Source organism: Brachyhypopomus gauderio, chromosome 8 (assembly GCF_052324685.1).
Source record: "Brachyhypopomus gauderio isolate BG-103 chromosome 8, BGAUD_0.2, whole genome shotgun sequence".
NCBI lineage: Eukaryota > Metazoa > Chordata > Actinopteri > Gymnotiformes > Hypopomidae > Brachyhypopomus > Brachyhypopomus gauderio.
The window spans coordinates 8344211-8415083 of NC_135218.1; the positions used below are offsets into that span (position 1 = coordinate 8344211).

A 70873-nucleotide genomic window follows, 5' to 3' on the forward strand; every position below is an offset into this window, starting at 1 on the left:
ATACAGATGGTGGTGTTCACAGCCACGCAGTAGTCACATTCGGGCTTCTCTATGTACAGAGTGTATGCTGTTGGGAGGCACACGGGCACGCCCATCCTTACTAGAAGGCCTAGTATACCAACCACTAGCACAAGACCAGGCATCCCACCTCTAGCAGTCAATCTCAACAATGGGGATTGGGCAATCCTGCAGTAAAACAGTTGTTATTGTTTAAAGCATGGCACAGTGTAACCCAGGTATACGCTTCAGACAGGTTTATGATTACCCTTGAAAAACATCATGTGGCCTTTTGTTCTTTAGTTGCATGTAGTACAAGAAACTGAAAATTCCATTCGATTGCTCTTTAGAATAGCATTTTAAAGCTGCATGTCCTTTTGTCAAAGTTTTGGGTTCCGTGTTGGGCAAGACCAGAAGCTGTTTTCCTTACCTGGTTGACTTGGAACAGCCAGATGGTTACTGATGTGGACAGGGCTCTGTTCTTATATGTCCCAGCTATCCCTCCTCTCTCTAGCTTGGTATTAATATAATCAGTGCATCTAATCCCAGTGGCTCTGCTCTCTATGCACACACTTGGCTGGGCCCAAGGGCCTGCAGGAGCTTCCTGCGTTCATATTCAAGAAGGTGCTATCTCCAGATCAACTCTGGTCTTTGGGTTTGAGTGATTGTGATGTATTTTTCAAATGTTGATATTTGAGGCCAGATCAGAACCAACACCATGATCAGTTGTCCTGGTAATGCGTTTACATAAGACAGAACTTCAGAAATGCATGACGTACTTAAAAAAAAAAAATCATATTTTAGGATATTTAGTACATATACTGGATAGAGTGAGGTATTCGTAGAGTACATATACTAGAGTGAGGTATTGATGAGTACATGTGTACATGTGTCCACATTGATATGAAACCTTCTTCTTATTCTTTTGCTTATTTAAGAAATGTGAAGGTGGTCAACAGTTCTATCAGCATTGCCGTATCATATCTACTGGAGGTGTCAATCTTTCAGCCTTAATCTTCTGTTAGCTTACTGAAAAAGGACATTGCCCTTGCAGCATGCAGGTTGAAAGTTTTACACAATAGCACCCGTGATTTAGACTGATTTAGACTGGGGTTTGGCTGCAGTGTTGAAGAGCTTTGCTTTGCATCCTAGATAACATGTCACAGCAGTTAGGGAAGATGTTTTTAGAATGTAACTGATTAACCACTCATTCCTGTTAATGTATTTTTTTTATCTGTGGCTTTGTTATTTTATGAATGTTTGAGCAAGTGCAACTGTGCAAATTCCAAATCCAAGCTCTATTCAGAGACCTCTGAAGACATGAATTTGACACACCCAGCAGAGCAATCAGCCTGAGATAACTCAAATATCAACCTTCAAAACAATTATGATGAGAATGATAATGAAAAGTGGCACAGGCACTAAGAAGATCTTTCTAGCTCTTGCCATATATTTACATTCAATGTGTATAATGTCTTCTTTTGACACTAAGAAGAAATGAATAATTTCTTCTTAGTGAATTTTCTTAGCCTAGTCCTTTTAAGACCTTTGTAAATGTATTTATATCTAAATGACACCTTTATCGGATCCAGTTTAAAGGATGTTAATGATTCTTGTTCCTATTTTGTATCTCTGATGTCTCTGTCAGGTTTTAACTTCATGGAATACTTTACAATGTATCAGTGTTATTTAAAATAGTTAGCAATGGCAACACAATGTTAATGAAATGTGCTTACCTTCTAATTCTAGTAAAAGGGTTTTCACTTCTAGGAAACCTGAGTTGGTGAGTTACTAACTATAAATTTACAAGCAGCATGTTTAACACTTTTTAAAAGTTGAAAATAGAGAGACCATTATGGTATATCATAAATATAGCAACCACATATTTAGCTAGTTGAAGGCTGATTAAGGAGGAGTATTTGGAGACTTTAAAGCCAAATGAAGAAAAGTAGCGAATGAAATGAAATTTGTTTTTGTAACTGCCAGTGTTACAAAAATACCATAGTCTTAAAACTGTAATCAAAAATGACAATATCTACCTATAAAAGTGAAAAACGGTATACAGCATGTTTCAGCCTCTACAGACATAGAAACAGTTTAGGGGTTCACTGTGCACCTGAGTTAGAAGGAATGAGTTTTAATGCATGAATCTTGAAAGGTAGTATCAAGTGAAAGTGAACTTGATGTGTGTGATTGGTTGACGAGTTGAAAAACCTCCCTATGTGTGGCATATAAAATGGCATCTGTTTATTAAATTACTCAATGGCTTTATTAGATAACACCATGTAACAATAAAAAAATTTGTTCCCAGTTGTTAAGTGTGTTTTCCTGATTGTTTGTACCCTAAATGAATAGAAAAAAGTTATTGTTCCCTGTAAACTTTGCTTTTGTGGTCAGCACAATGATATTTTGAAATTGATCTATTTTTAAGGATATTCGCCATATTTCAAGATACTTAAGAAGCTTCTGGAATTGTGAGAACTATCAAGAAGTTTCTAGAATTGTCCAGAATTATCTAGAACTTTTTGGGACTGTACAGAATTGTATAGCTGTATAACTACAGTTATATAGGGCCACTATAGCCCTTCCTGAGAGACGGAGAGACATGATCTAATTGATTGGGATTGCATAGTAAGTGGGCAACAGCCATCACAGACAAAGGGGAATTGACCTAGACAGACAGGTGTGAATTTAATATCTATTCAGATTCTGATAACAGTATTCACACTTCACTCCACACCCATTACAGGAGGAGCTTAGGAAGGACCACTACTTTCAAATGTACATAATGTGTGTTACTCTGCTACCGGGTGATCAATCTTGCTCTGGTGAATCCTCAGTACACTCTTGTACTTTGATACTGCATGGAAGAACAATGTAAAGTGGGAGCCACTGGTGGACCCACGCATGGTGCTGATGCCACCACTACACATCATGTTGGGGCTCATAAAACAATTTATCAGGGCTCTAGATAAGGAGTCGAGAGCTTTCAATTACCTCCAAGATCTTTTCCCTAAGCTGTCTGAAGCAAAGATCAAAGCTGGTGTCTTCGTCGGACCACAAATCAAGAAGATCATAGAGTGCAGTGAATGTCCCAAAAAGCTGAATAGGAAGTAGAGAGCGGATTGGAACAGTGGTTTGCGGCTTGCTAGGCAGTCATAAAGATGAAAACTATATACAACTGGTTCAGACTCTGATAAAGAACTATGATGCAATGGGCTGCAGGATGTCACTCAAAATCCATTCAAGTTCAAAGAGAACGTGGGAGCTTATTCAGAGGAGCAAGGTGAGCGCGTCCACCAGGACATTATGAACTTTGAACGTTACCAAGGACAATATAACGAGAACATGATGGGCGACTATATTTGGGGATTGATTCGTGAAAGTGATTTGCAGTATAGTCGTAAATAAGGATAAGAGTGGCTGCGCTGTTAGAATGATGTTCTTTGACTTCTCAAGTGCGTTTAACACCGTTCAGCCTCTTTTGCTTAATGACGAACTGATGGCAATGCATGTGGATTCACACCTGACATCCTGGATTAAGGATTACCTCAAAAATAGAGCACAGTATGTTAAATTGGGGAACTGCACTTCAGAAACAACCATTAGTAGCACGGGAATACCACAGGGAACTGTGTTATCCCCCTTTCTCTTCACACTGTACACGTCAGACTTCAGCGACAACTCTGGGACCTGCCATATGCAGAAGTTCTCGGATGACACAGTCGTTCCTTGGATGTGTCAGGGATGGAGAGGAGGGGGAATACAGGAACCTAATAGAGGAATTTGTTGTGTGGTGTCAGAAGAACCACCTTCTACTCAATACATCAAAGACGAAGGAGATGATGGTGGATTTCCGTAGGTCTGTGCAGCCTCACAGGAACATTTTAATTGAGGGGAGTGAGGTAGAGGTCGTAAGTACCTATAAATACCTTGGGGTGCACTTGAACAACAAACTGGACTGGTCAACCAATACGGACATACTGTATAAGAAAGGACTAAACAGACTTTATTTTTTTAAGAAGGTTGAGATCATTTAACATTTGCAAAACACTTCTTCACATGTTTTACCAATCTGTGGTCGCCAGTGTCCTTTTTTATGCTGTGTCATGCTGGGGAGGCAGCATCACAAAGAAAGATGAAACACGGCTGAACAAACTCATCAAGCGTGCTGGTTCAGTGGTCGGTTCTGAGCTAGAACAACTGGTCACAATTGCTGATAGGAGGACACTTAACAAAATGCAATCAATAATGGACAATGAAAAACACCCACTACACACAGAACTCCAAAAACAAAGGAGTAAGTTCAGTGACAAACTTCTGTCTCTTAAGTGCTCCACTGAGAGACTCAGGAAGTCTTTTGTTCCTCGTGCGATCAGACTTTATAATGCAAGCAGGTAGATAAACTGGCCATGTGTGTTCAAACATGGAGCAACTTGGTGCACTACAGGCGGACTATGAATCATTTGTGTCTCATTAATGTTAATATTCTACACCTATTTCATGTGTGCAATCTATATGTGCAATATTTCTATTGTGTGTAATGTTATTGCTGCTGAATGCTACTGAGAACTTAATTTCCTTCGGGATTAATAAAATACCTATTATATTCTATTCTATTCTAAATGTCGGAAAACCACACACTTCTGAACAGTTTTTGGTAATCTGTGTAAATGTGCAATGCCTATATAAGAAATTGTGTACTCAGGTGAATAACTCATGGAGGCATTATATTAAGGAAAATCATGTTGTTCCAGCACTTCACTACAATTGCTGTAAACAATCAAGGTGCCTGGAGTTTGATATACTGATATAATGGTGTCCCCATATATCATTGGATCATCTGTGTTTTTAGAGTATCCATATGTCATTTGGAGTAGTTGTGTGTAATGACCCAAACTGCTAGAATGAATCAGTCATACTTTGAATACAACAACAACAATATCGTTTATAGGAAACTGTCATCAGAGTTATCCTGTTATCGGTCGGTTGAACTTTGTGTCATATTTACACACACATTCTTGTGAATGCCTTCAAAACACTCAGACCTTTACAAATGACCTTGATGTTCTTACTCTTATATCAGACAAGGTGGAAAGAGTGGAGTGAACATCACAGTATGAACCTCAGGCACCTCCTTAGAATGTCTTGTTATTTGAACTCTGCCAAGGCCAGTTTTGTCTCACCAACAATCCTGCCCGTCCCGCCTTGCAAACCTGGCTATAAAATCTCCCCGTTGGTTATTACTGCAGGCAACTGTAGATGCAGCCCTTGAGCGATCATTAACTTGAGCTTCTATGCAAGACAATAGATCTTTCTGACTTCTATAATTTACTGGCAGTGCTGCTACTCGACTCCTTTCCCTTTTAGAAGAGTGAACTGCAACAGATACATTTACCTGCCATGCTCCTTAAACGCTAACTTTTAGGGCGCTGAACCACTTAACAGCAAACCAGCAATGAGAGCACAACACATCTGGTAAATCTATAACCTGAGAGAAACCAAGCTTGTATTGATCAACAGAAAAGGTGAGTTTTTGAGAGCTTGTGAGGAGAGTCCATCTCTTGTCCATCGGCACAAGCTATGCCTGTGGGTGGAGGTGCCGTAGCCAGCTTCTCCGTCTGGGACTATGTGGTGTTCGCCGCCTTGGTGCTGGCTGCGGCCGCCGTGGGGCTCTTCCAGGCCTTCCGTGGGCGTAAGGAGAGCAGCAGTGCCGAGTTCCTGCTGGGCGGGAGGCGGATGACGGCCGTGCCGGTCGCCATGTCGCTCACCGCCAGCTTCATGTCAGGCATCACGGTGATAGGAACCCCAGCTGAGGCGTACGTCTACGGCACTCCTTTCTGGGTCTTCGCCTTCTCCTACACCATCATGTCCACCATCAGCGCGGAGATCTTCGTGCCCCTTTTCTACCGTCTGGGTATCACTAGCACATACGAGGTAAAAGCTGCCTTGCGTAGGGAACTGAGGCTGGGGCAGATGATTTTCTAACAGATACTTCCACCTGGGTCACACATTTGCAAGGAGATCAATATGTGGAAATAACATATAGTGTGTGATTGGTGATTCTTAGAATGTTATGTGACATTGGTATATTTTTTGGATAATTAAGATTAAATTAAGATATATGATGGGTTCCTTTACAGACCAGAGGCATCCATTTTAATTGATTCGTGTTGAATGATTTGAAATGGGAACACTGAGACCAGTCATCTCAGGCCTTTCCATATTGAAAAATCGATATGAAAGTAAACAGTTTGTTCTTAGTGTTTACAGATCAAAATGTGTTTATAGCTTGTACAAAAATTGTAATGTTTACACTGTTGTGTATTTAAAAGTAAAGTTATAAGAGTAAAATAAACCACATTTCATTTGACCCATGATTTTCAAAATAATTTTACTTTGCAGTACTTGGAGTTGCGTTTCAATAAACTTATTCGAATGATTGGAACATCTATGTACATAATGCAGACAGTGAGTTGGATTTCTCTATGATTCTTGGTGAATGTTTTCATGCATTATTAATAGTCATACTTCCAGCAAAACTAATTCTGATTAATATCTTGGTGGAAAAAAAATTATGTGGAAAAACATCTTCAGTTGCGCACAGTTTTTCATTATAGTATATACAGTAATTAACTCAAGTAGTGCTGTCATTAATAAAAAGCATGAAAGTTCCAGACTAATTACCTAATGGCTGTCATTGTTTTCACTAGGCTTTATACACAGGCATGGTCATCTATGCCCCTGCTCTTGCACTAAATCAAAGTAAGCCCTAAAGACTCATTAGATTGATTCAACCCAATAAAAAAATCAACTAAATTTGTAGTGTTGGCCTTGTAGTGTTTCTGAAAGGTCATTTGTCATCATTACAAAAAGCTGGAAAGTATGTTGAAGGAATAGTACTAATAATACTAGTGATGTATTGAAGACAACTGTAGAACTTATATGCAGCATATATGATAGCTGCGTAAAAACATAAACCGCCATCATTACTGATAACAATGAGCTGCTTGAAAGATTATCAGCACCTGAACTCATCAGCAGCTTATATTTATAAAGCTATACATGACAAATGAAAGTGTAACCTAAGTGTTGCAAATGAGATTATGATTTGGTGTGTTGATTGCAGTCACTGGTCTGGACCTCTGGGGCGTGCTAGTAGCCACTGGTGCTGTCTGCATTGTCTATTGCACTCTGGTTAGTAACAACTTTCCAAATATGTTGCTAGAGGTCAGCTCTGTTGTAATTTGGTTTATTTCTAAATACAGTTTTATTACTAAAACCAATCGATACAGCTACTGCATATATAATGTATATTATAGAGCGCAAAGTGATTAAATGTGAAGACTGTCTGGTGGCCTGGGTGGCATGTGTAACTCAGTGTGGTGTGCTCTTCCTAACAGGGAGGCCTGAAGGCCGTGATATGGACAGATGTCTTCCAGATGTTGATTATGCTCTCTGGGTTTGTGGCGGTAATCACTCGTGGTGCTTTGCTCCAAGGAGGCTTTGGAAAAATCTGGGATGACAACTATAAAGGCGGACGCCTAGACACATTTAGGTGTGTGTGTGTGTGTGATTCCTGCACTCGGCTTGTACAGTTGATGAAGGACCTCTGTTGTTTCTCTGGAAACTTTGTGTACTTAATTGCAATTTTTTAATATAATGCAGTGATCGCCTTGCAATGCATACATTATACAGACATGACATACGCAGGATATTAGCAGGATATATGTGGGCAATGTGTGGATATGAGTTACTTTGACAAGGGCCAAATTATGATGGCTAGATGACTGTATCAGAACTTCTCCAAAATTGTCTTGTGGGGTGATCCTGGTATGGAGTGGTTAGTACCTCCCAAGTACCTTGTCCACCACCGAAACCATCTTCAATAGGAATGCAATCATCATAACTGAACCATGGAGCAATGGAAGAAAGAGGCCTGGTCTGATTAATTATGTTTTAATTTAACAACATGTGGATAGCTGGTGTGATACTCTGTGTTATTCACTGGGAAACCTTGGATACTGGCATTCATATGGATGTTACTTTGACATGGGCCCAGTGGTAACAGAATTTATTCATGGTAACAGAATTTCCTATAGGCAGTGAAGGGGTACGCTCTTTCAGCAGGATAAAGCACCATGCAACAGTGCAAAAACTGTCGTAATGGTTTGAGGAACGTGACACAGAGTCCAAAGTATAGCCTTGGCTTCCAAATTCTCCAGACGTGCTGGAAATACAATTCCATGGAGACCCCACCTCACAACTTACCACACGTTAAGCAGGGTTGCAATCAGAGCCGGAGTGGCTAATCGGGAGATTCTGGATTATTCCCGATGGGCCGGCTCATGTCAATCTCTAGTTTGGGCCAATTGGGAGGGGAAAATAATTTTGGACCGGATTTGGGCATGAAACTCCCGGGCTGAAAAAGGGGCCCACTCCGGCCCTGGTTGCAATTACTTACTTTCTGAGGTGTATGCAAACATACTATCGGCGCCCCCCGCACTCCACCCCCCACCAACTCTGCAAATAATTTTCTGGCATCGATTTGGCGACCCCTCTAGTGCAGCGCCCCTATGCGTCGCATACGCTGCATACCCCCTTTTTGCGCCACTGACGTTAAGGATATGCTGCTAAAGTCTTGGTACCAGATAACACAGGATACCTTCAGAGGTCTTGTGGAGTCCATGCCTTGATGGGTCAGAGGTGTTTTGGTGGCACGATATACTGACATCTGAAACTAACTAAGCAATTCTATCTCCAGCTTTGACCCAGATCCTTTGAGAAGGCACAGTGTTTGGACTATTGTTGTAGGGGGCAGTCTGATGTGGACGTCAATGTATGCCATCAACCAATCACAGGTGCAGCGCTATATTTCCTGTCGAACTATGACTCATGCCAAAATGTGAGTATACAGTTAGAAAAATATCCGCCACAACAGCAAAATGGAAAAACGCAAGAAAATAATATAATGCTTCGATGTCACGTATCGCTCTTTTTCTGTGTCTTGATGTAGGTCTCTGTATGTGAACATGGTGGGATTATGGGTCACGGTTAGTTTGGCTATGCTGACGGGCCTCACCATGTACTCTATCTATAAAGACTGTGATCCTCTCACTAACAGAGATGTCGGTGCTTCAGACCAGGTGAAGTTCGCTACACAAAAATGCTGACAGTGTTATTTTAATTTGGTTAATTTGATCTGTTTGTTACTTTTAAATTGTCCCTTATTTGCATATTAAGTTGTCCCTTATTCTAGTTACTGCCATACTTGGTGATGGATATTCTAGCAGAATATCCAGGTGTTCCTGGATTGTTTGTTGCAGCTGCATACAGTGGGACACTGAGGTGAGTGACGAACAATCAATATTCAGTTAAAGAAACCCAAAGAAACGATCAGTCATTTAATGTCTCAAATAACATCAAATTGCTGTTCTCTGGTTTGGTCAGTAATTCACTTATTGTTATGTCTCAGTACGGTATCATCCAGCATTAACGCACTGGTGGCAGTTACTGTGGAGGACTTTGTAAAGCCTATATGGCCCAGTCTAACAGAGAAACAAGTGTCCTGGATTAACATGGGCTTGAGTGAGTTTCTGTGCAGCTACAGTATATTCATCCACAACTGCATGTCATCTTAAACACAACATCAGTAGAAGACAGAACAAATGTCACATTATTGAAATTAATGACATTTAATGACTTAGATATTCCAACTACAAGCAGCTTCAGCTATTGAGGCACACTTTATGGAAACAACAATGGGTTGGATCCGTGATTGCATGCTTTTATGTTGTAAAAGAGGTCATGGCTGTTCTTGTCTGAGACCCCCTATCTGGTTTATCATCAATTCATTTACCTGAGCCTGTTGGGGTTATCAGCCTATCCTAGTGTAACTATAGAAAGAAGCATTATGAGCCATAACGATACCTCTCATAACCTCTTATAGAAACCTGCTTCTATACAGGTGCAAAAACTGTCTTTCTCAAGATCATGGTTCCTAGATCATGACAATATCTGAAAATAAACAGGGAGACACTGTCAGATGTCTTTGATTTTAGCTTCTGTTAACACCTCAGGGCTATTGTGATCTCCACCCCCTCCTGATTTAACTGTATTTGAGTTCTACTCATGATATTCATTATATTCAGAATGTTGAGTAACAGGAACAAATGAAGTCACACATGTATAAGCCATGTTGCCATTTACGTCAGGGACAGTCTATTGTTTTTGTTACAAATTCTGTACAATGTTGTGTTTTTAATTTCTTGTATGGTTCATTTCTAGGTGTGTTCTTTGGGGTCTTGTGCATTGCTATGGCAGCAATTGCTTCCCTGATGGGAAGTATATTGCAGGTAGAACATTTTAACTACATGTTTGCTTGCACTACAAAATGAAACACGATATTTCTTTCCATGATCACCTAGTGTCCACAATCAATATTGCACATAACAGTTAATTACCCTGATGTAATTACATTATGTGCCAAGGTCTCTCGGTTAAGTGTTAAACCACCACCTCCAACAGGGTTTTAATTTTAATAACATGCTGCATGATATATCTGATCTATCCTGCCCACAGGCTGCTTTGTCCATATTTGGTATGATTAGTGGACCTCTCCTGGGCCTTTTCCTGATGGGCATGTTTTTCCGTTGTGCTAATCCCACTGTAAGGTTCATATCCTATATACTCTTGTTAAAACTGTTGTACAATTCAGGGAAGCTTCCTGTCACACAATAAGACAGTAACAATACAATATTCATATTCATAATGACACTGTCTAAGTAACAGACTAAGTAGCAGTTTAACAAAAAATGCTTTAAATAACCCTGTTTGGCTGTTGAATCTCACATCAAAGGAAAATACCTGAGCGGTGTATCAACTGGGTGTTTTCTCCAGGGAGGTCTGCTTGGCTTGATCACAGGACTGATCATAACACTGTGGGTAGGCATTGGTGCTCAGGTGTATCCTCCTCTACCCACTAAGACCAAGCCACTGCCCCTCAGTATAGCTGGATGTCATTCTGGTCAGATGAACATAACTACTGCATTGCCAGCTTGGTCCAGCTCAGTCCCACCAACATCAGGGCCAAGGCAAGATAAAAATTACTTTTTGGATGATGCTGTTAAAATAATTCAACACTAGTAAAAAGTGCAATGGAAGAATCCTGATTGCATTTTTTTATTTACTACCAATATATCTTTGATGTTATGATAAAACATTTTGACAGAAGTGTAATGTCCAATATGTAAATCTCTCTATGCAGTATTGCGAGGCCAGCTCTTGCAAACACCTGGTATTCTCTGTCCTACCTGTACTTCTGTCCTGTGGGCATGCTGACGACCATGATCATCGGGCTAATGATTAGTATCATTTCAGGTGAGGGAGACTCCTGTATGCATTGACCAGCCATTATTTATTAGAAACACCTGCCTTGTACCTCAGTATATAGCTGGTACAGGTTTATCAGGCACAAACGTTTTACTGGGATTTTTACATATACCACCAATAAATGAGAGTGATCATCAAAACTATCCACTTAAGAGTAGTCCTGTGCTTAGAGGCTAAGTACTGACAAAAGGCTAAAGGCTGACCACAAATTGAGTCTGTCAACAGATTAGCTATAAACTTTTATTGTACACTTATAAGTGGTTCAAAGTAGGTAATTTCTAACAAATTGTATTCTAACTGATTGTGGGTCAGGTTTTGAGAATTGCTGGTGGCTCAGGTTCTGTTGTTTCTCTTTAGGTGGCTGTAAACAGGAGATGACAAACCAAGCACTGTTTATTCAAAAGGAAGACTTTATCTGCTTTAGACGCAGTAAAAACAATGAGGTAAAGTTTCTCAGTTGTATTGTATGGAATGGGAATCTGGAACTTGCTTCATATTTCTGAAAAATTCCTTTAAATATATTTAGGTACAGTATTACATAATTATCTAAACTGACCTATAATATGTAGATTTAGGTCAACCTGTTGAGTTTTATTTGTAATTACGGTGGTTGTCATGAAGGAATCTAAATCAGTATTGTGGTCTGGATACCCTTTGATTTTACAGAGATTTTAGCTAATTTGTTAAAATTTATTTTGAACAGAATCCTGATTCAAATTTGATTGAGAAGGTAGGGTCAGACCATCCCTATGGACTGGACAACCCACACTTCAGTGACATAGAACTGAATCTAAAGGAGAAAGATGGAAACAAGATCACCAAGTTCTAGGATCCCACTGATGCTAGACATATATTTTTAATTCGTAATATGGTAAATAAAACATTGGATATTGGTTTACTTGTATCATTTTCCAACACATTACTCACCGAAAATCTTTGTAATTTGGTAACCTGTCTAGAAAAAAAAAAAGCAAAATGCATTATATAATGTAAAGAAACTTGGGAATGTACAGTTGGCAACTGATCATTCATGTATTTATTTTTGTATCAAACATTTTACTTAGAAATTAGAGCATTTTATAGCAAAATGTAACTATTTACAAATTAATTACTTGTATACAATTTTGTAATGATGAAATTAAAAGATATTTTAAACCAAACTATTACCTATCATTACATAATGATAATGTTGTGGACAAATGATAATGGACAAATGCTGAATTCCGGAACTCAGATGAGAAACAAGTTACACATGCAGATGCAGTGCAAACATGCTGGGGTTAAACATACTGCATAACTGTACTTGTTTCCTTGACTACTTGACCGAAAAGGAAGTAGCAATCACAGACACGCCCGTTTACCTGCTTACGTAAGCGCACTCCATTTTACGGGGAGTGGAAAATAAACAGAGCATTCTGAACAAGGAAAACAGCAGCTGGGAATCATTCGGTTCCTGGTTTCATTGTTTATGGTTTCTTCGATCTGTGAGGTGAGTAAATGAGAGAAATCCTTATTCGTTAGCACTACATAGTAAATCTTCATTTGAGACTAATGGAGAAAATGTTAAGATCTTTGTTAAAGCAGACCATGTGGCTGTCAAACGAGACTTTCTGGACATGATTCATACATACATCTTGTGTTGAATATAATCATTGGAGTATGAGCCAGACGTTTAGCCATCATCTTAATTCAAATAACCTACTATTTAGCAAGCACAGGAAAAATGAATAATTCCTACATCCGGTGTTAAGAGCATTACATTTAATAACATAGTCACTGTGATAACATTCCTGTTAGAAATGCTATGTAAAGCAAATGCAGACTTTACATTGATGAGACCATTCTACAAATGATGGATAGGTGAGACTAGTAACTCTGCTTGATAAAATTTGATGTAATTTGATGACTTTTGCTGAATCAATACATTTTCTGTGTTTACTTTTTAAAGGACACAAGGGACATCTGAATAGTGATGGCCAAGTTCAGTCATCTGTTTTTGCTTTGTGGCCTACAAATTCTGCCTTCCTTGGCTCTATCCAGTGTTACCAGTTCAACTGTCATTAAACTGGGAACAACCAGGAACAGCACAAAAGGGAATGTTACAGAAAGTAAAACATATAATGAATCATCTAATAATTTGGCTCAAAATACTACTGGCATTATCAACACTTCAGCTTACAGTGTGAACAACACAACAAGCCCAGCAATTCACCATAGTACTAATGTTACAAATCCTGACACCACACAGAAGTCAGGAGTGCCAAGCCCAGCAGCAACAACCATAAATACAACAGTTGATTACAACATGAGCACAACAATAACTTCATTAGTCATAGACAAAAGCACTGGAATACAGTCTACCTCAGAACCCACAGCAACATTGACTACTACTTCCATGACTCTCAGTTCTCCCACAACCACTGCGATTGTTAGCAGTCTGAGCACAACCAACACCACACCAGCATACTTAACCACAAAAATGACTCTTGACAACCATACAAACAATGAAACTACAGGTAAAAGGAAAATACCATATTACCACTATAATGTAATGAGACAGCCAACGATTTTATATTCAGTGTGCATTCTGTTCAACCTTTCAAGCAGGTCCTGGCCTGAATCATTCAGAAAAGTCCATGACCATCTTGTTCAGCATGGTACTAGGTGTGATAGTTCTGATCGTTCTGGCACAGTTTGTGTACAAAGTCATCAGGAGCAAACAGAGGAGTGTCCAGTATTCTCACCGTCCTCTGTATAATGACGACGCTGGTAAGAGCAACTATATGCCACTATACTTTCTCCATAACCTGGTATATTTGTGAGACTCCTATTTCCAATAATAACACTGTATGCTAACATTGTATATACACTCTCTTAGGTGACCAGAGTGGTGTGCCAGATGACACACTAGTGATTTCCGGAGGGCTCTATGATGGTCCTCAAATCTATAACCCCACAGTGACAACACTGAATGATGAGGACCAGCCCACATTCTCCTACACACCCACACAATTCTGTTTGGAACTCCTGCATGATGACCAGCAAGCGGACCATGAACAGCAGGCAACTGCCTCTGAACTCCAACATGGCTGAACAAAAGTCTTAGTAAACCTTACACTTCAAAATGCTAAATCCATAGACTATGAGACTTAACACTTGTCCAATAAGTATTATTGAGCAGAACACACTAGAAAACAGAATCTGAACAAGACATTTTTAGCCTATACTAAATGTTTTTATTTAATGGAAAGAGGTACAAATGAAACTCATAACATCTTAGTGAACGCTACTTAAGAATATAATGCAACATTTCAACAGATGTCGCATGCACGCACCCCCCCCCCCCCACACAAGACACACACACACACACGCACACACACACACACACACACACACACACGCACACACACACACACACACACACACACACTTCCAAATGAAGATTTCAACAATACATTTTCTTTAATGAATACTACATCTCTCAATTAAATGTAGTCCCTACACTGAAATTAACTGTGGAACAGTGAGTTTAGTAACTCATTCATGGTACTATCAGGCAAATATTTTATCAGCTGCTTTTTTCCTTTTCTTGCCCAAACTGGTAACAGTAGTCCAGCCGGCATCGCGCATCCTCTTCATTGCTGCCAGTTTTAGTGCTTCTCCTGGAGACTTGTACATAGCAGAGTTCTGCACCTACAAACACAACATCACATTAGGTATGACAAACATGAGAGCATCAAATCAGTCAGAGAAAATACCTGGACGTTAAATAAACATTTGTGACACTAAATATCTCCCTCTGTTGTATACCTTCTTGAACTGGCCCAGACATTCGGTTCCAGTCTCTTTTGCCTGCATAGGCTTCCTTGGTTTTATAGTAATTGCAGAGAAATTCTGCCAAAATAAATAATGGAAACATTCCTAAGATGCAAAGAAACATATCTACCACCTAAACAATATAATCCGCATGAAGGAGGTGAATTTACTAGTATGTCACTTTGCTCTGAGCTGTCAGATCTGGGGTCTAGCTCCAAGGTGTTTATCTGCCATGGTTCTTTCCCTATTGATGGTGGTGTGCGTATTCTGAAAGACTGAAGCAGAGCATATATTTGCTAACTTATTCATTCTAAATGTTTCTGCACTTCTGAGCCTGAACAGAGATGATCTACTCACCCTTATTCGAGGGGTCATTCCTATTTTTGTTTCCAAGGTCCAAGATGGTGTTTTCAGATGACTATCACCTAATATCTGTTTTATTACACATTTATTGAAAGGAAATCACATCAATTCTACTAGATTAATTATCGGAAACAAAAACAACAAAAAGCATTAAACAAAATCTTACAACAGGTGTTGAGACATCTCTTGATGGAGTTTCTATTTCTGGCTCCTTTGAAAGAGATATATTGGTAGAAGCAACATCCTGTATTTTAGAACATTTTGAAATTGTGGGTGGCATTTCCGATATCTAAAATGAAACATTTTATTACAGTTTTTATACAGCATTTATTACAAATGAAACATTTTATTACAAAACTATTACTAATTACTAATTATTTTATTGAAGATTGAAAATGTCACTTTTTGAGTCTTGTCTTTTTCTAGACATTTGGTTTGCTTCTTCAAGGCTATAATGTTTTGTTCCAGATTCTCCTTTGACAAAGAAAAAGAACAAGTGAATTAATTAAAAACCTTATCTCTCTACACATTATGTATATGAAGACAGCAGGAGCAACATATTATTACTACTGCAAAAGAGGAGGAAAACCTCTTTCTCTATGTATCTGTCCTTCTGGGATGTCTGAATCTTGGTCAGGTCTTCCACCTTCTGTTGCAAATTTTCCTGTATATCCACAGTGAAATTATAGTTTTGTCAAGAAACACTTCTCTGATGACAACGCATAATAAGTTACTACCTTTTCCATTTTGAGCTTTTCAAGTTGTTGTTTCAATTTTCCATTTTCAACATGGAGATGGGACAGCTCCAGGTCCTTTAAAAGGTTTTATTTAAAATACAGTTAGAGAACATGTTCATTGATTATAGCAAATATAAGAAAGCTACTCCCAACATTTTTATTAAAGGTTTTTTTTGTATTCTCATGTTTATTTTTTTTCCAGAAATGAAAATAGCTGGAGATGAGATATTTGTAGAGTCGCTTGAAAAAACAAGATAGATGTTGATCAGTTGATCAGACTTCTCTCATATACCAAGGATTTAGGATTTAATTGTAAAATAGCTGTAGCTACAGCTGAAATCCACTTTAAGTTTAAAGCTCAAGGTTGAGAAAATAACTCATTACCAGTGATGTTTTATTGGCCTTAACTTCAGCTTCCTGTATTCTTTTCTGCTTCAGTTCTGCATCCTTCTCTTCTACCATCTTGTCATATTCACGCTATTAAAGAGAAAATACATAATTGTTCATTAAAAGGAACTGCTGTTCATTAATAATAATTAATAACTGTTCATTTACTTTATGCCTCTCCATTAAGGCTATCATGTCCGTTATCTTCTGCTGGCATTTGATTTCGGTGTCCTCCTTGCTTTTCATGGCTTCCATTGTTGTTTGTGTCAGTTTCTCCACCTGCAGTCATCAAAAGTGTATTACATGAAACTGTAGAATTACAGAATTATTCCTCAAATCATTTTACTTTTATGGTATGGTAAGGTATAGTAAGGATTATTATTTGGTTGGCAAAGATCAATTAAGGACTGATTTCATGCTACAGAATAGCCAAAAGGCATCACCTCTAGTCTTAACTGAATCTCTGATGTTGATTTGTTTTCGATCTCTGAACCTATTCTCTTAAGCTCGTCTTTGTGGTATTCCTTCAGGTTTTGCAATGCCTCTTTCAGTTGTACTATCTTTCATTGAAAACATGAAGAATTATTAGATGAATGGTATTATAATAAAATAGGTTTCCTTGCTCATGTATATAATCTGAAACATCTAACCTCTGCTTCATACTGAGAACATTTCTCATGCTCTAATGCCATTTGTTTTTTCAGGGCTTTATTCTGAAATACATATGTACACTTAAGGTTAATAGAAAAAATTGTATTCGACATACCTTTTCTTTTTAACAGATTACTTAACATGCAGCACCTACTTCTTTTAGATGTTCATCTTGAGTCTTGCTTTTGGTTTCCAACTTGCTTTTTAGATTTGATAGCTGAACAGAACAAAGGCATACATTAAAAAGCCATGCTCAAACATGCAATCCACATACAAACTCCAGTTATATATCTTTACCTTTAAATCTAGTGCTTTGATAAGTCTTTCTTTTTTCATCAGTTCACTCTGGGAGTCTTTGTTCTGGGAGGTCAGGGAAAAGAAATGTGCATTTGTACAAAGGCATGTGAATAAAAAATGTAATTAATGTCAATTCACCCAACATATTGTCATTTCCATTTCTTCTACCCCGTTTATTCTGTTACATAAATATGCAAATGACTAACTCGTTTACCTGTTTCTGAATATTCTCATTCTCTTGAAATTGCACCTCAATTTTTGAACTAAGCACCTCTACCTGTGTTCTGTGAGAAGTTTTCATAGTGAAGCAAAATCATATAATCACAAATGTGTAACATTGCCATCAACATAACTGCCAAAAGTAAAAAAAAAACTCCTATCTTACTGTAGCTGTAGTTTTTCCATCTCAAGTCCCTGTATTTCCATTTTCATCTTTTTCTCATTTTCTTGACTTTCCTGTTGTAACAGATACTATTACACATCAGTCATAACAAAACCCATGAATAAGGTCCATCATACTTTCTCCCTTTACAGGCATGAATATCCAAGTTTGTCATTGTAAATCATATACCTTGAGACTCAACTCAAGAACCTTGGTCTCTGAAACACCACCTTCAACTTGTTGTTCAATAGTGTTCTTTTGAAGCTGAAGATAATTAAACCTCTCCAACAGATCCTTGTATTTCTCCCTAGAGTTAAATAAAAAAATCTGTTATTATCAATTTTTTTTTTATATCAAATCTAATATTTGACATTACATACATTGGAGGAAATAAATATTTGATCCCTGGCTGAGTTTGTAATTTTGCCCACTGACAAATGAACAGTCTATAATTTTAAGGGTAGGTGTCACGTAGGGCTACACCCCCCTCTTCTAGCTGTCAATCCGGTCATCTGTTCCTTGTGCCTATTTTCCTTGTATTTATCCCACCCTGTTTCTCTGCTTTCCCTCTGTCTGTCACACCCCGTCAGTGTTCCTTCCTGCTGTCCTGTCCATGTCTTCTGTGTGACCTTGTTTAGATCCGTTCCCCAATTAGTCCAGTCCGTGTCTTCTGTTGTTCACCTTGTCTTGTCTGTCCCTCCTTCCTTGCTTTCAGCTCAGGTGTTTCTAGTTTGTCTTGATTTGTTTGGTACTTGTACTCCCTGTGTTTCAGTCCCTCTTGGTAAGTCATTGTGTTGGTATCCCTGGTTTATTGTATTCCTGCCCTGTAAGTGGTTCTGTGTTTATCTGTCTGGTTTCTGTTGCCTTGATTCTGAGTTCTTTTGTTTTATTCTCTGTCTTTTGTTATCTGACTTATCCTGTCTGGTTGTTAGTTCTTGTTTTGTTAGTTGATTAGTATGCCTCGCTACCCTCGTACCCTCTATGTAAATACTCCAGTTAATAAACCCTGCTCTCCTCAGTATTTGTGTTCACCTCTTAGCTCCCCTATGTTACAGTAGGTTTCTTTTTTATTATACAAAATGACTGTCAATCGACCTTGGTCTGGGACTCCATGCAAAATCTCATGTCATGGGGTATCCTTTATCATGAGGAAGGTGAGAAATCAGCCTAAAACTAATGGGGTGAACTAACTAACTTGTTGGTGATCGTAAGGCAGCTGGGACCAGTCACCAAGAAAACCATTGGTAACGCATTATGCCACAATGGATTTAACACGGAGGTGGAAACATTATGTTTGGGGTTGTTTCTTTGCTAAGGGCACAAGAATACTTCACTGCATCAATGGGAGAATGTATGGAGCTATGTACCATAACATCCTGAGTAACAACCTCCTTCCCTCTGCCAGGACATTAAAAATGGGTTGTGGCTGGTTCTTCCAGCATGATGATGACCCAAAACATGCAGCCAACAACAGAGTGGCTCAGAAAGCAGCACATTAGGGTCATGGAGTGGCCTAGCCAGTCTCCAGACCTTAATGGGGTGGACCTTGGTGGGAGCTGAAGGTTTGAGTTGCCAAGTGACAGCCTCAAAATGTTAATGATATAGAGATAATCTACAAAGAGGAGTGGATCAAAATTCCTCCTGACATGTGCGCAAACCTCATCAACTACAAAAAACGTCTGACCGTTGTGCTTGCCAACAAAGGTTTTGCCACCAAATATTAAGTCTTCTTTGCTAGAGGGATGTAATGCAGCTCGCGCTGCGGATCGATGGGACGGACACAAACGCTGAGAAGAGCGAGATTTATTACAGGGCATTCCATAATTGAAGTCGTAGTCACGGGCAGGGGTCATAACAGGTGAGCCGTCCAGGTTTGACAGGTACAGGGGCATGATCAAGACAGACACGAAACAGAGCAGGGTATACAGAACAAAGAGCTGATCACAGAGAATCAAAGAACACAACCGAACATCGAACCACCAGATAACATCCGCGGGAGAACGAATAACCGACAACCAGACTGGGGAAATACAGGGACTATATGAACACAGAACTAACAAGACACAGGTGAGGACGATGATGACACGGGCGTGGCAGACAGACAGAAACCGGGGCTACAGACAAGCAAGGCGGGGCTAACGGGCAAAGAACAACAGGGCCACAAGGAACAGAGACACTGGAGTGACAGCAAAGGGAGGGGGGCGTAGCCATACGTGACAAGGGATCACATACTTATATCATATATTTTATACAATGTAATTTTCTGCATTTTCTTTTAGATATTCTCTCACTATTGAAATAAACCTTAAAATTATATACTGTTAATACATTTGGGAATGTGGGAAAACATACAAAATCAGCAAGGGATCAAATTATTGTACTGTAGATTAAGAGGCTTCTTTAGAGAATGAGACAGAATAAACATTTCAAAGAGATTTTAGGACTGCAATCCCAATTTTTTTTTACAGTTCAAGATTCTTAAGACCATGATTTAACTTCATTGTTATGGTAGTTGCCTCGACTCCTCTCTTGTTTGTGTGTCTTTGTGCATTTGTGTAATCCATTTCATCTGTCTCATCTCGTCACTGTCATGCATTGCACGTGTGGACTATTAGCAGCTGTGTACATAAGTGTGCATCACCTTTGTTGTTCATTGGTCTTTGTACATACTGGTTCCTGTGGTAGATGTTCTGTGCTAACTTTTCTTTGTCAAATATAACCACAACTAAAGCTCATGAACCAGCATCCCACGTCATCCCTCATGCACCCAACGTGACACTCCTATGTATTTTAGTTTAACTATTATGTGAATTAAACTCCAGATATTTATCCAGATATTTCACATGGAAAGACATTTCTCTGCTAATATTATGAAAGTAAAAAAATTAATCAAACTACAAAAATACATTGGCATTTGTACTAAACAAATCAATACCCCCCAGTAGTTGAGTTGTTCATAATACTCATTACTCCCTATGAACTGAAACACTCAAGACAAATTAACCTTTTGATAATCATCAATAATAAATTACAGTAATAAATCCTAACCATGACAATTATATAGTTGTTACTTACTTGTGTAGATCAACATCCTTTTTCATTTTTGTTAGATTATTGGATGATTCCGTTGCTTTCTTCAGTGTTTCTGATAACTGCTCTTCAATATCTTTAAGTTTAATCTAAGTGATAGAGATCACAGTACAGTAAAATGTTATTCAGTACATATTTTTCTATTTTGGATATTGGCATACCTCTTTCAGTTACCTCTTTCAAAATAGCGTGTTCCTTTATTTGTTTTTTTTCATTTATAACCTGGTCCAGGGATGCCAGCATAGCTTTATTTTCATCAGAAGTAATCTCCAGCTTTTTCTGTATATAGTAAAATGACATTACTGAAAACTCTTTAGGTCTGCAGCACTAAACAAGAATACATTTTCATAACTTCTTATACATTGACATTTATAATACTTATCACAATGAAATATTGTGGAATTATGTTTATATAAGCATGTTTTAAATCAATTTAGACTGATATTACAATCTACAATGTAGGCTCCATCAATCTATGGAATGTGTGATGGTCACTACGTTTATGATAAATAGAAGTTACCTTCAGGTCACTTATTTCATCCTGTTTTTCCTCATTTTCTACAGTAAGCAGTAGAATCTTTCCCATATCTTCATTTACCTTTTCCTCTAAAGACTTAACGGCAACTGAATGTGTGTCCTTTTACATAACAGTATTAACATGCATCACCTTAGTAAGATAAATCATCATAAAACATAGAAATACTTTGGTGAGAATACTCCATACCATCTCATCTTTCAAAGTCTGTATTTGACTTTCTTGTTCCTCTTTTTCCTGTCTTATTTTTCCTGTGTTGGGATAATTAAGCTGGTATCAAGATCAGTAATGCATAAAACATGGCAATGTAATGCTGACAGAGCTTGTGTGAAAATTATATAAAATACTGTTTCCCAAAGCAGTGTCCCTATCTTTCTATCATTTTATTAGTCAGGTCAGGATCTGGGATATTTGAATTTTTGTTCAGCATACATTAACTGATTTAGAATTGTATAATTGAAGATGCAATGCTTAAAAATGCAAAAAACCATTTCGCAGTTCTTGGTGAGTCTATTTGGATGAGAAACTGTAAACACTTAAAAGTAAAATTAGTGGCAGGGTAACTTTTTTTCTGGACTACTATTATTGATCATCAAGAAGTCTAATAATAAGAATTACACAGAGGACACGTATATAAATACATAAAAAGATGAGAACTATTCATCATTCCCATCACTTCTTTATGTATCTCTCTAATTATTGTTGTCATGGTGACCAGAAGAGGATGGGTTCCTCTGCTGAGTCTTGGTTCCTCTCAAGGTTTCTTCCTCATGTTCTTAGGGAGTTTTTCCTTGCCACTATCGCCCTTGGCTTGCTCACTGGTGGCTTGGACTCAGACACTTGTAAAGCTGCTTTGTGACAACAACTGTTGTAAAAAGCGCTATATAAATACATTTTGATTTCATCTGATCAGCAAAAACACAATCACGAACAACTGGTTATTCACAAACCTTGGACCATAACAAACAATTATGTTCAAATAAGGTGTGCAAAGCAGATAAAGCTGTCATATTTTTGCCACACACTTCAGATTCAGTGTCACCATTACAACACTAATAAATCTGGGAGGACTTTGTATCCCGTTACCTTGCATTGTATCTGGTATATATGGTAAAAGGCAAGAGAATTTGTGAATAACAAATAGGAATGGTCTTATCCCTCAAACTGCTGAACAAAAATTGCTCCTTAAAAAACTTTGAGAATTTACATTGTTACAGTGTTAAACAAGCACCCCAGTCACACAAGTACATCCACCAATCACACAAGCATAATTTGTGTCATTCTACATCAATGTTCAATGATCAAACCTTCACCGTATATACATTCATGTGGAAAACAAAGTACACTTTCTTTGAATTCTGTGGTTTTAGATATTAGGCCTAGTACATAATCACCTTAAACAACATTTTAAAGAAATATTGGCCAAATATCCTCCAGAATGGTGCAAGAGACTAACAGTCATACAGAAAATCATCAATTCACACTGTTGCTACTGATTAACTTTCTACAAACTATTGATTCATGGGTGTTCATGGTTTTCCACATCTTCTCAATTTTGGCTTCAAATGAGACAATGATATGCACAATGGGCAATAGTATTCACTGTGTCAATGAATGTTTTGAGCAATTAACTTTTTCAAATCAACTGGCTGGAAAGCTTCATTGCTTCACATACCCAGCTCTATGTTTTTCTTGCTGAGTTCATCAGTCATTGAGCAAAGCTCTGATTCAAGTTTATGGACCCTGTGAAAGAAAGGTAATTCAGTAAAAGAGCAAAACTATTGTTACAACATGCCTGTACATTATTCAGTTTTGCAATGTTCTTGGATCATTTTAAACTGTTCCCAGTATTTCACTGAGTGATTACTTCATTGAATACACCCACTTTGTCTGTACATGCAGAGTTTGAATGCTACTCAGAAGTTAACTGACAACTGCTTTGATAACAGGGTTGGATTTTCAGTGTATGTATCTCTTAATGCATTTTTCAGTTTATGGTCTATTAATAAATGCTTGCAAAAATTAAATTTACAAGGGCATTTACAATATAAAGGTATATGCCCTTTAAAAAGGTATACCTGGTCACTCATAAGAGGGCAATAAAAGATAAAACAATGTATACAAGGTACAGGACTCCTGATCAGTAAGTCAGCAATTGAGGATTAGAACATATGACCGATTATAAAATGTATGGAAGACTTTAAGTTCTAATAAAGTACAGTCAATAAATACTTCTAATATGACCTTTCTTAACCAACCTCTTTTTCACTGATGCTAATGAGGATTCCAAAGACTCTGTTGACACCTGATTCTCCCGAAGTTGGTGTTCCAGTTGCTCTTTGAAATCATTTACTTTCTCAAGTTTGATATCTCTCTCTTGAAGGTCCCTTATATGAATCTCTTTTGTTTGCTCAACAATGTTAGCTAAAGATTTTTGTTTTCCCTATTGAAAAACAAACAAGCAAACCAACCAAACATAAAACAGGTAATGTGTAACTAAGCAATGCAATAATATGCCAACCATGAGCAGGCTAATTGTATGATTCAGTAAAAATATTAATAGCTACTATCATAAACCTCAGCCTCTTCTCTGAGTTGTTCTGCCTGTTTCAGTTTTGCCTCAAGTATGTCCTGTTCTTGTTTGGATTTTTGAAGTAGTTCCTGGTGCTGTCCTAAGTAAGTGCAAACACTTTGATTAAATAATGACATTTAAAAAGACCAGTATATAGTGCAAGAGTGCAGTCATACTTGTTGATTCTTGAAGTTCATTTATGCAGTGCTGGGTCTCTTGGAGATCAAGTAAAATTTCTTTAATATTATTTTCTTTTTCCTTTAATTTTTCTTCCAGTATGAATATCTAAAAATAACAAAATATGACCAATAGTTAAAATGTAATAAAAATATTACTTCAGTTCATACTGATAAAATGGCAACTGATTTCATTAAAGCAAATACATTGTAGTGACAGTACTGCCCTCTAGTGTATAGATTGAAAACTTAATAAGTATAACTACATACCTCATCTTCTTTCAGGTGAAACTCGTTTTCAAACTTCAGTTTCAGATCCTCAGACTTTTGAAGACCTTGTCTAACTGTGTGTATATATTAAAAAACCAAACCCACCAAAACGTTTAAGGCTGTTTTTCCTAGAGACTAGGGAAATCAACCTAGTCTTGGACTAAATTTGAGTGCAAATGTGAAATTTCCTTTTAGGTCAGTTTTATGATGTATTTATTATTTTGTAGTATTTTTGTATGTTTGGAACATTTGCCTTTGTTGTTATTATAATGTACCTCTCAACATTTCTGTCTGGTCAGCCTCAGCTTGCATGCGAAGATTTTCAAATGCATCAACCATTCTCTGTAAATAATAAAAGACAACAGAAATTTACAACTTAATCAGTCTGAACAATGCTACTGTGTTCTGGGACATAGACTAAGACAAGTCCTAATTCTATAGATTTTTTTTTTGTTTTTGGATGAACAGCACCCAATATTTATTTTCAAAATTAATTTGCACTAAGAAAAAGAACATTTACCTGAATATTTTCATTGTTCTGCAAGAAGAGACTATGTGTTTCTTCTCTTTCAGCCTCGACTGAAGAAACAAAATTGACACTAGATAAATTATTATTTTTTATTCATTATTACACATTACTGAAAGCAATGGTGGCATTATACTTAATCAGTGTCACATACATAAGCCCATTTTTTCAGTAGACCTTTCAAATGTATCCTTCAGAATATTGCACAAAGTCCTTGTTGCATTATTTCTGCAAGTAAATAAGGATTTAAAACAAACAAGCATGGGAAATCTTTTTAACTTTACTTAAAATAAATTATATACATACTTGTTTCTTTGATCTTCATTTTCATTTATCTGCTCTTCTAATTTCATACTAAGACGTTCATTTTCAAACTGTAACAGATAAATAATTGTAATACTAAAATATTACTTATTAAATTAAATACTAGCCTACATTATTATACATAATACTCATCATAAATACCTGAAGTTCTTGAATGGCTTTGCGCTGAGTTTCCACTGTTTTTCTGTTCTCCTGAATCTTTCTCTCTTTTTGGAAAATTTCAGAGTCCATTTTCAATTTCCAAGATTTTACTTTATCAACCTCTTCAAACAGTTTGGAATACAACTGGCTGGATCTTAATGTCTGTCACAGTGATGTGCATATATTAGCATACTGCTGAAAGTAGGATATTGCAATTTTTTCAATTAAATCAACACTGAAACCAGATCACCAGAACACAAACAAGGCCACATGCACTGACCTCTTCCTTTTCCATTGGCATCACTGCAATCCTCTTTGCATGTTCTTTATGAATATAGCCAATAATGTTTATGATATTAATTCATATTCACCATAGACTACAATAATTAATTGCGATGATATTACGCCATTAAGATCGTTATTGTAGCATCGTACAGCTTTACTATACAGTATTTCCTCAAGATAAAAAACTGTTACCTGCTCTAGGGGACTTTGTAGGTAAGACCGTATTTTTATTGGAAAGTGGCAAGCTGGTCTCTTTATTAAAACATTTATTATAACCCTGAAAACAAAACACACGTCAGATTGGGGTATCTCTTACCATAGCGTAAATAATGGTGGCTACCCAGCTAGCTTACTAACTTTTTTATTTCAGACTGCTCATGTTAACTATCAAACTTACCTGCCCTTGTGGCTTAAAGCTAATGTTAGTGTTGTCCTCAAAAAATCCGGAATCTTGAGGTTTCACGGTCGACACTTGACCTAAATTTGTTCTCGGGGGTACTAACAGCTTGAAGTTAAATGCTCTTTCCATACTAGATTAGCTAGGTATAAACAGAATGAGGAATAAATAGCTAACCTAATTTATTTATTTACCTGTGGCAAGCGAGTTACGTGAACTAGTTAAACGTATTAGCCGATGGTTCGGTGGTGTGTTGGCTGGCTATCTTTCTCTATTTAATAAAATAGTAAAACTGCAGTATTTTATAAATACTACCTTACTAGACAGCTTAACAAACGTCCAGGAGTCTAACTATATTGTCCTCAAACCGTTGTCTAGACTTTTATTTATGTTAGCTAGCTTGCTATCTAACTAACGTTAGCTTAGCCACGCGTCTATTAACCAGTAACGGTCATAACCGTCCGTTTAACGGTAATCCGCACGTGCAGTTTTTTTTATTCATCACGAGGCGATTTGAATTTAATGCATTGCTCCTGTAGTCAGCTATCTTAAGTGTCCGTGTTTCCTACTTAATCAAACGTATTAGACAATAGTCTCGGCTCTAATAAATAAATGTCATTTATAACAACACTGCAACGTATATCCTGTTTCTATTGAAACAGGTTTCTAAATACTGTTCTGGTATATAAGTACTGTATGCAGCATATAGTGTATATTTTCAAGAGATGTTACAAAAGTCCTGAAATACCCAGTTAGCTATCTAGATGTTTTCCTTTGAAGCTTGTGGCTTCACACAGACGGGCAACCGGTGGAATTACATGAAAATCCTTCAGATTACGTAGCACGTTTATTAGTTCATTTCAAATGTAAAATACATATAAACAAAGAATAAACAATAATTTCTTAGGTTAAAGCCCAAATGGAAATTGCCGAGAGAGCACAATCCCTGTCGCAGAACTATTTCTGAGTTTAATGAAGAGATATATAACAACCTCTAAAAACGCTACACAAGGTGGTAAATGGCTTAACAAGGACTAATACAAAAATATATTCAGAGTAGATTTGGATATAAATAAATAAAGACATTTTAAGGTATGTTTTTCATTAGCTAATTGGTTTATGCACAGGCTAATTTAAATACGCATATCTACATTACTGATTGAATGTGAGGTAAAAATAAGAGCATGCAATATTTTACATATTTAATAGAAAGATGTTTCTGGATAATTGTGTTGTTTACATTACATTTAAATATGTCCCATCGTTAACATATTTAGATATTTAACAGCGTTCTCTCATGTCCTCTCAGTGAAACCTTTTGGAATGGATTAATTACCACAACTACCACAGCACCTGAACAGCTGAGTGGCAATGTTGCACTGAAGCCTAGAGAACAAGATCTAATGCCACAATTAACAATCATTCATCTGTGGTCTGGGGTGGCTTCACAAAGCATCTTCTGCAGTTTTGGAATCCATATTTGGTTGTACTGCCTCATTACCAGTCCCCTTGTCAGAAATATCCATGGTGGATTCATCTCTTTTTCCTTCCAGCTGGGCTCTTTTAGCCTCCTCCTTTGCTTCCTTATCCAGCAGCCTGTAGTTGATGCCCATGCCAACAAACAGGAACACGCTTGCAACCATCAGGATTATTCCACAGCTTATGTACGTGTACTTGTAGCTATTGTAGATGTCATTAAATTTTCCTGTGAATGCAAAAAAAGATTATTGAAGGTAATAATCAGACTAACAGAATTAAATTCAGATTGATCTGGTTTAATTTGTAAAAATGGCACAAGATTTAGACAAAAAAAGACTAAGGCAGGTTACATAAACCTGTTTTCAAACAGACTCACCCAACAAAGGAGGACTAAGTAACACGGGCCCACACTCCACAATGGTCACCAGCCCCACTGCACTGGAGAAGCGTTGGGCTCCCACCAGATCCATCAGGGTCTCAAACAGAACAGAACTCAGCCACCCAAATGCAAAGCCAAAGAAGATTGCGTAGACCACAAATCCTATATAGTCCACAGACAGTGGTGCAAGCACGTGGCAAACACCATTAAACAGAACAGAGGCTGCAAAGAAGTATTGCACTCTGGGTCGCACCCATTTGGTGCTGGCCAATGTTCCCATGGAGGGCCGCGCCACCATGTCCACTATGGCCAATATTGAGAGCAAAAAAGCAGCTTTCTCTTTTGCGATTTTTTCACTCTTGGCATAATTACTGAGGAACACGAGAGGGGTGAATAGACCAAAGAACATAACAATGTTGCCCATGAGGTACAAGAGAAAGCCACGGTGTTTGAAGAGGGACAAGTCAATGAAACTGTTTATAACCTCCATCACAGTCTTCTTCTCGCCAGGAGTGTTGGACTCTTTCACAGCAGGTTTGGGCTTTGGCCCAATGGGCCTCATAAGAGATCCAGCCACACAGCAGTTGAACAGAAGCCCTCCAAGGATAAGGAAACTACCCCTCCAGCCAAACTGGTCATAGAACCAGGTGTTTAGAGGAGCCAAAGTAGACAAAAACACTGGGCTGCCTGCCATGGCAATTCCATTAGCAATGGGCCTCTTTTTGTAGAAATATCTGCCAATCATTGTAAGAGCTGGATTGAGGTTGAATGCAAGTCCCAGACCTGTAATTTAAATACAACAGAAAACCAATAATTTTCCCCATATTTAACCATTTATGAAAATAAAGTCTAAAGTATAAAAAAGCATTGATAAACATTGGTAATATGTGAGTATGTAAATGAGGTATTTTAATCCAACTCACCTCCTATCACACCCACACAGAAATACAAGCCCTCCACTGTGTTACAGAACGAAGCTCCAATGAGTCCAGCTCCTGAGAGGATGCCCCCTGCTATCATTACTGGACGACTACCATACTTATTCACCAGGATACTGCTGATTGGGCCTTTAGATAATAAACAAAAAGCAGTGATCAGTTATATAGCTTTTTTAGACAGGAAAATAATTTTTAAAACCTCCTTGTTATTATAAACAGATTTACTTATCAGTATTTATTATGGATTAATTCGATTAACATGACTGTTTAATTTTAAATGTAAAAGCTTTTTTTCAAATGGGAAAGAAATTGACAGAAGACAAAAACAGTGCAAACTGTCATTTGAACACTAGAGGGCACTGTTACTTTAGGGTTGTTTCATGTACAACTGAGGAATTAAATATTGCCTGCTGCTTGTGCAGTTAACATTAGCTTTTTCATCTTGGTTGAAGCTGTAGTGCAGGCCAATTCCTATGCCAGTGTCATGGTCATGTGACCTGCAATATGCAATGTATTTCCAAAATGCAAACCTTTCCATTTTGATCCTTGGTAATTAAAATAGCGAATACTATGATTGCTAATTACTAATACTAATACTAATCATCCTTATAACCATTATGTAACAAGAGTAATGCAGTTGTTGCAGAGCAAAGTATAAAGAAGTGGGGATCTTGAAGTAATATATATATATATATATATATATATATATATATATATATATATATATATATATATATATATATATATATATATATATATATATATAATGAAACTACTGAAACTCCCATTCAAGAAACTCCCATTCAAGCACGATTTGTTGCCTTCATACCACCCTTAATACAGTATAGATGATGCTATGAAATATTATTTGAATTCCTTTATTTATGACTTATTTAAAAAAGGACAGCAACAAACAAATGAAAAGTTAATTGGCTGATTCGTGCAACAGTTCCTTAGGCAGGAAGTGAGAGCCTCACACTTTAGTATATTTTGTTTAGGCAGATAGAGCAGTAAGATGTTTTGCTTCCAAGATATAAGGTCAAAACTGGGGCCTTTGCAGTAAGACTTTAGACATCTTGGTACAGGCTTGTATCTTCCCTCAGCATACAATCAGTATGGATCATTTTTCATAAGAATACTGAGTAATGGTTTGCATGATCTCTACCTAGAAATGGAGCACTTCTTGGGCTATTTGTGTGTAAATGCTTGCTGTTTAAGTCGCTTAATTCTTGGATGTAGAAATTCTGTGTTTAGTGTTGAGGGCCAGAAAGGGCTGATGGCAGTGCCCACGTCCTCCTATTTCCTACACAATAGGAGTCTTATTTGTTCTCTCTATAATCCCTTTCACACAGCTAGTAGAACTAGAACCTTCCAACATGACGCTTTGAATGAATCGTTGCTTACTCTAATCTAATATGGAAATGTGTAACATTAGAAGATAAATACATTTATGGTGATTTTGTACTCTACATTTAAAATGTTTCTTGTCAATTGAAGATCATGCCATTTCTGAGTAATTTGAGCGTTTTACTTACAGTGATTAAAAAGGGGGCAATAGTCTCCCACAATGCACCACTGGTATTAAGTGAATATTTAAACTACATTACAGTACATTGCCATGGTTTAATGGGTAATTTATCTTTATGTCTCATGATTGTGAAACCTGATTATGAAAATTAAAAGGCGTGGCATTGTTTTCACAAAAACAGCTACACAGCAACGGTCAGTTCTAACTGAGCTACTTTAAACTATTGTCTTTTTATTGGCTTCAGATTTAAATCAACAGGAAAATGTACTAGCCATCTTGTCTAAGACTGCCTAGCTGCTCTACCATACTGTATATATCGTGTATCTACACAACAAGGGGTCTTTGTTCCTAGTGAGATACCTTGGTGTTGTGTGGGCCATCAAAAACAGGCAGGAATACAACAGAGGAAGAACTTAAAGGAAACCCAGGCTTGTTGTGCCAAAACACAGCAGTGTCAAACAGACACAAACACAGTCTGACAGATTTTGCTAAGAGGCTGCTGAGACAAACAGCAAAAAAGTCAAAGTGCACCAATATTTACAAACTAAGAGACAGAGGATGGCAGGCAAGCGCAACACAGTCTGCTGGGGTCAAAGCGCTGGGGAACAAAAGCATGTGTTGGGAGGAATTACATTAAACTACGTGTCAATCAAAGATTACTCCAAAATGTCAGGACCTAATGAAATTAGCCGCTGAACTGGTTACTGCTGGGACATACTTTGGGAATGCAACTGGCTCTGTTTTTCACTGGGATAGGATCAGGTGCCTTAATTTCTCCTCTGAGTATACTGAGGTGTTTGTTTCACACACATCACAGCATCATGGTGCACTGTGATTGGTTCAGGAGAAATGAGGGAATAGAAAAACAGTCTAAGTTTATTACAATAGCACAAATTTCATAAGGTATCGGGCAACTATGTCAGTATGGATGGATCGCATAAGTGTTTTGCATTGTGCTACATAGTCTCTTGAAGCAGAAGTAACAGGGCTGTTTAGGCGTTTTGCACTTGTGGTTGAGTGATGCATTCATACAAATCACAAGCATGTTTCAGTGGGGCAAAGGATCCTTTGGTCTAGCAGGAGAAGTGTAGGCGTGCTGAGGTCAAATCTATCATCTTGTGATCTCCTCATACCAGTGCCCATGTGATCATACGTCACACATTGAACTAAGCCTCAGAAAGAAGGAGACTTTGGTGTCCCCCTAATACCTTTGTGTAAGTTTCGAGCAACTTCCCATTACTCATTTTTGTGCATGTAAAATTAAAAATAATCCCTTAAACGGGTTATTAATTGCAGTTTTTCGCCTGACTGCCTGGGTGGTATATCTGCTGTTTTGCTGAACTCCCTGAAACCCGTAGTGAAATATCTTGGTCTCATGAAGCACCCTAATGGTTCAAGGTGGGAGTTTGAAATGTGCTTTCTGATCTTTAATTCTCTTTGCCTCTGCTTTCTTGCTGAACTGGAGGAGCACCACACTGACCCAAAAAGCCACAAGCAGAAAGGCTAAAATGTTAAGGGGCAGCACAGCCCACAGCATGTCCAAAATGAAGACAAGCTTCAGAAATAATAAATCACTTTTCACAATATTCAGAGGGGATTAAGCTACAAATTCTATGAGTTTCTGTATGCACTAAATTACATTTAGTGTGCAGGGTTGAACTTGAAAAGCTTTCAAGTTGGAACATTCAGTGCATCCTGTAAGTAACTGTTATTGGTTGTGTTCTCCTGCACACTGGAAATGTAACTTTGAAGTTATGACTATGATGTCAAAGTGCAGAATTTCATCTCATACGGTTATTATATCTTGGGTATGCCATATAGGAATTGCAGTCCTTTTAGAAATATAGATGCTTATTTTTCCCATTTTATGCCACCATAGGAAATTGGACAGTTTGCTGTTGGGTTGTTTCTTGTCCAGGTATATCTCCCTGCATCATTAGAACATAAGACAGGGAATGGTTGCACTACAAGCAGAATACATAATCTAGGTCACACATTTCAGGCAGTTATTCAATGCCAAGAATTTGAAACCAAATACTAAGTTTTATTTAGGATCATGTTAATTTATTCAATTATTCATGCTACTCATTTCAAATCAAGTGTACTGGAGCCAAAATAATAAAAGCTGCATCTGTGTTTGTCTTGTTACTTATGTAATGGGACAGTGTATTATTGCTGTGTGCATGTGAATGTGGACGCACTGTAATAGCCATCAGCCTGTACAGCTGATTTGACATAATTCAGCCATGCTCTACTTTCTGAGACAGGCTGAGTATTGACAGTGGTCATCACAAGTCTGTGTGACTCCAGACCAAGGCATCTCATCTCCTCATCTGTCTCCAAGGAAAACATCTGACACCTCTTAGTCATGGAATAAAAGGCTGATGGAGACAGGCTCTGGAGGCAGATCGAGTAACCCATTCAGAGCTCCATCTTTTAGTCGAAAGCTCTTCTTGCACTCAACCAGTTCCTTCTAGTCAAATGGATTACAGCTTTTTTTTTATTTAGCCCATTTTAGTTGATAGATTTTACTGTGATGTTCATTATTTGTGTCACGCTCTCACTGCTCGTATCAATGAACCATGGGACATGTTGATATAAAGCTGCCTAAAAACAGGAGAACAGTCCTATCTGGGAACAAGAGGATTAAGTATCCAGTAAAAACATGGGATGAAGATTACCGTATCAAACAAAAGACAAAATTGCATGAAATTTTGTACAGTTTTCAGTTTATATTCATGATCAAAATCAATAAACTGTTTTGTCTTATCAATGAGGGCTCCTGCCCATTTGATTCCCTAGATGTGGCTATACCGCTTCACAATAGTGTCACTTGAGAACTTTTGAGGTTTACCAAAGTGATGTACCTTTCATTATTAATAATGATTGCTTGACATATAATGTGTTGTTGGCTTATTATTTTTTGAATGATGAAACATCAAAAAGCATTTGAAGTCTGTAGCTTAGCAAGTATGTCTGAATGTGTTCTCTGTTATGGTTAAATGTAATTGCATAATAAAATCCAGAGACTAACAAGGCAAGTGGAGTCTGAATTTATCAACAGAAGTAAAGCAGGTGTACTCAGTTGTAGAAAGGATGTCGGTGTACTATTAAGACATTTGTACTTGGATGGAGTTATGGATAATATATGCATTGTGTATTGTAGCATAAGCAAACCAAGCAGAGACATTCCAGATGACCAGGAAGGCAAATACTGCAGCCATTTTTGTCTCACCTCCTCCATACATGACAGCTAACATGATTGAAGATATCCAGGAGACTTGGCTGCTGCTGGCATTGAAGATCACCTCAATCTCCTTGAAGAACACCGTGATGGACTTTGGGAAGGCGTAGGAGAAACCAATAGAGATGAAGGCACCTGCCACCACGGCCCATCCCCAGCCTCCCTCTGGAGGAGTGTAACCCACAGGACCTCCGACTACAGGTGCCATGGTGGGGTCTGCACGAAAGGGTTGTTGACTTTCTGTGAGAGGAGAGCAGTTCTTTATAACATGCTTGTGTAACTTCAGAAAAGATATCAAAGTGAAAATAAATTAGCTTTAAAAAAGAAGAAATTGTTGCAACAACTTTTGATCTTTCAATAAAACGTAGAACACATAAACCTTCTGTCTAGTACATGGACATTGCCTTTGAGGCATTAGGATTCACAACATCTGTAGCTAAATAATCAAATGGTCAAACCTTTACACAAAAGCGTTTAAAACAACATATTGCTCAAATTCACTCATGCTAGCAAACAGCGTTCAAAGGACGCCTCATACTTTTATTGACTCAGCTTCTGAGATATGAGCAGCCTTAGTGCAGAAAATATCCTTAAAACACACACAAACAGACACACACACACATGTGCACACACACAAACACACACATGCGTGCACAAATACACATACTATTTCTGAAGGATCAGGATTTTGTGTCAGAGAGGTCTACCAGTCCTATATCAATATACAGGTTTATTTTTTGAATTGGCCTTTAAACCACTCTTGGATTTATGTTGTGAGATCCAGGTAGAATAATTGGTAGGAACGAGTGACTCATCGAAGCTTATCCTCCCTGTTATGTTTGTATTCCACAAAACTTTTCATAAGCACTCTAGCCTCTCCATGACAGCACTGCAACTGGTGCCTAATTATTTCAGTTATATATATTCCAATCTCTCTATTATAATCATCACCATATGCTTTTAAAATAATGTCACATCTTCTGTATATTCTAAATGCCACATCCAGCTTAAAACCATACATACTACTCATCTTATAAATACATGGAAGCAGAAATTATAGCACTCCACGGTAACACAGATTTCCTCATTGTTGAACAGCTCACTTTAATGGGTAATTTGATTTCATATACTTGCTAGATTTGCATATTGCATATTCAGGGTCCAAGCACTTGTAAGAAGAACAAAAAATAAGAACAAAATAGAAAAGGGAGTCCAAGCAACTTTTGTGCTTTTGTCTTTTGTTCTTCTTATTTCTCTGCCTTAAAAAGTATCATGCAGACCAAGCCATAAGTCCTACAGACATGAACCATTGTCAATAGGGAGTCCTTCCTGCTGCTGAGGTGCAAGACACCAGGTGGCACTATGGCACACCCAAACACATTGAAGTCCATAACCTTTATACTGTGTCATACTGACAAAAATCTGTGTAATCTCCACCCACTTAGATTTTGAGCTCATTTGCATATTGCACAATTTTTTCAGCACAAATTCATCCTAGATTTTTCAGTAAACCTACACAAATATGCTATCCACAGATTCAGAAGAGTCTGAACTTGAATAATTATCAAAATATCTAGAAATGTTAACACAATATTTTCCAGATACTAGGGGATGCTATAACATCTAAAAAATACTTTCCACACACTGAGAGTCTGATTTACGTAAATGTTTTTACACATTTCCTGTATGAAAGTTTGGAATAGGGCCTACAGCTGTGATTACATATATGCAAAATGGGAAATGTCATCAGGCAATTGGCTTTCAGTAAACATTTGACAGGCTCAGTATTTGTTAATCCAAATGAAACTTGAATGATATATGCATGTACAGACTGTTTAAGACATATTGAAGTTTCATGTGAATCGGTCACTGGGGCACTATTACAAGAAATCAATCTCTTATATATTTTCACTTGAATCCATGTGACTCTCTGCAATGGTCTGAACAGCTTTGTATAAAATTGTATACTGTACACACAATACACTATGTTTATTTAGACTTTTGGTCTAATTTTGCCTAAAAAAGACAAATATATTAAAACTAACTTTTAGAAAATTTTGAAAATTGCAAAGTCAAATGAATAGCTTAGCACATTTAAAAATTAAGCATATTGTCACAGGCCTTATGTTCTCATCCCAAATGGGCTGTGTCAGGAACTGTAACGCATCAACAGTGTAACTTACAGACACACATATCATGACCCTTTGATGTTGACTGTAAAGTTTAAGGTAGGATATTGGGAGGCTTTACTGTGTAAACTTGTATATAACTGCTGGCCTTGTCTTTGAATGCATATGTGAATAAAAGTCAGAAAAAAGTAGCCCACATCAGCATAAACATTTGCAAACATTCATAGTCTGATGTTGCCTGCAAAGTATGATGCAGTATGATGTTAGGTCACTAACATCACTATCTCCTTCATATTTTAATGACATGCCTTGTATTTGAATACCGAAAGTCAGAAGATGTAGTTCATATTCACATATATATTTCCAGATATACACGTAAAGACAGAATACAATTGTACACTGATATCAGACTCAGTAGGTTATGGGCTGACTTTAACATTTGCAAGGCATGCACTACCTGCAGCCATAATATAATTTAATAAGAACAGACTATTAGAGCAATACAGTACAGTTCTTAACTTTTTATACCATCAACAAAAGCATAATAAACTCACCAGCATACAGAGTCGCACACACACACGCACACACAAACGCACACACACACACACACACACACACACACACACACACACACACACATACATCTACCTCTAGCGTACACCTCAACACTGCTCCATCCACCCACACCTCTGTGGCTTATCTAAATACTCTCTTTCTCTTTCTCTCTCTCTCTCTCTCTCTCTCTCTCTCTCTCTGTATGTCTCGAACACACATACACACACACACACACACACACACACACATGGTCGCGCACATGCGCAAAAATTGACATTTGGCTTCATTACTTATTTCTCATCTTGTCTGTGTATAGCCACAGAGTCCGCTTACAGGAACATTTAGTCTCCACGTGACATGGATGCAGCACAATGTCTGTCTGAGTAGTAGAACGTATAAATACCAAGGACAACCCAAGGACAACCCAAGGACAACCCAAGGACAAGCCTAGGTCAAGGGCGATGACCTCCAGATCCAGTGACCACTCCAGAAAGAATATTGTGCCTTGTTCAGTCTATACCAGACTTTCCATACACCTACACTTTCAAATAATTTGGCCCGCTCACTAATAAACTTCAAACACTACTTTACATCTTTAATTTGAGGCACCTCCACAAATTCTCCTTGATATCTGACAATATTATTCAAAGTAACAGTTCCTGGAATGCAGAACCTTATCAGTAATTGGGAGGTTTAATGGGTTGTCACCTGAAAAACAGTATGATCATTTAACAGAGTGATATAGTAACCTGTCACCTGAAGAAAGGTGTGACTGTTTATTCAAGATATTTGTGCAGTCATATTGGCATATAATCAGTTGTTTGTATGCTAGAAAAATAAATATAAATATAAATGTTATGTATGGTTTGTATAAGCGAATTAATTGCTTCATATGCACAAACACGCTCACTCAGTCCTAGCACAACTAAACAGTTATGGGGATTTAATGCCATACATGAACACTAGTTGCAGGGCACACACTCCCTGTAATGCAGTGCAGAACAGTAATTGCATGGCATTTCAAGTCTTCTTAACTGCACTAGCACCTTATTCAAATTTCCAACACTTTATCCCATTGTCACCTAACCTCGAACACCTTTTTCATGACGTCTTTGATGAAATAGCAGACAAAGCCAAATTGTCATGTGAGTGCGTCATTCCCCACTTGGTCGATGGTGCTTGGACACTGCATTGCCACTTTCAGATATAGTTCTAATTAGTTATATTTGGAAAGCTAAAAGCAAAAACTGTATATTTTACAAAGCCAGTGCAGGAATGAAATCAATTTACAGATTAGATGTTTTCATGTCACACTGCAAGCCTTGAATAGTTAATGAATTCATTCTCAGAAGACACATAATTCTCAATGAATGATCCTACCTTTCTAACAGCTGTCAACAAAATCTCGGCAGAAAGCAGCCCAAAGCACACTTGTATTCCTCGATAAAAATCGATTACTTTTTTTATATATGTATCAGAAGGTAAGCTGTCCACTGAAACATACAGTCTAAAACATATACCATTGGAATAACAGTTTACCCTATGATGTAGCAAGTAAGATCCAACTGGACAGTTTCAACCTCTGGTGCTGGATTGAGGTCAGTTCAACTCTTATTGGCTTGTGAAGTCAACAGAGAGGTCCACAAGTCCTGCCTCCTCAAGTCCTTTTTCTCCTCCTCCTTGTCCTTTGTTCCACATTCTCATTCAGAACTCTTCTAGCTCTGCCAGGAGGGTCCTGAGAACAGGTTTGGGCTCTTGGAGATAACGTTTAACTCCTAATCACACGGAATGTCCATTTTAATATGCACCAAATTCATAATAAATTATTTGTTACAGTAACTCCCTCTCTCGCCATGAACGTCTACACTCCTCAAGCCATTCCTGATTCAGATGTGATGTATGTTAAACAGCTGAGCATGGGCCAAGGACAGGTCACAATGAAGTCATCATGCACTTAGCATTTGAATAAACTACTAGCATACAAAGAATCTGAGTATTCTATGTTTGGGTATCCTGCTCTGCAGACAAACGTGATTTGGCAATGTGCAGGGTTGTGCATCAGACACTCCACAGTCCTGCAGCATGAACAATGTGTGTGAGGAATATAAAGAGACACAAGAGGTAACGCCAAGGAACATGGGTGCCGTAGTAAAGCCATGGACTCTATTGTATTTTCAGAGATTGCATTACCGTCACATTACACTGCCCAGTGGCCAGGCCTCTACAGTCAGCTACAGTTTCTTTTTTTTTTTTTCTCAAACATGAATTTCTCTATGTTGTTTCAGGCCTTTGAAGCACAAGCCTTTCCTTTGATTTGAGTGTGATTGCGTACTAGACAGTAAACAAGGCCTCATTGTACGTCACAAGAAAATTCACATTCAGAACTCCAAAATTGTTGAAGTAACTCTCTGTATTGTCTTGCGGTAGTTAGGACATAAGACATAGAAATAGAAATGAGAGCAGTGGTACTTGTCTACAACAATGTGTCATTTTTACAATTCATGACCAGCTTTGAGAAACCACAATAAAATATGATCTGTTCACAAAACTTTCAATGAAGTTCAAGAAAAGAACACACACATGGTTGTACACTTGCAAATTCACATTGCTGTTGAATTGCTAGAGAGCCTGCTACAGACTCTGCTCAGATCAGAATGAAGAAGTTTGCTTTAGAAGAACATAAACAAAGCTCAACTAGCAAAGCAGATTATACAAAGAACTAACAACACCAAAGTCATGGGTCTGAGTCACACATACTGTTGTACGAATGAACAGATAAGATTAGCCAGATTCTCTGGATAAGAGGATTGGCCAGATAATGTAACTGTAGAATGGAGTAATGGGACTGAATACCTCTGTAACTTCAGTATCAAAATCCCAGTATCTAGTGCTGCCCAGAACCGGTCCGGCTCCATGTTGAGTCTGGCTCCGCTCAGGGTCTCTTCCCCATGCTGGATCCGGAACCTTCTATTTGCTGCTGCTGGTGTTGGATTATTTGGGGTCAACATCTGGGTTTTGTGTAAAGCTGCTTTGACAATGTCTGTTGTAAATGGTGCCATACAAATAAAATTTCAATAGAATTTGAATTGGTAATTGGTTTTTGCACATGGAACTATAGAGACCATTGTGAGAGCATTTTGAGGAATCTCAAAATGTACATGAAGGTACAATGTATTCAACTCTAAACATGTGCTACTATTACTAAAGAATACACCCCCCCACCTCACCAAATATAGATTTTCTGACCTGTACAGAAAACATATATATTGCAAACATCAGTGATATAAATACGTATAGTAGCAAATAATTTGGAGCCCAGATCAACAGCAGCCGTCCAGTAAAGTGGCCTGGAATCCATTTGATCTCCCTCTTGAATGAGCTAGTGGGTGACCACAAACCTAAGCAGTCCATGCCTGCTTATCCGTGTGTTCACAGGCAAAACAAGCTGTAAATATGCAGGGATATGAGACTGACAGGGATATGGCCCTGCTGTGTGCTACACATGTATGAAGAATATAAAGAAAGACAGAATGGTAAAGGTGTATAAGTGTCTGTCATCTTGGTTTTGACAAAATGTTCTTTAAGCAACATTGCATCAGAAACACACGTCTTTCCAAACACGATTGTCTTCTGTTATACAACAGAAGACATGGCTTTCTCCACGCCCTGTCAGGCCTTTCAAAGTCTAGGTCCTTCTTTGATTTCACAGTGATTGTGTGCTGGGCCTAGAAATAAACTATAAAATGTTTATTTTTCCACGAGTAATGTAGTGTTTTACCTTATGAACCACACCTAAGCTGCCTCCTACTCTCCTTCATCTGAGGAAGCTGGGTGACCCAGGGTGGCTGAGAGAGGAGGAGACACACTCCCATTAGCCTCTGTATTTGTTTAGCCTCCTCATTGTAACGACGGCCACTGCCAATAGATCTAACATTCCACACCAGGCCCTATACGTAGAAAAAAGCACCTGAGAAAATAAACACCAGCTTCTGTATTAGGAGGGAGGAGTGGACGACACTGTGCTCTCCCATCGAGAGCTTCATTGTTAAACACACCGAGCTTTAATGTGATAGGAAGTACCTCACAGTGGCTTTGCTGGGATCTTCTAACAGTTTAACATGTAGCTAAAGTAGTTCAAAGGTTATGTGGTCTGAAAAAGGCAAAGTGTCCAATGACAGCATTTAGTCTTAAGTGCTTTATGAATGGTTTAAGACCCTTCAGCAACCACGTGTATAGACTAAAAATGACAAACATGAAAGAGTAAAGAGACTGACATATTACACATCGTGCAAATACCTCTATAAAGGCTTGAAAAAGAAATGCAATCTCACATTTTACACATATAAAAGAACATATTACATCCAAGCCACTGCATGTAATGAGATTAAATGAGCCCAAGAATGTAGCTCAGCTACTTGCCCTGTTCTTTTACTGTTTGGGGTGTATAGCACATCCTGTATCTTTGGCTTTCTGCACGTCTCTCCTGTTTACGTAAACTTCTCAAAATATGAACGGAAGGGAGGTGTCTAGTCTGAGGAGAATGGAGAACACGTGTGTTCTTGTGTGTGGGTGTGTGTATCTGTGTACATGTTCCCTAGATTGTTCACTCGAGCATGTGTGTGATTATGCGTGTGTATCACTGAAAACACAGCGAGCTACTCCAATTTGTCCAGATGTGTCCAGATGAAGAAGAAGGCTGACCTTGTGAGCAGAGCAAAGAATTGACAGAAGGGAACACTGTTAACAAGGACTGGCCATATATCACGCAGCCAGACTGGGGCTCTTTATCCACTGGGGGTTAATTCCAGCCACACGGACATTTATCAGAGGGTTTCGGACATATGGTACACAGCTAATGTCAGTCCGCTCCATCTCCAATCAAGTGCAAATCTTAATCGCCTGAGTATTTCAAATTGATCTAAGGTGCAACAAGAGAATTCATCAATATTTGAAAATGTCAGGGTACAGTTGAACGATACCTGTTCCATTGTGTACAATTTAACGTTAAATATACTTCAATATATATTTAAGACACAATTAGACAGACACAAAATCTATATGGGCTCTCACTGTGTCAACACAGGGCAAAATTATTGTTTTGTTTTGTAATTTTTCTGTCTATGTATCAGAGGCAGTCCAGACAACCAGTTCACTAAGTGATTAAAGTCTTTGTGGAGAGCCTTGAATTGTCATATGGAAGCTTTAATAATGTACACTATTAATCCGTAAGAAAACGTGCCTTTTTGCCTTGCAACATGATGTGAGTGCCACCTAGTGGACATTTTAAGTACTTCTCTCTGTAAGTAATGTGTATCCACAGCATGTCATATAAATGCCAAAAGCAAGGTCTATACAGTAAGTTGGACATTTATTACAGTTTTCCTAATAAGGAGTTATTCCAGCAGGTTACATTGTCTGAACTTGGAGAGTGCAAAAGATCCAGTGACCATGCTATTGGAAAATCTAAGTTGCATTTTGGAATTTCTACTCCATAGCATGCTTTGGCCTGGGTAAATTTCTCATAGTAATCTGCCACATTCAGTGTCCTATAACCACAAGAAATAATTCAATTCTGTTTCTTTTACAACCTTATCTAAGCATACAGTATGTTACCTATGTCTGTCTGGAAACTGTATTGCTCAACAGGGTGTCAGGGACAGTTAATAACAGGCGCACACACCCACACACCCACACACACACACACACACACACACACACACACACACTACGCCCCTCCCTCGCTCTCATTCACCATCCTACTGACACTCCCCCTACAACTGTTGCTTGTCTCTGTTCCTATCCCCTGTCTCTGGCTGTGTTCGAAATAGCCTACTACATACTGCATACTGCATACTGCACTCAGCATATACTGGATACTGCATACTGGTCCTTGTAGAACATGCATTACGAAGATAGTTCTGTTCGCGTACTGGAATATTTTGCGGAAGTAGTATGTCATCCGGGGATGTTTCATGTACTGGAAAAATTCTTTGCATACTGCACACTGCATACTGATGTGGGGCCCACGCAGTAGGCCAGTAGTATGTAGTAGGCTATTTTGAACACCTCTATGTCCACAGGTCCAGTCCACCAGTGCTGTGCATGCTTGGAGTGTCACTAAGGAAACGCTGCTGGTGCTGCTCCCCCCCCTTGAGAGAAATAACGTTGACTTAGATAAACGTGTCGAACACACTGCGAGTTGTTATTTGCGCATATAGCACTTACAGTGATTACATCGGTTGTTTCGCTCTTTTCTGTTTGTTATTGTATGTGCCACCCTCATCTGTCCAGACACTATTACAATGTTACTTTTTAATGGCATTTGTGTGAACTGATTCCTTTGTTTCCACCATATTTTTAAATACAAGTTTGGCATTAATCTGGAGTTGGGGTTGGGGTGGGTAGTGGTGAAAGCAGGTTTGTGTTTTACCCCTTGAACTGTACAGTGATTTAAAGAAAAAGAAATGATCAACCTTTGTTATATTTCTACTCTCTGTGTATGGGGTGTGTCTGTGTCATTAAACTCGAAACTGTGTCTACGTTGTAGCAGTTGTTTTGATGGTATGTCTGGTAAACCTTTCATTCAAATCAAATTACATTCTGTTTTTGATAAAGACTTAAACCTTCTCTTCATCTCCTAACTCTGGAAGTGGCAGAACAAAGAGATGTTGGATACTTTGTTCATCTTCCCAGTGACAATAAGCATCCTAAAAACTAGCAGGTGAACCGCCAGAGACTATTTATGAGAAAGAGCACGTTATACACACAGACACAGACATTTTGTTTAATATTCTTTGCAGAATTTATTCGTGATATACTGCAAAACAGTCTGGACATCACATTTAAGGCAGGTCAGGACAGGAAGGAGAGATTTACACTCAGATTGCTATATATTGCAATATTGCAACTAGTTTATATTGCTACTGTATTTACAAACCTTATATGTCTAGGTAACACAGGTCATTAGTTATTTCTTTCAGAATAAAATCTATGACTTTCATTTTTTAAAATAAGCTAGTGTTATAGTTTTCTTTAGACAACAAGTTCTACACCATGTTTTATCTGTGGGTACACAGATAAATGGCTTAGACACAGCTTCAAATTCAAAGAAACAGATTTTGTGTTCGTAAGCCGTGCTGTAGTTTGCAGTGGAGCAGATCTCAGCTACCTATTTTATTTATTTATATTTATGCCTGTGGCCAAACTATAAAAACAAAATAATATATGTACTGAAACAAACAGGACACCTTCAATGCATTCCTGCATAATGTTAACCATGATGTAACTACGCATTGACTTACTAGGTATGCCATATCAATATTTATAATAAAAGCTCTAGCACTTTATTTCTAGACTACACTAACTGTAACTATTACTAATACTGTGGTAGTTACTCTACTGAAAATATGCAGCCTGCATCCTACACTTTTATAGTATAGGTGAGTATTAGAGTTATCTTTTACACATAAACCTGTCCTACAAGGAGTCAGAGTGCATTACTTATAAAACAGGCCTGTGATTATTTTCCTTCACCCGGGTTCTTTTCTGTGCGTGTCACACATAGGCTCCATCACTTAGAGCACACAGTAGCTCCTGCAGCTTAGGAATCATTGGCTGTTTGTAATGCCACTGCCTCCTCATTGCCGGTCTCCTTGGCTGCGGTATCCATGGATTCATCCTCGTTTCCTTCCAGCTGGGCTCTTTTAGTTTCCTCTTTTGCTTCCTTATCCAGCAGCCTGTAGTTGATGCCCATGCCAACAAACAGGAACACGCTTGCAACCAGCAGGATTATTCCACAGCTTATGTACGTGTACTTGTAGTCATGGTAGATGTCATTAAATTTTCCTGTGAACCCAGATACAATACAAGCATTATGCTACATACACAGTTATCCAAAATACACTCAGTACAACCTGCAAATATTTGTTTTATGTATTTGTAATCTACAAATAATGATACAGTACATAGCTAAATTATATGTCCAGAACTACATGTATATAAATATAAACCCACTTAATTATTCTGGTACACAGATAGTGTCAGTACTCAGTACATCATAACTTTTGTAAGTGTTATCATCAGCATGTCATAGCTATCTGAAATGAGCTAAATGTAAGGCAACATTAGACAAATTAAAGCACTCATATACAGTAGAACCCCGGAACTCGACCGCCTCAGTACTCCACATATTCGGAGTTCGATGCAAAATTTTGAGAAAATTGTGTCTCGGAGCTCGAACAAAACCGACCCGACTCATGTGACAGCTCATGCTTTGGTCACATCAATCGCCAGGAGTTGGCGAATTACTAACGCATCATGTATAAACCTAGCGTTTGACGTAACAGTCTCAGCAAGAGCAACATCCAGTTAAAATAAGTGGGGGGACGGTGTTCCCCTGCTTCACACTCCCACTACACCACTGGGGGGGACGCGTCCCACCTGTTAAAATAAGTCCCCCACGACCCCCCCCTCCACTACACCCCTGGTCGCACTATCGACGAAAACTGCTTAACGACGCACTTATCAGTCTCTAACCTGTTACGGTGACAGACCCGGACCCTTCCCTGTGGGCGTGCCGCTATGTTGTCTGCGTGCTGTTATGTCCATATAAGTAGTTCCGTGGGTGTGGGTTGTCCGTGAGCGTGTTCGTAGTATCACCTGTGCCTTGTCGCGAGATCACGAGGGTCTGTGTTAATCACCTATATAATGTGCGTTCGCGCAGTGTCTTGTGCTCGTCTTTGTCTAAAGTTTCGTGCCTGTGTGAGAGGTGTGTGTTCCGTTTGCACTCCGCACGGAGCTTCACGTGTTTGTTAATTCAATAAATGTTATACGTTGCACAGTTTGACGTTCGTCATGCCTCCTATATCGAGCGTCACAGAAAGACGAGCCGTAAGGATGCCGGGTTACACATCTGCGCGTAAGAAAGGGAAGAAGAAGGCGAAACACCACCACTCTTCTTCCCCTGCACGCCACCACAACACCCCCGTCCCAGTAGGGGTGAAGCAGCAGGAGCCTGTTTGTGCATACCTGCTGCGTCAGGCTCTGGCGGCCGAAAGCGAGGAAGGGGCCGAAGTTTTCCGGCTGGCCGCACAGAGGGTGTGGGAGGAGAGTCACTGCTCTCCACCCCCGGCGTACCCTGAGGAGGATACGAGAGAGGACCCCTTCTTTGAAGCTGCGTGGCGAGAGGGTCTCCGCGCTTTGAGAAGGGAGTCCTCCCCCCCGTCAAGCGGTGATGAGGGAGAAGAGGGCCCTCTGGTGGAGTACGCGGGTATGGTAGCGGCGACCCCTCCTGAGCTCGACACAGAGAGTGAAGAGTCGGGAGAAGAGGAGACAGGCGACGGAGCCCGCTACCCGCCGTCCGTCTACTCCGCTCCTACCGTCTGCTACGACGGGAGAGAGGATGACGTTAGCCCTCCACCGTTTGTCTACTCCGCTCCTACCGTCTGCTACGGCGGGAGAGAGGATGACGTTAGCCCTCCACCATCAGTCTACTCCGCTCCTACCGTCTGCTACGACGGGAGAGAAGATGATGTCAGCCCTCCGCCGTCTGAGTACTCCGTTCCCACCGTCTGCTAAGGCGAGGAGGAAGACAGCCTCTCTGTCAGCTCCGAAGAGACCGTTAGGTCAGAGAAGGGGTGCCCTGACAGAGAGAAGGTTCCTTGTGCTCCCTCGGAGGGGAGCGAGATGAGCTGGTCGCGCTATCCTGACTCCGAGGAGCCGATGGCTGTGGACCAGGAGCTCTCCGAGGAAGAGGAGATGGAGACGGCAGGGGACGAGAAGCCGCTACCCCGAGAGGTACGAGGGGAGACTGGCTTTGCCAGCGGCCAGGAGTGGAGGTTGAGGTCTCCGACAGGGGCTCCTCGAACCGCCACCGGTTCGCGGCAAAAGACAGGACCTCCGGTGGTGCCCAGAAAAGCTGCAAGACCGCCGCCTCGTAGGGCCGTCAGCGTGCGGCGAAAGAGGGTTCCTCCGGTGGCGCCTGGAGGCGCGGCAGAAACGCCGCGACCACCGCAGGAGGGCGCGAGCGCGCCCGGAGCAACACCCAGCGCTGCGTGCGCTGGGGGTACTGTCCCGACCGGAGGGATCACGCCTCCGGTCTATCCCGTTGCCCCAGGGGGATTTGCGCTGCTGGCTGCAAGCTTGCTAGCGGTCCCATGGCTGCCGGTACCCGTCTGTTTGTCTGTCTCGTTGTTGTTCCCTAATCTCCTTTTCCCTCTTGTGCCTTTCGTGTTTCATGTACCTGTGTGTGTGTTTGTCAACGTGCCGTTGTTTAATGTATTTTCCCCTGTCTTCCCAGGGAAGGTGTACTAGGGCTGTTCGTGGCGGTTCCCTCCACCGGGGGAGACGGCTCTCGGAGGCTCGTGATCCCGGCGACTCCGGACCTGCCTGTCGGTGTAGGTTCGGGGCTTTCCAGCTGCGCGGGACGCTCCGGGAGTAGCGAGCCCCCTGGCGGGGGGTTCTGTTACGGTGACAGACCCGGACCCTTCCCTGTGGGCATGCCGCTATGTTGTCTGCGTGCTGTTATGTCCATATAAGTAGTTCCGTGGGTGTGGGTTGTCCGTGAGCGTGTTCGTAGTATCACCTGTGCCTTGTCTCGAGATCACGAGGGTCTGTGTTAATCACCTATATAATGTGCGTTCGCGCAGTGTCTTGTGCTCGTCTTTGTCTAAAGTTTCGTGCCTGTGTGAGAGGTGTGTGTTCCGTTTGCACTCCGCACGGAGCTTCACGTGTTTGTTAATTCAATAAATGTTATACGTTGCACAGTTTGACGTTCGTCGTGCCTCCTATATCGAGCGTCACATAACCCTGTCGTTAAGCGGGGACTCACTGTAATATTGTTTGCGCTTGAAAAAAGGAGAAATATTTAATTTTATTTATTTTATTTTAACTTTTATGAAATTTTATTTTAATTTCAATTTGTAGAGGAAGAAGTTTATTAAAAGTTCAATGTTTTATTATAACTCTTAACATGCATTAAGCATGAACTTTATTAAAATTCATGCTTAATGCATGTTAAGAGTTATAATAAAACATTTCAAAATGCATATGTAACTCAGTTAAATGTCTGTTGTCCAGCCATATAATTTGTCATTTTAGTGTTCTTAAAATCTCGTCTCGTCTTCGTTAACCCAATATCGTGTCTCATCTCATCTCGTGAGCTGAGTGTATCGTCACACCCCTAGTTTTAAACCATTTTTGAGGCTGTGCTCTAAGCTTTTGCTGTAGCCTATTTTTGTTTTTTTTTGTGGTTTTTGTTCTTTTAGACAAAAAACATGGGTCCCAAGAAAGAAAAGCAGAAGCTGAAAACGTTAAGAACAAAATTGGGTTGAAAAAGGCGATTATAGACGGACTTAGCATTGAAATTCAACTCGATGGTTGAGAATGGATTAATCCATTTTCAGTTATTTCTTATGGGATACATTGATTCGGAACTCGACTGCATCGCTCCTTCCGGAACGAATTAGCATTGAGTTCTGGGGTTCTACTGTTCAAGGAGTGAAAGACTTACCTAGCACAGGTGGTGCAAGTAACACTGGGACACACTCCACAATGGTCACCAACCCCACTGCACTGGAGAAGCGTTGGGCTCCCACCAGATCCATCAGGGTTTCAAACAGAACAGAACACAGCCACCCAAATGCAAAGCCAAAGAAGATTGCGTAGACCACAAATCCTACGTAGTCCACAGACAGTGGTGCAAGCAGGTGGCAAACACCATTAAACAGAACAGAGGCTGCAAAGAAGTATTGCACTCTGGGTCGCACCCATTTGGTGTTGGCCAATGTTCCCATGGAGGGCCGCGCCACCATGTCCACTATGGCCAATATTGAGAGCAGAGATGCTGCCTTCTCATTTGAAATACCCCTAGTCTTGGCATAATTACTCAGGAACACAAGAGGGGTGAATAGGCCACAGAACAATACCACATTGCCTGCGAGGTACAGGAGGAATCCAACGTGTTTGAAGAGGGACAGGTCAATGAAACTGTTTATAACCTCCATCACAGTCTTCTTCTCGCCAGGAGTGTTGGACTCTTTCACAGCAGGTTTGGGATTTGGCCCAATGGGCCTCATAAGAGATCCAGCCACACAGCAGTTGAGCAGAATCCCTCCAAGGATAAGGAAACTACCCCTCAAGCCAAAGTGCTCATATAGCCAGCTGTTCAGGGGGGCTAATGTTGACAGAAAGACTGGGGCACCAGCCATGGCAATTCCATTAGCAAAAGGCCTCCTCTTGTAGAAGTATTTACTAATCATTATAAGAGCTGGATTGAGATTGAATGCAAGCCCCAGACCTGTGAAGACATGAAATTACATTTTCAGACAAGCTCACAAAAGGAGGCGCTAAAATTGATTTTGCTTTTAATTTGTATTTGTACATTCATTTGCCCATATTGCATGCATATTCACTAAACTCACCTCCTATCACACCCACACAGAAATACAAGCCCTCCACTGTGTTACAGAACGAAGCTCCAATGAGTCCAGCTCCTGAGAGGATGCCCCCTGCTATCATTACTGGACGACTACCATACTTATTCACCAGGATGCTGCTGATTGGGCCTGTAAATAGTAAGAAAACTGCAAGGTGTAGATACCAAACTGTGCAAGAAGACAGTGGAGTGCATTAAGTTATATTCAATTGTAAGTTCCTACCTATAACATTGCTAGGCCACTTTCAAGAGACCATTAGGTCCATTAACTGCACCACTACAGTTGTACGTTTAATATCTCATCCAAAACCTGAACTGCTGCATCTGGGGAGGGCAACTTTGGCCTCCAGAAGATGCTGGCTAGAGGTAGCCTTGATTTCAAGGGCACTATAGCACTGGGACAAAATATATGGGACAGACTGATTGAAATTGCAGTGGAAATTGGTGAAGGCGAGGGGAGTATTAGTAAATTGAATAATCATTCAGATATGATTAGGTAGAATTCCCTTACACAGTACTCTCTTATACAGTAAATCATTTAAAATCCAGGCTTCGTTGCAGAATTCATTATGTAGGAACTTATCAGTCAAGTCAAAATAGAAGATTGTGTTAGATAGAAGATAGCTTGTTAGATTACTGTTACCATTAGATTAACAGAGAATTGTTATATTACTCTTAGATTAACAGAGAAAAGCACATGTACAAATGTCTATAAATTGTGATGTATTTTCAGTAGCATATGTTGGTATGTACATATCAGTGGCCAGTGATTTTAATGCTGGTTACAGTTCTGGATGAAGATGATCTCTAGCTTCAGCTCCAGGTAGCTAGTTTTAGTCTTGAATGAGTTAGCTGATGGCACTGCTTCTAAATGAATGGAACATTCTAGATTTTTTTTTTTCATTCAGTCCCTGTTAGGGCGTCACTGCTCTTAACAGTAGACCTGTGGGTCAGTACCATGTCAGGGGATCAGTAGACACAAAGACTATAGACCAGAAAAGCCTTGTTCCTATTACGTCCAAGAAGAAATAACATCCAACAGGTACATGTTGTAAGATTAGTCTTCAGTGAGTGCTCCTATGTGCTGGGCAGATTTAAAATAAAGTCAAGCATGTCCCGAGGAAGTGAAATCACATAAGAACACCTGAGGGCTTTTAAGACTTTTCTATTTACACTCACACCAAAATCATGGCCAGAAAGGTGTATAGTGCAAAGGGAAATCATTACCGGTATTTGTATTTTCATTGCCCACCTAGCACAAGTGGAGAATTTATCTAAATGATCTTCCAGAATAAGGCTTGGAATCTACCTTATGATGGCTGACAGTACCTCATTATATGGAGATTCAAAGAGGCTAAATAAAGCTCTTCTTTTACCTCCTGCATATATGAATGAAGCGTTGAGGGAGGAGATCCAGGAGACTCGACTTGTGCTGGCATTGAAGATCACCTCAATATCCTTGAAGAACACCGTGATGGACTTTGGAAAGGCGTAGGAGAAACCAATAGAGATGAAGGCACCTGCCACCACGGCCCATCCCCAGCCTCCCTCTGGAGGAGTGTAACCCACAGGACCTCCGACTGCAGGTGCCATTCTTACCATACTATGGTGTCCACACAGAAAGGAAATTGGTTTGCTGCATGGAATGAGAAATGTTCATAACATAAAAATTGTTAGCCAATATGTACACTACTTGTAGTTTACTTTACTGAAAGTTTACTTACAATACAAACTGTTCCAATTGCACAAACTGTTCCAATTTGTGTCCTTGTGACTGATATAATGGCTGTATTTTTTTTTATCCACAAGAGTAATTGAGTTATCCTATTTATCCTAAAAAATCGTAGCAGTGCCTTGTGGTAGCAGCTCATTCTAAGAAGCAACTAAACTACCACTGGCTTGTTAATTGTAATGTGCGGGCAGGATCCCAAAACAAGAGCATCATGTGGAAACAACATCTTTATTTATACAACAATCTATAAAAAAATCTATAAAACAGGCCCTAAACCAACTGACGAACGAACATAGGCAAGACACACACTTAAATACACAGATGACTACATGTGACAAGTGTAACACAACAATGAGTTGAGGGACAGGTGGTACGAATAACCCAGACACAAACACACACACACACACACACACAGAAGCACATACATAAGCATAGATGAATGTACCCACACATACTGACATGCCTGAAGGGAGGGGTCAGAGGCTGTACTGTGACAGATCCCCCCCACCAAGGCTGGCTCCTCTCGGAGCGCCCAGCCACGGCAGTTAAGGACCACACCCACAACAGAGGGCGGAATAACAGCACAAAACCGCCAGAACCAGGAATCTCCAGGCTCGGAGTACCAGGGCTCCTCGAGCTCCTCATCAGACTCGGAGGGAGCACAGCTCCTGAGCCCCCAAATATTCCCTGACTCCCCCTAGGAGCATTGGAGGAGGGCACAGAATACCAGGGCTCCTTGAGCTCCTCTACAGACTCAGGGAGTACAGCCCTGGTGTAGCAAATCCCCCCCCCCCCCCCTCCTGACATCAGGTCCAGAATCCCCTGTGGGCGAACTCTTCCTGCAATGCTTCCTTCTCTGCATCTTTCATTGGTCGATTGATCTGTAACGTGCGGGTGCAGAGAGAGCGATGTGCAGAACAGCGTCTTTATTCATACAATAGCACTTAGTTCCCAAACAGTGATACGAACTGCACAGGTCCAACAACGAGCATAGACAAAGACACACACTGAAATGACTACAAGTGACAAGTCCAACACACAACAACGAGACAAGGGTCGGTTGATACGAATAACACACACACATTCACACAGATGTACATACAGTACATAGATACAGGTGAACAGATGTTGCCTTACATGATACAGATGTTGCCTTACATGACCAAAAATGATTTTACATTCAATATGATCAATTATGATAAACTATTTTTAACTATTATTCTACAATAGCTGTCTCTTTTTACTTACATTTATAGGCTTTTACAGAGGGCTAAGCTGCCTATGTGCTTGTAGTTTTGACCCATGTATCTGAGAGATTTTTAAGAATGTACAGAGCATATCCTTGGTACCCTCATAAGTATACATTATTACTTTGACTTTAATTGTTAGCACAGAACTCAATTTACGAGGCTTTATTTAGTATTTATCTTTTGTAGTCCTGCAATATTTTCTGTTATATTACAAAGTCATATCATAGTTTGGAGATATACCTTTATGTTCGGTTTCCTTCCTTCTTGTGTTTCCTTCACGTTCTCCCCATACATCTCCTACTGTCCACGTTGTCACAGAGCGAACCTTTTGCCTTTGGTCAACTGTGTTGGGAGTGCCCACACAAAACCCTGCAGCTTTCACTCATATGAAATACGATGCTTTCAATAATGATTGAAATTCCCCTAAACTTGTATGTGGTTTAGCATGTAAATCACGACATCAGTCTATGTCGCTGTCCAATATTGCCCAATATGTCACTTTTCATAGTTACAGTTTAATGTACAACCACAACTGCGGGAAAATGTTATTTTTTAACCTTAGTTCCCAGAGGACCATGTTGTTTTGATGATCTGTCGATCCTTTCTAAAGAATAATACCAAGACAAGATGGCAGGGATGCAATATTTGCTCTTTGTAAGATATTTTAAATATCAGATTTCAGGAATATCACAGCCATTGCTGAGGTTTACACTGAATCTGACTGCATTGAGTCAGTAGCTCCCCAAAGAGTGGGGGGGTGCATATGTTGCAGGTGGAAAAAAGAAACATTAGTCATACAAAGTCTGGTTCATACAAAAACTGCTAATCCCTGAACTGACATTAGACATGCTGTCTGCTGCAGCATAAAACTAAATTTTAAGCCATTTCTCAAAAATGGTGGTTGAATCAGAAAGTTCAATATCAAAGCAGAGGCTGTTTCAATGTTTGGAGGCATGAACAGCAACAGTTAATCTGTTGCTTTGCTCTTGTAACAGGCCAAAACCCATTGCTTGATTTGAAGACTTCAGTGATCTAGGATGAATAGACACCAACACAATTCACAAAAATACAATTGGGATCTTCAACATGAAATATTACTGTAAAACATTGAATTAAACCCCAAGAGGAAGCATACACAATGAAAAAAAAATGGGGCAAAGGATGAATCACTGGTGGACTCCATGTGTAAGATCAGTGATAGAAGACAACTGATCTCCAACTGAGACAAAAAGATTTCTGTATGATGCAAGAGTCAAACTGATTTAAAGGAAGGTCTGTTATACTGACCCACTCACTAATACCAGGATCAGACTACAGAATTAATCCTAATTTTGACACTGCTGACACATTTCCACCTTTAGGCAAGATTATGAACATCATGGATGATCAACGTAGCGTGACAATCTAAGAACAGCAACGCGATGTCTGGGCCTAGCATGAAAAGGCTAGCATGACTGAAAGCTAGCAAGACTAGCATGATGCGCTAGAGGAAAAAATGCATCACTTCCATCTGTACTTTGGAACGGGCAAACTTTGCAGTGTGTAAGTATATATGGTACTGTGTGTGTCAGCAAAGAGCTGACTTCATAACCCTCTCAGGGTCTGACTCTTCTTCAAACATTAATGGTTGCACATTCTTTCTCCAGGTGCCATGTTTCTCCCAGGGTTTATGTTTAACACTTGGAATCATAGTGTGAAGCCCAACCTGTGGTGACACACCCCATGGAAGAAGAGTCAGGGGGGTGTGAGCACTGACTTATTATCATTTAAAGGAACAGGCAGTGAAATTTGCCATTTTGAACAAAGCTGTTCAGTCAGAGGGAGAATAGTTCTGGGGTGATTGATCCTGGTGATATTTTGACCAGAGCGTGTCACAGACAAATCAGACCCCTGAAAACTGTGTTAATGTGCTTAAATAGGGGTCGTCACCTTTTACAATCTAGCAATTTTGTTCCAGTAAAGGGAAAAAAACTGTTCAACTTTCTGCAGTTGTTGATTAAACAGTAGTCTCTTCAACTGAATTACCAGTGACACCCCCCCCCCCCCCCCCCGCATGATTTTTCTGGCATTTTTGTCAGTTTGGTTTACAGCAATGAAGACCTCAAATCTCTGAGGGAACTGACAACAGAAAGGGGATAGAGGAAAGATTAAATTTAGGATTTAATCTCATAATTTGGCCGAGACATAAGTGTAGCATCGAATATGAAGCAAAGCTTAATCATCATAACGGCAACAAAAATGAGACAAATCTGTGATGCAAACCATAAAAAGAAAACACATCAGTTAAGGTCTCAGCTGACATGCTGCTACACATGAGTGCACTGCCTCCCTGCAAAAAAAAACTGAATCTACTAAAAAAAAAAAGCATTATAGTGGCAGAAACACTAGAATAGAATTTCACTCTTCTTTCTATGTTATTGCATTTGTAGGCATTATGGAGCAGATATGAACTTCCCTTGTTTCCATCCCCTTCACAAACAGCAGCTTTCCAGGTCGGTGGTAACTGATAGTACTTCACTTTCTTTGGAAGATCATTCACCTTTGCAAGAAAACATTGCCAGTTAGTGCATGTTGCTGTAAGGAAGAATATATTCAGACAATAATGTCAGGAAGGAAAGATGTGGATTAGGGCAGGTGCATGGAAATGTTGCTTCTCTAGTGCATGATCCAGCAATGTTATGACTGAATCACAAGGAAGTCCATTGCCTGTTTCCATGGAAATCTTTGCCTGATACCCAAAGAAATTATGTGTGCATCCACTGGCTGAATCAGCAAGAACTAATACTTTGTAGCTATTGTAGTTTTGAAGGGCTTTGCTATCACATATTGTTTCGTTCTGTATTGCCAATTCTCTGTTTGGGAGGGAAATCATGTGACATGCTTAGTAAGCCTCTAAAAAGCAGCTTGATTTTTAATAGCTTGTCATATCCCTGCTGCATCTTTTGTTTTTTACTCATGATTTCTTTCACCCTTTTGAGGATTACAAAGATGCAGATTATTGGAGGAATTATTACAGGAGGCAGATTATAGGCGTCTCCTCATCACTGAGCAGGAGAAAGAGAGTTTGTAAGCCTGTTCGTGATTGCTGCTTTTTTCATTTTACATGCTATACAAATGAGGACCTAACTATGTGCTTACATAAACACACACACACACACACACAATGTGATGGAATAATAATGAATAGTGGCATGCTTGTGTAGTTTAAAGCATAAATAATGATGAAACCCCTTGTTTCAAGGAAACTTACTCCAGCAGGGGTGTTTGGTATTCCCTCTTCTCTGATCAGGGTCTGCTGTTCAACAGGGATCTCATAGTCAGGCTGAAACCTTCCATTCTCTCCCAGTTGAATACTAGTAGAGCAAAATGCTATCAGACACTTGCATTCTTCATAGATATCCATTCAACAACAGCCATTTAATCAAGTTGCATTTTCTTCATATCGCAATATAATATATATGCATTGTCTGGGCATTTTTTCTTCCATAAATGTCACATTGGATCATTTCAAAAGTGCCTCTGATCACATTCTGGTACAAGTCATTTGAGGCTCAGATAATTGGCCAGTTCAAATGAATAACCTGCCAAACCCCGTTGTCGGTTTCTGTTTTTTGCTTTATGCTTTGAGAGGAAGTGGCAATTGAAAAGGAGAGGTAGACTAATAGACAACTGCATCCTGCTGTAATGTGTTCTCAAAGCCTCTCGTACACGTCAAGGCAGTGAAAACACCAATCTGTACAGTGAACTTTCATGACTTAGCGTACAAACTTAACATGATAAGGTATCTATGCCCCTTTAAACTTCTAGTAAGACATTAGTACCACCTAGTGGGCACTATAGAGTAATTAGCTCTTCACAATGATTTATCTAATTGTTAATTGGGGAGGACTGAAGTGTCTGCATGCACAGCAATATGCAGAGTCTAAATCTTTTTGAATATTCAAGGCAAAGGTATATACAGTATTGTACCAGTTCGCCATAACTGAATTCTCTGGCTCTAAATGACTTTTTGCACGAGTGTCTTTATTATTCTTTTAAAGAAGTGTGATATATCACCTTTTCTCTTCATTTTTGGATAGAACTATAGAGCAGAAAAGTGTCACACTACAATGGGATTTCTGCGTGAGCTATAAAGTACTTCATATGCAGCACATTTTAAAAATCACTATCCTAGACGACTGCGTGTTGCCAACTTCTCATTAAGGACAGTAGCTTTTTGACCGCCCTAAAAGTAGCTGAACGTGGCTAAATGATATAACCTCCTAAAACCACTAGATAGAGGGCTCTGAAAACTCAGTAAATATAACAACAATACTTGCCACTGACAAAAGTTATGTGTCTGACACCACGCCTCATTTAGGAGGGTCCAAGGATGTTGTGACAGGTGCACTAACCCAACCACCCCCCCCCCCCCCCCCCCCCCCCCCCAGAACCACCACTAATGTGCAATATATTACTAACCCAAAGACCCCCCCACCCCAGAACCACCACTAATGTGCGATATATTAGTTAATGCAGGAAAGGAAAATGCTGATTAATTAATTCAATTAATGTTCGCTGAATTCCTCAAAGTGTCTGTGGTCAGCATTCACAGACCAGCCTGACATAACCACAAACCACCAACTTCACCACCAACTTCAGCCCATTTATTCATATATTCCAATATACTCTTGCCTCAAAACTGCAATTACCAACATGTATGCCCCCACTCTCCTCCCCTCTGGCCAAAAACGGTGGCCCTGTTAGGGGGGAAAGTATTGACCCTGGGGTAAGGACTTCTAACAATATCCACAAGAACTCATTTAAGAAATGTGTTTCTACTTTCCTCTGGACTCCACACAGTACTCATCCAAAAGACAAAGACAAAAATAAAGCCAAAAAACTTTCTACATGCTAGGAAATAAAGTAACATTACACATGGATGGCATTGGGACCCAGAACACTTAAGTTTAACATAGTGAACAGGTGATAGGAAACTGCTGTCTAAGTAATTCTATGATATACATCAGTGAAAATCCTAAACTAAGTCAGACCTTAGCTCAACATGATGGAGCATCAGTTGTTACTGAGGTTTAGTTCTCAAGGACTGACACAAATGCCTGCTAGATGTTACTTTTAGCTACAGTTTGTTAGTTCACATAATATTTGTGTAACTCTACATCAGTTTTGTCTGCAGGGGCATATTTTCAAAGCATATGTGAACCCTTAGTATATTTAGCATAATGATGTATCAGTAGCCAGTAAGTTAAGCCTAACCCATTAGGATGGTATTGGCTGGGTGGTAATGAGATTTCCTTCAGGTTTTGGCCAATGTCACTGCTACATACTGCTTGCACAGTGGTGCACATTATCATAAAGTAGACACAGCACACATTTTGGAATGCACACGTGGTTCTTATCGCACCTCTATTTTCCGCATGGAGGGATAAGCAAAATTGACTCAGTGATGTTTCCATGCAAAGTGGCTTTGCTTTTCCATTCACACGAAAAAGGATGTGGCAGGCCATCAAAGCTAGATGCAGGTGTGGGAGTCAACACTGCTGCGCTTGTCAGCGCATGAGGGGAGAGACAACAGCACTAGCACTGATGTAAACCAGCCCACATTACCATTCAGGGAGATGCACGCTTGCTCTCCCTGTGTTTAACTCGCATTACATCCATGAACGCAAATGCACAACATTTCTAGACAAATGTGAAATTAAGGCATATGGCATGTTCGTTGTTATAGCCAGTCTTAAGCACCTGCAGTGTGCATTTTCCATGATGTCGCACTAAGCTTGTGGACTTATGTCATGGGCTGTGTCACAAATGCCACCGAGTCAACAACGAAGTGAGATGGAGAAGCTCATAAATGACAAATATTGTCTTCCACGAAGGTCAGACATATATCTCTGTATGTGCCGCAATGAACTCGGCAGACACGTCGGCATTTCTTGATGCGGACGCTGTTAGTTATGACAAACAACATTTCATTGGAGGAGACATAAAGACATGCACATAGCTTTATTTGTCCTGGCCAACATATGTATGTCATGGACACCTCTCCTCAGCCGTGTCCTCTCTCGACTCCCCGTAAAGGAATAACACAGCGTGTGGGAGTGAGAGGATGCCGCCTCCCGATAACAAATAAAAACAGCACAACGATTCCATTTGCATTTTCAACATCTGTTTCAATGACAGAGACCCATGATTTGTTAGTTTGCTGCCTAGAGGCCTGTCTTCAAATGGTAATTTAGGTCCCTTATCAAGTGCTTTGTCACTAGAACCCATATTTATATAGTCCTCACTAGGGAAACTCCTGTTGAATTATTAATTCATGATTTTTTTGGGCACTGCTACACCCACAACACTTCCATACTGATCGTATTAGACAAGAGGACTAGCTGACCAGTCAAACTGAAGCCCCATGCAAAATTCATAGCACAAGATGCATTACGCTGGCTTGTATAGCCTAAGGATTTTGGAGAAGGAAAAAAATAACCCACAACAGCAGCAACAGGAACAACAACAGATTTTTCCCACTTGCAAAGCCACCGTCAGGTCTAAGTGTCTGGGGCGGATTTGTGGCAGGCTTTTTGCCCAGTGAGGTCAAATACCTGCAGAGAAGCTCTCATCTGCACTAATGCCACTGAGAGCAGGAATGGCTTGTGTTCAAGTGGACAGAAGGTGGGTGGAGTGACTGCCAGGGGGGAGAAGTGCTGATCAAACCTCCCTCCCTGCCTGCTCCACCTCACTCATGTGTCCCGGGAGTCAGAGACCAAGTGGCCTGCTGCACGGTAGAGCGGACTTAACTTTAAAATGAGGGTTAATATGCCGTTACACCTTGCATCTGTAAGAGTGTAACTGGCCGGTGAAAGGATTTTTTTTAAAGAACCACTGACTATGAGATTAGATTGTAGGATATCGGCATTGTTGTGGAAATATATACATTTAAACATCAATTACATCTGTACTGGGTAAACGATCCGGACCAGTTACTCATAGCACAACCTCTCCTCCTGCCTATAGCACAGCCTCCAACTCACTAACCCTACTGCTGATCTCAGGGGCATTAGCAAAAATGAGAGTTGACTTCAGTACTAAAATCTTAGGATGCAGAGGTCTTGACTTGACTTGGCCAGTATGTTGGGCAGCGGTTTCCTGATCAGTGGGGTCAGCGGACGAACAATGTAGGCCACAGCTTCCAGGAGTGGCTGATGATTTTACCCCATGAACAGTTGCATAGTATGTTTGTGCCCATGTCCTGTTACAATAATATATCCATATATGATGAATTGATATCATATCCATTATTCCATTATATATCCATTATATCAATGATCCATTATGTTTCATTTTTTCAAGCCATAATAGATTGCCTGTATATTGCAGGTAACATTTGCACTGGCAAAACAGATATGATAACGGCCTTCTTGGAATCACAAATAATTTAGAAATAATCCATGAAACTTCCCACATTTCTCAAACGGGGCTTTCTGCCCCTCACATAGGACACATCTGTATGCAGGCCGGATGGCGCCAAGGCAGGAAGGGACACCAGCAATGAAATATTCATAAAACACTCTCTCCCACCAATGAGCAGACATGACAATGGTCTCCGTTTCAAACTGAGGTGTAAGCCAAGAGGGAGTTTTACCTGACATGATTCCTGCTTGTTTCTGCTCTGTCTTCCTGCACTGCACCGACACGTGCTTTCAAAACAACACCGCACAATTAGACAGAGGTGCAGCGCTGACGGCATGGCTGCTTAGACATGAGAGAATGCACAATCGGGTAAGAGGGGAAAAAACATCGCAGATAAATCGCATGGACACTGCAGGGAACGGCGGCTGTACCTGTGAGATAGATGCACCTGTCTTTGGAGATTGCGTGGGGTGAGGTGGGGGCTCCTACTTAAATCAAGTTTTTTTTTTTTCCAGTGCACATTTACCACCCACCTTGTTTGAAACATTTATTAGAAACGCGTTGTAGGTGTATCGTTAGAGAATACGGTCCATCTGTTGCTATGCAGTTCGGGACAATCATTCTCCAGCTCTTCATCAATAGTCTGCTTTTGTGCACCTGACCACTGTTGGCTGGATATTCTCATATACCTAACGGACTGTGACGTTCACATGTGTGAAAACTGCAATGTCTGATAAACCAAGTCACTTTTAGTGCTATATTGAGAATGACCTTGTAGCAAATTAACACTGGGCCAGCACTAGTCTTTCAGAATACAATGCAAGTGTTGAAACGGCATGTGACTTCACCACTAAAAAAAGAACCCAGACTGAGGAAGGTTACGAAGTAATGACTGTCCACTGCCTAATTCCTGATTACAGAGATAAAAAAGAGCTACAACAACAATAATGGCTGCTTAGTTACCTTCGGACCCCACTCTAGGTGTTGGGTTGGGCTATTTATATTGATTGTCTGGAGTCTGTGTTCCCATAGCCTGGTTGACCAGTAAACAAGCAATATAAACGACTGAACTACATGTCAGTGTCTCCACAGATATCATTAATAGATTTTCTTATGAGGCAAAACTTTAAAATGAAACTATTACCATTACTTTTGCTACTTTGTTTTTGTTCTCACCTCCATATAAGATTCTTACTCCCCATCCCTTATCACGCTCACCTGTGTCTTGCTTGTTAACTGGTTTGTTAACCCGATGTTAACCTGTGCATTTAACCTTCATATTTTCCTGTCTGTATGGTTGGGTGGTGTTCACATCTGTAACGATGTTAGAGCGCATTCGCTAACACATTACTGAGCAGCAGCGTCCCCAGAGACAAGTAGTTAATAGATTAATTACAGGAAATGCGAATGAGATGAAGCTTCAGGAAATGACTAGAATCACAATGTGATTATTCTCTATATGGACTGACTATTGGACCAGTGATTATGTGCACACACCTTATGACGGTAACATCTAATGCATTCATTCTCTTAGCATTTTGTCCGTTTCAGTCCTTTCCAAACTTAGAGGTTGTGCTCAAACAAGAAGGGGAGGGGCTACAGTTATAAAGGGGAAAAGTAAACACTTTACAGGAAACCCCAAGGCACTCTCAACTGACTCTCTGAGTGTGGGCGGGTCTAACTCAATACAGGAAATATGCTGTTGAAGACCTGAATATTTTAACAGACAAATTGAATTACTTCACTGTGGATTTTTTGTTATTGTGCTTATGGCTTTGCTTTTGACCCAAACTAAAGGAAAGGCACCTTGGATTCATCTGGTTAATCTATTTTCAATGGTACAGCTGTGTTTTTAAACGCCTCACCCAGACTACTCACAGTGCCCGTGTTCATTCATGCGATCGCTCAACGTTTCGTTGATTCAAGGTTATTTCAGCTCAAGTACGACCTCTCGGTTATCAGGAGAGTCTCTTTTTTATCCTTACTTTCACATTTCAGAATTCTTTGTTCATAAATGTTCCTGTGCACCAGTGTCAGGGAGTCCTATTTCCTGTTCACACTTGTCTCCTGTCTGAAACAGGAGTAGCAGTAGTAGTAATAGTTCCATTTAAAACTTTTACCTTATAAGAAAACCTACAAATGATCTCTGTGGAGACACTGACAAGGCACTAGACACTTGAGTCTCTGTTCCTTGGTTACAGGTTCTTTATTAGCTCTGCAGTAGTTCCTCTCCCAGAGAGGCAATTGAAGAAAAAGTGGAATAAAACACAAGCCTTTTCTAGCCTTTGGCTAAGAGGTGTCCAGAAACTTTGTCAAACTAATTGATGGCTTCATTAGATCCTAATCAGAGCGTTTCACAGGGCCCCCGGCCCCTGACAACCCATTCCTATGCATTTGAGGATAAAGCTTAGGAAATGGAGTTTTACTGTGCAGGATATTGTGCCTGCTGCACCTTTAGAATCAAGCGACAGTGTCTGTCTGTCAGGGATGTAATGTAGATAAAGTGGATCCTGGGTCTACTGGTGTGGAGATGGATTGTGGGACAATAACCTTAAGACTGAAAAACTACAGTACTGAGAAGGATGTGACCACTAACTTTGCAGTCACAGACTAAGACCTTTATCTTATTTGCGCAAAAAGTTTTCATGATGAACTGCATGAAGTCATAAATGTAGGACCATTCAATATAAAATCTAAATGACATTGAATTGGATCTTAAATTGTGTTTAAAATATTTTTTGTGTTTAAAATCCACCAATTCCATGACTTAAGAATTCAACAGGCTTAGAAGATCTAACCTACAGGTTTAGCCATTCAAACAGCTGTATAAAATACAAACAAGCCAAATGAATGTCAAAATATATCAGAATGTGCTCAAGAGACCCTTCATCATTTGCTCCACCAACATAAGTCCTAAGTGTTCTAACAAAAAGTATGTATTGTATCCACTGATGGAGGGAATTACACATATTTATGCCTATATTAAGCATGCTTGAATATGCGTACATGTCTCTCCATCAGTAACATTGATGCTTTAGTTCACCCCAGGATTCACCTAGGTGTAACAAATCCGGTAGCGATTACTAACATGCAGACTTGATGGTGCAGACAGGAGGATTCTGGGTCATTCAACACACTGATCTGAGCAGGCAGAGGCAGACACACACAAAGAAACAACAAAACCTGTGGATTATATCTGCTAGTTGCTATGAAAATGACCCTAGCACTTTTTGCATGCAGATTTGTATGGGATGTTTGAGAGGTTTTCATCTTTCCCCTTAAATCCATTTGGAAACTTTCAGAAACATCCTGTGTAGAGGCTGTGGAGCAGTTCGGCAGACATGCAAAAAAGGATAAAAAAAGAAGAAAAAAGAAAGAGTGAGGATGAAGGAACGAGTAAGAACGTGTGCAAGAGAAAGGGAGCGGGAGAGCGAAAGGTGGGGAGGGATGGGAGGGTTTTTAAGATATCTGCAAGGAAAAGGGGATTAAAGCTGATTCGATGCCAAACAGCTCTTGGCAGATGGAGCTCAATGCTTTTAGGATGCCAAAAAGAGTCAATAAGTCATCAGTGCATTCAGTCCGGGAGATAATACATTTAGAAGAGAGGATTAACAAATGCAATAAAAACAGGCCTTTACAACCACAGCTGCGATTCCAACTCGCTTTTGTACACAGAAACATATTGAAGGAGATCTGTACCCCCTGTCCTTCTGACACATTTCAAATCCCCTACTGTCTTTCTGAGATTTAGCTGCAGCGCAGTCTTTGCCATCCACAAACACAAACAGTCCCACCCACATGCTGGAATGGTATATAACTGCTGTAAAACTGGGCTACCTTGCAGCCCTGCGTGTATGCACAAGGGCCTTCTAGACAGGTGATCTCATAATATAGCACGTTTAAAACTGGCCCCAAAACCCTTCAGCAAATAAACTTTTTTTAACTGAAAATAAATAATCATGTGTAGCTTTCCAACAAGTTCTGTAAGTCAAGTTTCAGAGTAACTCAGAGTTTATTATGCAAACTTTAAGGAACCAAACATTTCTTGGTCGGTCTATTACATATCTGTCAAACTGTGGTTATGTAATAACTATAGTTAATACCAGAATAAATAAATCATAGCAGTAACTCAGTCATGCCATAAGAAAAACAACTAGCCTTGGACATTAGAAAGATGCAACAGTAAATGCACAACACGTGTGATCTTTGATTTGGTACAGAGATCTGGACTGTGCATGTTTTGTGCTCTCCAGGGTGTTGGAAATTCTCAAACCAGTTTTGTAATGTTTAAGGTCATGACTGGAGCGCCTTCTAGAGCAGCACTAGAGGACAATCTTCCCTGCAATTTTCACACGGAATGAGAGTATTCTGGTCTTATCACAGGTTTAAATGGCATGTGAAATCGGCTCTCTCTCTACCTATTATTAATGACCAGAGTGTTAGGGATTCAAATCTAAGAGGACACAGGAGCACTAGGCAATCTACATCTCCTCTAAAGGGCAATTTGTCTGAGTAATTGCACTTGCAAAAATCTATCACTGTCACGCTCCCTTGGCCAATTAACACCTGGGCATGAAAATAGGGGGAAAGAATGAGAGAGGAGGAGAGGGTAGAGGTAAGATTAGAAAATATAGTCTCAACCTATCAACAACCAATAGCATTATTCTACCCTGTCTGGTCAAAAGCAACCACATCATTATCATGTGTGATCACAGTGAAAGTATTACTAAGGCAAATATGTGTGACTCCGTTCATGGAGATGTTTGGATTTGATGATAACTGGCATTCTGATATGGGTTGATCATCTAGATCGTTTAATGGTGCCTGCTTAAAGCGCTTAACACATCTGAATGATTTTCCACCCACACCTAACTATGGGTGGGTGTGGAAGTGAGAAGAGGTGATTATTGAGGTTATTCTCATCATGCAATACAGTCAGTTTTCCTTGTAGGCCTGAGATACAGAATAATATTTTACATTGCTGCTTGTAGTTCTAATGCTCAGATATATGGTATATACTAGGTGCCATTAACCTAAGAGACATGCGGTTTGACATTAACTCTCATGTCCAGATTTGCATCTGGAAGCGAGGGTTCCTCCATGTTATACGAATGAAATAGGAGCCGCTGGGTCACATGACTCACACAACCCAAATGAACAGCAACGGATGTGATGTGCCCTTTCATGGAAGAACTCTACACGCGTTTCATTAGCTCTCAATTAGCAGCTATCTGTTGAGCAGTGGGCCCGAGCCACAGAGGACGTCAGCAGTGCAGAACTCTTCAGAACGGAGAGAGACGAAGCGTGACTGGAGCTTCCTGCAGGACCATCCAGCCAGACCCACGTTTCCTCTCTGTGATAATGAAGAGAGGCTGACCCCTCACCTTTGACTGTTTTACATTACCAGAGAGAGACAGAGAGAGAGATAGAGAGAGAGAGAGAGAGACAGAGAGAGAGAGTGAGAGAGAGAGTGAGAGAGAGAGAGAGAGAGAGAGAGAGAGAGAGAGAGAGAGAGAGAGAGAGAGAGAGAGAGAGTCCATTAGTCCACTACTATCAGTGTGATTCTTAATTATAGTATAGGTACAAGACAGCACAGACCTGACTTCCCTGTCCTCTCTCTCTCTCGGGGTTTCCTAATTACATTGTAACTGAAACATGGCACACATGGCCCGGGATTCCTAGCAGTATTAAAACGAATGCCCCAGTTCTTCAGCCTGAATGCTGCGACTCGCATGCCTCATAGCTCTAGAAAATCTCTTCACATCCCAAAGAGGTGATGGGAGTGCCCTTGGCCACTGATCTGAGATCAGCGTTGTGGTTTGTATTATGCTACTTTACACCTGCGCTGATTCTAAGCTTGGCTGCATACCAGCCTCGGTGGAGGGAATTACTGGCGTTCTACAGGTAGTGGCCAAACGCTTCAGCAGCACACCACAATCACACATTAGGCCCCTATTATAAGTAGAATACTTACTGATGGAGCAATTTGTTCTTTAATTTAGGGTTTTCATTAAAGTCTAATTATATTAATCACACCACCCACTGATCTCTCCAGTCAAAATGATTAAGTGGAAAGTGAATGACAGGAGCTCTAATGAAGAATGGATTAATATAGGAGGTATGGGGGGTGCTACCCTTTGTATCATCAATACTCTGGTCATTCCTCCTGAATATGATGAATCCTTATTACTGCATTGATGAATGATGTCTTTCATTCCATCGTCTTAAGTCATCCGTCTTGTAGGTTATTCAGTACTGTTTAGTCATAGCCTAGCTGGAACTTGTCAGATGTCTGAATATTCACTATTCACCATATCCACAATATAATGTTGGGATAATCCTTTGACAGGTCACCTTTAAGATTATAAATAAAATCTTGCCCTTAGAAGACCAACAAAAACAGCAAAACCTTTCAAGAGAATTTTGATGTGCCAAAGTACAATGCAACACTACTTTGAATTCAATGCATAGAGTTCTGGAAAAAAAGGCTTAATGTGAACTTGCAAATCAGATCCATTAAGATACTGTAATCCCTGGATGACTGTGTACTGTCATTGCCTTCTCTCAGCAGACTCTGTCTTTGTATCAAAATTAATTTCAGTACAATGAAGCTCTTAATGTGATTTTAATAGAAATGGTGGGATAAAAAAGATTGAGTGTTGCCCACAGACAGAGAAAAGAAGAAGAGGGACATAGAGAGAGAGAGAGAGAGAGAGAGAGAGAGAGAGAGAGAGAGAGAGAGAGAGAGAGAGAGAGAGAGAGAGAGAGAGAGAGAGAGAGGTGAGTGGTGGGCATGGGGTAAACTCATGCTGTTGGTTTCTATGGCCTTTGATTAATAGCTTTATAGTGCAGCAGCCCCTCCTCTTTGAGTCAGTAATCACTGCTGTGTGGTAGGTAGCTTTGGTGAGAAATTGAAGGTTTACCGATCTACTGAATGACAGATGACAGACAGGACACTATAACAATACACACAGCTAAAAAACTGCCATAATTAATTACAGCTATCAACTTTAAAGCACACAACCAAAAGCACTCTTAACACAACAAACCTTGATCACTAATAATTCATTAATTATTCATTCATTAATAATTAGGAAATCTGAATTTAGAGGTGATCTTTAAACTGCTTCAACACACACACACACACACACACACACACACAAACACACACCGAATGTCAAGCTATTATAACATCTGTTTATTGTTCTTTAGAATTTTTGGTCAACACATTCCAGCCACAGTGTCTTTTGCCCTGCACAGACGGTAAAGGAAAGGGAGGTTCCTGGGGTAGGAGACAGAGCTGCAAGCACTGCACAATGATGTGTATTGTAATACTGAATCCTGCAAAATATCACTCCCCCTCCCACTCCCCCAAATCCTCTGCCAAGACTTCCCCTCCACGCTCAGCAACCTCCATCTGGGCTTAATTAAAGAAAGTCTGTTAGTCCTACAGTATACGACAATAACTCACAACTAATTATGCATCAATTATTAAAACTCTGAAAGCATATTAAACACTGTGCAATAATCAGTTACCCACACCTGGAGATTTATGAAATGTTGACTTGTCTGTGTAAGGAAAAATTAACAGAAGCAGTCTGACAGACCAGAATGATAATAATCATCTTTACACAGAAGGAAGGTGGGTGAGAGAGTGAGAGGGAAATATTATTTGCTCATGGCATGTAATAAATACCCAAACTACCTCCCTAATCTTATTTACATTTATTTGCCAAGCAGTTCAGTGCTGTCATACATTGCCAAACGTGAGGTTGTAGCACAGATCTGTATTTATCGTGTGGAATCCATCTGTGATGCTCCATAATTTGGTGAAATAACAATAGGGCACCTTCACAGCACTCCCTGAGTGTGCGTCACCCTTGACCTTTGACCTTGAGGAGATCTGCTTATTAACAAGAATCTCCTGCAACGGAAGCAGCTGAGGTGTGACCGAATCCAGCAGGAGCGTTGCCTGAGTATGTGTGTACCTGCAGCTTATCAGAAGCAGGCGATGTGAGCTGAATTGGATATTGATCTGTATATACGGAGTGTGCCATGCAATAAAAGGAGCTACAATGATTCCCGAGCAGCATTCCCAGGCCTGCAGAATTCCATCACGGTGTGACCCGTGAGTCAGCACGCAAAGACACGCTCCTTAAAATCACACCACTTATCCTCTGTGCAAGGCTTTCTGGGTATTACCAGGCTTTTCTGGCCATTACCAACCAGATGTAAGTGGGTGGAACAACTAATTGAAATGGGTGAAATCATAAAAAGGTCTATTACTTTTGAAGAGAATGTGTGAATGACATTGCAGAGACGGGGCTGACGTGAACTGGCAAAAAAGAGAACAGGTAAATTAGTGGGTGTAACATTGTGAATGTAACCTACATTCTGCTAAGAACAGGTAAATTAGTGGGTGTAACATTGTGAATGTAACCTACATTCTGCTAAGAACAGGTAAATTAGTGGGTGTAACATTGTGAATGTAACCTACATTCTACTAAGAACAGGTAAATTAGTGGGTGTAACATTGTGAATGTAACCTACATTCTGCTAAGAACAGGTAAATTAGTGGGTGTAACATTGTGAATGTAACCTACATTCTGCTAAGAACAGGTAAATTAGTGGGTGTAACATTGTGAATGTAACCTACATTCTGCTAAGGCTCAGAGATGTTGTATACAAATGTTTGTGTATTCTGATTCTGTGGGTTGCTCTTTGGTTTGTAAGAATCAATGGAAATAAATGCAATTTCTTTACAGTTAAACACCCTGACATTAATATGATTTATGTGTGGGAGTTTAGAAGGCCGATTGTAATCAGCTTATTGACTGATCTCTAGTCAGATCTGTAGTCATACTCTCATTTCTATTGGTGTGGCTTTTCAAAAGACCATTGATTGCCGGTTGTCATCAGTGTTTATTTATCTTGGTTAAGACACCAATCCTATAAACTCTAATAGTTTCATGTCCTTTCACTCAATACTTAATATGCAGCATATATGGGCTCAGCAGACAGGTAGGTCTTTGGTCCAGTTTCAGAAACTATCCTATAGGCACTTGAAAATCTTTAGCTGTGATAGTATATTACTCAGGTTATGACATAGTAGTTTAAAACAATTTGTATTAAAAGAGCTCTTTTGTTTGTTCATGTGAGACAATGCTTCTCACAATCAGAACTCATTTACTCAAAGCATATGGTTCATCATAAGCAAATATTAGAACCTATTTATCAACTGTGACCTGGTGAAATATCAAAGCACATAGTCATTAACAAATGAGTGCTGGTATTCATACCGCACAACTGCATTATGCCATGTTGATTCCTGGGTTGGATTAGACTGGCTTTCCCTCCCTCGTTAATTTTTTTCTCATGTTGCATTTTAATTATTATCTTTGGTTTAATATTGTGGTAAGTCTAGAAGATATTCCAACCATTCAACAAATCTCCTGACAGTGGATTTCTGAAGAAGAGGTCCTGTCTGCCATTAGGGAAATGTATTCCTAATTGCTCTTCGTAATTAAGGATCATCACTGGAAGACATTACACATCTGTATATGTGAGCCATGAGCTGTTCTTCAGAGGTTTATTTGGTTATAGTCAATTAATGATTCTGTACATGGTGTAAGAAGGCTGTTTCTAGTAAGCAGTAGTGTGTTGTTTAAAAAGATGCACTGAGATATATTAACACTATTGCAGCTGCTTTTAAAAATACATAAATGCATTAGATATTAATATTCTTCCTGTGTTTAACTTACTGTCACAGGGTAAAGTTAGAATTGTTTCCCGAGGAACACTTGGTGGGAACTAATTTTAGCTGATTGGAAGTGGGCAGAGCTGGGTTTCTGATTGGACCAGGCATTCGTGTCTTCCTACCTCAAGACTGTGGGAGTGGTGATGTGGGAGAGAGAGATGACAAGTGGAACAGGAGGAAGATACGCGCAGGGAAGAGGGGGAACGCGAGCAGCGTGATGCAACGCCAGCGTGGTGAGGAGGGAGTCGACCTGTGTGCATGCCTCGCTGTTTGTTCTGCGGGAGCGAGCATGTGGGGAAGAAACCATTACAACGAGGTAGCGCTGAGAAAAGGGAGGACGTGTCATGTGAGGGTCATGGGTCGTGTGTGCACCAGCCCCATGCGGGTTTAAGAAGTGTGGCAGGCAGTGTCACGTCCCAGTAGGACGGGATGGGAGGAGATGTGAAACGTGGGTGTAGCTTTGCAGCTTTTTTATAGAATCTACTGTCAGTGATGGAGCAATGGAGAAGTGGTAACTCTGGTGTTTTACAAGTCCAGAGAATTGTAAGAAAGTGAATGGATGAGTTCATTTATCTTATTGACAACACGTTTTGTTAACATGGTCCCAGCCCTAGGTAGCGTAGTCCTTGATTCTATTCCCATACTGCCTTTCAATGGATACTTCTCATGCACATGCACAGGTCACAAACTTGCACCAAATTCACATAGTGACAAGATGTGTGTGATGTAGTCAGAAATACAAATAACCTGTTCACTCAAATAACATCCTAATTTCCCTTTTCACAGTGAAATGGGTCAATAGTTCAGAGTGTTTAGGTCTTTGCCCCTTGTACATCTCGGTGACCTTATGCAGTTATACAGTTCCATGTCCTGTCCATCAAAGGCAGTGAGAGCAGCTCCTTCACTAGCTAGCTATGTGCTGTTGTATGCCAACGCCAAGACTGGTGTATGGTGAATACTGAAGAAATGCAAATTCTGCCGAGGCTTTTTATTGGGTTTGAAAGTAGAGAAATTCACAGTTCAAGGTACCACACGTGGGTCTACAAAAAGGTTAATAAATCATTCTCTGCAGCAGTGGAGTGCAGGGTGGGCAATTTGCCACCGAGTATGTACCAAATAAAGTCCTTGCTGATGATTCTACAGCCGGACTCGGCACCTTCTACTGATTACGACCTCTGTTGCATGCAGAAGGAGAAAGCTGTTTTTTAAACCCTGGCACTGGCACCTTATCTACAGCTGCAACAGGTTCTCTTTTTGGCCTTGTTTCATTTTTTAGGTTAAGGTACCAAGTCCAGCAATCCCTGAGTTTGCTAGCCCAGCTTGGGAAATATTTGGTGACCCATGTTTTGTGAGCTTTTGCTCAAAATTATTAGTTTACATCAATGTCTAAAGTATCCTTATTTACCCCCTGACCACAATCGTTTCTTTCAGATTGCCCTCAAAAGGTGGATATATATCACCTGCCTTTGGCTTATCTCTAGCCCAGTGGATTTGCGCCGGATGTGTGCAGACTGTTGTCCCCCAGAGTTCAAAGGGTATTTTCACAACTCTCCAGGTCATTAGCTCCTGTACTCCTTCTATGGGATTCACGCTGCTAGTCACAACTGGTTCAGTTGTAGTATATCAGGTCTGAGCCTGACGTATCCCTGTATCAGAGCCAGAACTCCTCTAGGACATGATCTACTTATTGACTTTCAAAATCTCAAAA

The 70873-nt window shown here is 39.9% G+C and overlaps 6 protein-coding genes across 12 annotated transcripts in view; 2 read left to right on the forward strand and 4 right to left on the reverse strand.

The window, feature by feature from the left end:
• tshba (thyroid stimulating hormone subunit beta a) overlaps positions 1–247 on the reverse strand; it is a 2097-nt gene extending 1850 nt beyond the window's left edge. Inside the window, exon 1 of the mRNA XM_077014187.1 lies at positions 1–247. This exon is cut by the window's left edge and continues 19 nt beyond it. Within this exon, the coding sequence (XP_076870302.1) occupies positions 1–143 (143 nt within the window). The 5' untranslated portion in view covers positions 144–247.
• Positions 248–5268: 5021 nt separating this feature from the next.
• On the forward strand, positions 5269–12520 carry slc5a8l (solute carrier family 5 member 8, like). Its single transcript, XM_077014193.1, has 15 exons — positions 5269–5934; positions 6403–6468; positions 6711–6762; positions 7127–7194; positions 7401–7555; positions 8762–8902; positions 9014–9143; positions 9257–9345; positions 9473–9585; positions 10285–10352; positions 10579–10665; positions 10897–11090; positions 11264–11376; positions 11746–11831; positions 12092–12520. The coding sequence occupies exons 1-15, from the start codon at positions 5581–5583 to the stop codon at positions 12215–12217; spliced, it is 1842 nt and encodes a 613-aa protein (XP_076870308.1). The 5' UTR covers positions 5269–5580; the 3' UTR covers positions 12218–12520.
• Positions 12521–12784: 264 nt separating this feature from the next.
• On the forward strand, positions 12785–15178 carry LOC143521393 (uncharacterized). 3 transcript variants are annotated; one of them, XM_077014196.1, is made up of 4 exons: positions 12785–12877; positions 13337–13904; positions 13993–14157; positions 14267–15178. In XM_077014196.1, the coding sequence occupies exons 2-4, from the start codon at positions 13361–13363 to the stop codon at positions 14479–14481; spliced, it is 924 nt and encodes a 307-aa protein (XP_076870311.1). In that variant the 5' UTR covers positions 12785–12877; positions 13337–13360; the 3' UTR covers positions 14482–15178. The 3 variants fall into 3 exon arrangements, with proteins under 3 accessions (XP_076870311.1, XP_076870314.1, XP_076870312.1); XM_077014199.1 differs by having other exon boundaries at positions 13996–14157; XM_077014197.1 differs by lacking the exon at positions 12785–12877 and adding an exon at positions 12918–13248.
• Positions 14828–27022, reverse strand: sycp1 (synaptonemal complex protein 1). Of its 4 annotated transcripts, XM_077014190.1 has the most exons (35): positions 26653–27022; positions 26338–26479; positions 26133–26217; positions 25936–25979; positions 25656–25817; positions 25497–25564; positions 25345–25418; positions 25185–25243; positions 24940–25006; positions 24665–24738; positions 24395–24503; positions 24224–24318; positions 23905–24089; positions 23322–23389; positions 21836–21897; positions 21632–21748; positions 21286–21390; positions 21097–21200; positions 18211–18328; positions 18025–18095; positions 17854–17923; positions 17640–17702; positions 17497–17559; positions 17342–17404; positions 17135–17251; positions 16860–16970; positions 16689–16781; positions 16305–16379; positions 16157–16231; positions 15970–16041; positions 15734–15856; positions 15562–15636; positions 15375–15479; positions 15199–15282; positions 14828–15081 (listed from the first exon to the last, which is right to left on the reverse strand). In XM_077014190.1, the coding sequence occupies exons 2-35, from the start codon at positions 26467–26469 to the stop codon at positions 14941–14943; spliced, it is 3129 nt and encodes a 1042-aa protein (XP_076870305.1). In that variant the 5' UTR covers positions 26470–26479; positions 26653–27022; the 3' UTR covers positions 14828–14940. The 4 variants fall into 4 exon arrangements, with proteins under 4 accessions (XP_076870305.1, XP_076870306.1, XP_076870307.1 ...); XM_077014191.1 differs by having other exon boundaries at positions 25345–25403; positions 26338–27022; XM_077014192.1 differs by having other exon boundaries at positions 15734–15778; positions 26338–27022.
• A 136-nt stretch (positions 27023–27158) lies between these two features.
• On the reverse strand, positions 27159–38271 carry slc16a1a (solute carrier family 16 member 1a). 2 transcript variants are annotated; one of them, XM_077014195.1, is made up of 5 exons: positions 38129–38271; positions 33897–34145; positions 29119–29262; positions 28193–28978; positions 27159–28042 (listed from the first exon to the last, which is right to left on the reverse strand). In XM_077014195.1, the coding sequence occupies exons 2-5, from the start codon at positions 34111–34113 to the stop codon at positions 27783–27785; spliced, it is 1407 nt and encodes a 468-aa protein (XP_076870310.1). In that variant the 5' UTR covers positions 34114–34145; positions 38129–38271; the 3' UTR covers positions 27159–27782. The 2 variants fall into 2 exon arrangements, with proteins under 2 accessions (XP_076870310.1, XP_076870309.1); XM_077014194.1 differs by having other exon boundaries at positions 37970–38257.
• Positions 38272–43377: 5106 nt separating this feature from the next.
• LOC143521394 (monocarboxylate transporter 1-like) lies at positions 43378–52614 on the reverse strand. Its single transcript, XM_077014200.1, has 5 exons — positions 52245–52614; positions 50399–50658; positions 49009–49152; positions 48099–48884; positions 43378–44434 (listed from the first exon to the last, which is right to left on the reverse strand). Exons 2-5 carry the CDS (start codon positions 50622–50624, stop codon positions 44190–44192), a joined length of 1401 nt encoding a protein of 466 aa, XP_076870315.1. The 5' UTR covers positions 50625–50658; positions 52245–52614; the 3' UTR covers positions 43378–44189.
• Between the last annotated feature and the right edge of the window lie 18259 nt (positions 52615–70873).

Excerpts from the sequence above, each read along its gene's own strand:
- slc5a8l (XM_077014193.1), top strand. The coding sequence starts at position 5,581 with ATGCCTGTGGGTGGAGGTGCCGTAGCCAGCTTCTCCGTCTGGGACTAT. Across the intron at positions 6,763-7,126 it reads TGCTCTTGCACTAAATCAAA|TCACTGGTCTGGACCTCTGG; the intron begins GTAAGCCCTAAA and ends TGTTGATTGCAG. Across the intron at positions 10,666-10,896 it reads TCCGTTGTGCTAATCCCACT|GGAGGTCTGCTTGGCTTGAT; the intron begins GTAAGGTTCATA and ends TGTTTTCTCCAG.
- LOC143521393 (XM_077014196.1), top strand. The coding sequence starts at position 13,361 with ATGGCCAAGTTCAGTCATCTGTTTTTGCTTTGTGGCCTACAAATTCTG. Across the intron at positions 13,905-13,992 it reads TACAAACAATGAAACTACAG|CAGGTCCTGGCCTGAATCAT; the intron begins GTAAAAGGAAAA and ends CAACCTTTCAAG. Across the intron at positions 14,158-14,266 it reads TCTGTATAATGACGACGCTG|GTGACCAGAGTGGTGTGCCA; the intron begins GTAAGAGCAACT and ends ACACTCTCTTAG.
- LOC143521394 (XM_077014200.1), bottom strand. The coding sequence starts at position 50,624 with ATGGTAAGAATGGCACCTGCAGTCGGAGGTCCTGTGGGTTACACTCCT. Across the intron at positions 48,885-49,008 it reads CTGTGTGGGTGTGATAGGAG|GTCTGGGGCTTGCATTCAAT; the intron begins GTGAGTTTAGTG and ends ATGTCTTCACAG. Across the intron at positions 44,435-48,098 it reads ACTTGCACCACCTGTGCTAG|GAAAATTTAATGACATCTAC; the intron begins GTAAGTCTTTCA and ends CTGGGTTCACAG.
- slc16a1a (XM_077014195.1), bottom strand. The coding sequence starts at position 34,113 with ATGGCACCTGTAGTCGGAGGTCCTGTGGGTTACACTCCTCCAGAGGGA. Across the intron at positions 29,263-33,896 it reads AGCTGTCATGTATGGAGGAG|GCCCAATCAGCAGTATCCTG; the intron begins GTGAGACAAAAA and ends TATTATCTAAAG. Across the intron at positions 28,043-28,192 it reads ACTTAGTCCTCCTTTGTTGG|GAAAATTTAATGACATCTAC; the intron begins GTGAGTCTGTTT and ends TTGCATTCACAG.
- sycp1 (XM_077014190.1), bottom strand. The coding sequence starts at position 26,469 with ATGGAAAGAGCATTTAACTTCAAGCTGTTAGTACCCCCGAGAACAAAT. Across the intron at positions 25,565-25,655 it reads AAGCCATTCAAGAACTTCAG|TTTGAAAATGAACGTCTTAG; the intron begins GTATTTATGATG and ends TATCTGTTACAG. Across the intron at positions 18,096-18,210 it reads TTCTTGAGTTGAGTCTCAAG|GAAAGTCAAGAAAATGAGAA; the intron begins GTATATGATTTA and ends CTGTTACAACAG.